The sequence below is a fragment of the Microcaecilia unicolor genome, chromosome 5 (assembly GCF_901765095.1).
Source record: "Microcaecilia unicolor chromosome 5, aMicUni1.1, whole genome shotgun sequence".
In the NCBI taxonomy this organism is placed as follows: Eukaryota; Metazoa; Chordata; class Amphibia; order Gymnophiona; family Siphonopidae; genus Microcaecilia; species Microcaecilia unicolor.
In genome coordinates this window covers 263,401,128-263,473,216 of record NC_044035.1, presented here as the reverse complement: position 1 = coordinate 263,473,216, position 72,089 = coordinate 263,401,128, and the positions used below count along the sequence as shown (strand labels likewise).

The window sequence follows — 72,089 nt, the reverse complement described above, 5'->3', positions numbered from 1 at the left end:
ATGTCGTAATGTGTTACCAATGGTTTTCGTGGTGACAGTGGTCCCAGCTGCCTTGAGATCATTGACAAGTTCCCCCCTTGTAGTTGTAGGCTGATTTCTAACCTTCCTCATGATCAAGGATACCCCACGAGGTGAGATTTTGCGTGGAGCCCCAGATCTTTGTCGATTGACAGTCATTTTGTACTTCTTCCATTTTCTTACTATGGCACCAACAGTTGTCTCCTTCTCGCCCAGCGTCTTACTGATGGTTTTGTAGCCCATTCCAGCCTTGTGCAGGTGTATGATCTTGTCCCTGACATCCTTAGACAGCTCCTTGCTCTTGGCCATTTTGTAGAGGTTAGAGTCTGACTGATTCACTGAGTCTGTGGACAGGTGTCTTTCATACAGGTGACCATTGCCGACAGCTGTCTGTCATGCAGGTAACGAGTTGATTTGGAGCATCTACCTGGTCTGTAGGGGCCAGATCTCTTACTGGTTGGTGGGGGATCAAATACTTATTTCCCTCTGCAGAATGCAAATAAATTCATATACTTTCCACAATGTGATTTTCCGGATTTAATTTGTGATGTGCTATCTCTCACTGTTACCAATAACCTACCCTTCAATTATGGGCTGCTCATGTCTTTGTCAGTGGGCAAACTTACAAAATCAGCAAGGGATCAAATACTTATTTCCCCCACTGTAAGTGAAACACAAAAGCATTCCAATGACAGTCTCACAGGAAGAGGGTGAGGTGGTTTAGGTGAGAGACGGGGAGAGAAGGATGGGTGATGAGGGTGACAAACCAGTATAATTTTATGGTTCATAGTAGGATAGAAAACCCAGATCTTTGTTAAGTCCTATCTGTTGGGTGTCAAAATATTTCATTTTGACTTCAAAGGTATTTCGTTCCTAGATTGTCCTAAAATGTCCTTTTAGTATTCATACATAGATATAATATTAAACACCACAATGCCAACCAGGATGTCACCTCTGTGGGACAGCATTTTACAAAACCAGAATACTGCATCAATGATTTTATGGTGAGAATACTAAAAGGAAATTTTAAGACAATGATATTATCCACTATATTGGTTTACTTCTGAGGTCTTTATCCTCTTCTATGGAAGTGCTATAGAGTTTTATACATTTGGTATCCATGACACTATTGGCCATTTGGATGGTTTTTATTTTTGATAGCCTTGGATTTTTCATCTGACCTATTTCTGTATTGCATTTGGTAAATTATTCAGCAATTTTGTGGCATATTAAGTAATGCTAACTTGCATTCTACTAAAGTTGCTTTATGACATTTCTTGTGTGTCTGGTTAATTTATTTGGTTGGAGAGGGGATTTTAGTGATTGGTACTTGGAAGTGGGAGATAGAGAATAAGATTAGAGGAGGAGATCTGGGCCCCTGTTTAAAAACGCTAACGTGCCTTTTTTAACGCACCAATTAATGTGTGTTAATTGTGTAGGCACCTATAGGGATATTATAGACGCATACATGGTTAACAGGAAGCAGGTGAAAGCTTGGCTGTTCAACCAGGTCTTTAATAAGAAGTAACTAACTTGTTAGTCTCACTCACACACACAAGGATTGACTTAGGCTGCACATACTGCAGCAAGACAAGTTTATCCACTCCTACCTTAGCTGAGATAATATTTAACATTCTCTCTGACCTCATGTGCAACTTTCTTTAAATCAATCACCTTACTTTCTAACTCTTCCTACTTTCTTACCTACTTATATGTTAATTCTTTGCTGTACCCTTCACTATCAATTATAATGCACTATTACGTATTGTGTTGACATTGTAAGTACGATACCATGCCATACTTTGTATTGTTTTTTAATATTTTTACTGTAGTTGCCTATTTGCTCTTGTTCGATCTATTCTTACTTTACACCGCCTTGAGTGAATTCCTTCAAAACGGCAGTAAATAAATCCTAATATGCATTAAAAATGCTAACTCGCCTATAATGCAGCTTAGTAAACAGGGAGATGATGAAGTGATCTCAGGGAGGGAAAATAATGCTGGGGTAGGAGACAGAGGAGCTCTTTGGATGGAGGGGATTAGGGAGGATAGGGTGAAATCAATGAGCAGAGAGAGGAAGGCTCATGAAAGGGAAATTGATAAGAAACAGAGGGATCCTGGCTCAGGAGAAGAGGGATGAAGAACAGAAGAGAGGATCCATATTACACACCTCTTCCTGATGCTAACCCCCTTCTTTCATTCCCTCCCTGTGCCTCCTAAATTCCCTTTAATTCCCTTACTCACATCCCCTCAATTTCCTCTATCACTAATGTTCCGCATTCATCTAATCCTGTCACTCACTCCAATACCCCTTTCAATCCCCTCACTCCCATCCCAATTCCCTTAATTTCTTCTCATTTCCCCTGCCATCCACTCATTTGCTTTCTGTCACGTCTGTGGTCGTGACCACCCTCAGACTTACCCTATTTCTGGGAATCAGTGTCTGTGCTGGTTTCTGTCTTCTTCTGAGTTGGCTCTGTTTCTGTCTCTGGGTGTTGGCCACTTCCAGCATGGCGCTGATTGCCTCAGTATACTGCACCTGTGTGGGTTTAACCTCTCTGTGCTTCAGTATACTGTTCCTGAGTTAGCTCTATCTCTGTGGGCTGGGTGCTCTAATTGCTTCACTACTCTACACTTGTGTGTATTGGGCCTCTCTGAAAATAATACAATTGAGAATGAAGTGGATACAGCACCGTTCACGGAAGAAAGTGTGTATCAACAACTTGAAAAGCTAAAGGTGGACAAAGCCATGGGACCGGACGGGATCCACCCCAGGATATTGAGGGAGCTCAGAGAGGTTTTGGCGGGTCCTCTTAAAGATTTGTTTAATATATCCTTGCAGACCGGAAAGGTTCCGAGGGATTGGAGAACGGCGGAGGTGGTCCCTCTTCACAAAAGTGGTGATAGGGAAGAAGCTGGAAACTACAGGCTGGTAAGCCTCACTTCAGTTATTGGAAAAGTAATGGAAGCGATGCTGAAGGAAAGGATAGTGAATTTTCTGGAAGCCAATAAGTTGCAAGATCCAAGACAACATGGTTTTACCAAAGGGAAATCGTACCAAACGAATCTCATTGAGTTCTTTGATTGGGTGACAGGGGAATTGAATCAGGGACGAGCTATGGACGTAATCTACTTAGATTTCAGCAAAGCTTTTGACACGGTTCCCCACAGGAGGCTCTTAAATAAACTGGAGGGGCTGAAGATAGGACCTGAAGTGGTGAACTGGATTAGGAACTGGTTGACGGACAGACGCCAGAGGGTGGTGGTGAATGGAATTCGCTCGGAGGAAGGAAAGGTGAGTAGTGGAGTGCCTCAGGGATCGGTGCTGGGGCCGATTCTGTTCAATATATTTGTGAGTGACATTGCCGAAGGGTTAGAAGGTAAAGTTTGCCTATTTGCGAATGATACTAAGATCTGTAACAGAGTGGACACCACGGAGGGAGTGGAAAACATGAAAAAGGATCTGAGGAAGCTAGAAGAATGGTCTAAGGTTTGGCAATTAAAATTCAATGCGAAGAAATGCAAAGTGATGCACTTAGGGAATAGAAATCCACGGGAGACGTATGTGTTAGGCGGGGAGAGTCTGATAGGTACGGGCGGAGAAAGGGATCTTGGGGTGATAGTATCTGAGGATTTGAAGGCGACGAAACAGTGTGACAAGGCGGTGGCCGTAGCTAGAAGGTTGTTAGGCTGTATAGAGAGAGGTGTGACCAGCAGAAGAAAGGGGGTGTTGATGCCCCTGTATAAGTCGTTGGTGAGGCCCCACCTGGGGTATTGTGTTCAGTTTTGGAGGCCGTATCTTGTTAAGGATGTAAAAAGAATTGAAGTGGTGCAAAGAAAAGCTACGAGAATGGTATGGGATTTGCGTTACAAGACGTATGAGGAGAGACTTGCTGAACTAAACATGTATACTCTGGAGGAAAGGAGAAACAGGGGTGATATGATACAGACGTTCAAATATTTGAAAGGTATTAATCCGCAAATGAACCTTTTCCGGAGATGGGAAGGTGGTAGAACGAGAGGACATGAAATGAGATTGAAGGGGGGCAGACTCAAGAAAAATGTCAGGAAGTATTTTATTTTATTTTATTTTTTTATTTATTTATAATTTTTAAATTTACAATTCAAGTGAAAACACTTGTCAAGAAATACAGATAAGCATATATTTTAACAAATAAATTTTTCAAGGCATATTTTAACAATCTTCTTTAGACCACAATTATTGTCAGGGGGAGTTTCATACTATTCCAGGAGAAAGAAAATTTTAAAGTAAAAATTAAATCAGCATATAGCTTTACACACCAATCCAGAAATCAAATTCAGTTAACCCCACTTGGATACTAGGTTGCCAACAATTTCTTGGAATTCACAAATGTTTTTAAATGCTCAGGATTGAAGAAGATATATTTAAGCCCCAAATACTTTATCACACATTTGCAAGGGTAGTTCAGGTAAAAGGAGGCACCTATTTCTAAGACCTCCTTTCTTATGGCTAAAAATGCCCTTCTTCGCTCCTGGGTCTGTCTGGCAACATCAGAGTACAACCATATTTTCGCCCCACAGAACAGGGACTGTGCATTTCTAAAGAATAATCGTCTAACTCCTTCCAAATCCTGTTCAAAAATAAAAGAAACGATTAAGGTAGTTCTTTCAGAGTCCTCATTTAAAGAGGACTCTAAGATTTCAGTTAAATTCAAATTTTGTCCTTTCTTTTCTTTTTGTGACTCCATATCCATTCCTGGTTCAATTTTCTTTTTTTGTGGAAGATAATAAATTTTATTTATCGGAGGAATAAGTTCTGGGGTATATTTCAAAACCTCTGTTAAGTATCTTTTAAATGCATCTAAAGGTGAAATTCCAACAGTTTGTGGAAAATTTAAAAAACGCAAATTCAATCTGCGATTATAATTTTCCAGTTGTTCAAGTTTCCTATGAATTGCTGTATTATCTTTTATAATCGCATTAGAAGTTCCTTGGAATCTTTCCACTTCTTTTTTAAATTGATCCATTTGATTTTTAGAGTCAGTTTTTATGGTATCTATAGATTTAGAAAGATTGTCCACAGTACTCACGAGTGTTGCCATACCATCAGTTGCGTTAGAAATCTTCGTATCTAGTTGTTGGAGAGCTTCCCATATGCGCTCAAGAGTAACAGTCTCAGGTTTTACCAAAGAAACTCTATGGGTTTGAAGACCCAACGGTTTCAAACCTCCGTCGATTCGACTCCCGTCCTGACCTCTAACTTGGGATACTACCTCGAGCACTTCTGGTTCGGGCGTCCCAACAGGAGAGAGAAGACCTTCGGGTGGAGACGGTACGTGGGGTTGCCAGGGCGAGAGAGTAACATCAAGTCCCAATTCTCGTAGTTCTCCCGACAATGAGACAGCAGGACAGCTCCCGGCTAATATTTCTGGCATTCGCACGGTGAACCTCTCGATTGATGGCTGCGAAGGAGAAGAGGTCCTGACCGATGAGGTCCCGGTCTTTACCGCTCCTTTACGCTTTGTATGCGGCATAATGTTAAGGTATATCTGTTTATTCGCTGCTGTCGTCGTCGTCGAGAGGTTTCATCCGTGAACATGGCGTGCCGCCATTTTGAAACTCCCCTCAGGAAGTATTTTTTCATGGAGAGAGTAGTGGATGCTTGGAATGCCCTCCCGCGGGAGGTGGTGGAAATGAAAACGGTAACGGAATTCAAACATGCGTGGGATAAGCATAAAGGAATCCTGTGCCGAAGGAATGGATCCTCAGGAGCTTAGTCAGGATCGGGAGGCGGGGCTGGTGGTTGGGAGGCAGGGATAGTGCTGGACAGACTTGTACGGTCTGTGCCAGAGCCGGTGGTGGGCAGCGGGACTGGTGGTTGGGAGGCGGGGATAGTGCTGGACAGACTTGTACGGTCTGTACCAGAGCCGGTGGTTGCGAGGCAGGGCTAATGGTTGGGAGGTGAGGATAGTGCTGGGCAGACTTATACAGTCTGTGCCAGAGCCGGTGGTTGGGAGGAGGGGCAGGTGGTTGGGAGGCGGGGATAGTGCTGGGCAGACTTATACGGTCTGTGCCCTGAAGAGCACAGGTACAAATCAAAGTAGGGTATACACAAAAAGCAGCAAATATGAGTTATCTTGTTGGGCAGACTGGATGGACCGTGCAGGTCTTTTTCTGCTGTCATCTACTATGTTACTATGTTACTCTGTACTTCAGTGGGCTGTTCCTGAGGTAGCTCTGTCTCAGGCTGGGTGGGCTGGCTGCTTCCAGCCTGACACTAATTACCTCACTAGACTACACCTGTGTGGGTTAGGTCTCTCTGGGCTTCTGTATGCTCCCTGCCTGTGGCCTGAAGGGGTGACCTCATCTGGCAGGGCCTTCTTAAGGAACTGGTGTTCTAGTCTTCAGGGCCTTTGAATTGCCAATGCCTCCGCAGTGCCTTAGGGCCCAAGGTTAGTGTGCTGTTTGCACAGTTAGCTTTCCTTGTCTTTTCTTGTGGGCTTTCTGCCCTTCTGCTTTGCTACTTACCATCACCTGTGGGCCTTGCTTTCTGGCTCAGGGTATTATTGCTCGTAGGCTTTCTGCCTAGTCTACTATTTACCTGTGGGCTTCCTGTGTCTATTGCTCTGTGGGCTTCCAGCCCTTCTGTGTCCTTTGCTCTGAGGGCCTGCAGTCTATCTGTGTATATCACTCATATCTGTGAGTTTCTAGGCCTTCTGGGTGTATTACTGCGCTTCTGTGGGCTTCCAGCCTTTCTGGGTGTATCTCTCTGACCTGTAGGCTTTCAGCCTTTCTGTATTATTCTCGGTGGGCTTCTAGTCTTTCTGTTATCCCTGTTCAGTGGCTCTGCTCCTGTCTGAGGTTGGTTAGCAGCTGTTGCTGCAGCCATTTCTCTCCTTTCTGTTAGCTACTGTAGCTCCAGTCTAACCCTTCCTCTGGCAAGCGTATCTGTCATTCCCATGCCCTTGAGCTTACCTTGTATGTAGCTCCTGTGTCCTCTTCCCTGCCCAGCTAAGCTTCCATGAACACCCTGCCTGCCTAGTGTTTGGGTGAACCCGGATCGTCAAGCTGTGCCAGTTTCCCGAATCCTGTGGGAGAAGCCTGTATTGAGTATCCTGTATCCTGCTTCTCAAGCCTAATCCCTGCTGTAGGACGTTGTTCCTGGATTCCTTGTTGCTTTGCTCTTCAGCTCCAGCCCAGCCACTCCAGTCCTGTCTACTTCAGCCAGTCTTAGGGTTGCCTGTCTCCTGTTGGGTGGTTTTGCCTGCCGCTGCCACCTCCGTGGCAGCGGCCCAAGGGCTCACATTTCCACGACAGACCTGACACTCTCCAGTCCTAGCTTGGAGCTAGGTCAGTGGAAATGTGGTGCCTTGGCTTGTATCTTCTTTTGCTGCCTGGGGCCAGTCTCACACATTAAAGTGTGTAGCACTGATGTCAAGCACAGTTGGAAAGAAAACTCAAACGCCAAAAGGTATTAGGGTAATCTGATAAGCTTTCTTCCCTTTAGAAAGTAGGCTAAAATGTTAAGAATATTTTTAAAAAAGAACCATCAAGACAATTTAAAAAAGAATGTTTTATTGTTATAGGTGTTACTTCAAGAATATTATTAAAGCACTATCACAAAGCAAATAAATTATGTTTGTTATAAATATATAATACTTTGGCATTGAACTAAAAATGTACACCAAAAAGAGATGCAGCAATTAATGGCACTGGGAACAGTCAAAATAGGAAAAAGACAAATTGCAATCAACAGAACCTTCATTCACAATTCTACTCCCATTAATTTTTTTTATTTGTTGTTGTTGTTTCATTTTGTTTTAATGTTGAAGCTTTCGGTTAGCTTGAGAATGTTACAGATTCAATTAAAAGTATTACAGCCCACAGGCTAGTACAATAGGAATTACAGTAATAAAAATGTGTTCAAGTTCATGGATTAATACAGTTTGGCAGCAGAAGTTTTCACAGTCCTCTGGAAAATATTTTGTGCATGGTCTTTGCTCCTAGTTTGACATCAAACTATTTCTAGTTGGAAAATCCATTCATCCAGCTATTGGTGGTTGGACTGAAGGATCCAACATCCGTATGGCTATCACAAAGACAAAACATTCAGAATAGGTCAACTCCCATCTACTCTAGGCAAAACCAGCAAGGTGGTAGTGAAGAATTTCAGGACCCGCAAAGGTTACTGCACTTGCAATGTTTGCTTTAGACTGGCTGGAGCTGGTCTAAAGCAAACGTTATTTAGTATTTAATGAACAAAGGGGTTCTGTGTGGCTTTAACCATTTGCTATAGTTGCTAGCGATAATCCAATGCAAATGTATTAGAATGAGCATTCCGAGCGATTACATTTAACATGCAAAAGTTTCCAGCAGGTCTGGCGCTGTCATTGTGTGACGGTGACTCTTGGGGGGAGCACCTTGCTTGCATTTTTCAAAAGCAAAACTTGGCCAAGAGAAGAGAACAGCTTAGAGGTACAGAGAAACAAGCAGACAACCAACTGGCTGTGGAAAGCCCCTATCATGTCAGCTATGTTTTTCAGTAGCAAATCACTGTGAGAGAGTAGAACAGCTTAGGGGCCAAAAACAAGCAGGCAGTCGATTGGCTGGAGGGAGGGGGTGCTTTCAAGCAAGGAGGAGATTCCCAAACATCATCAGAAGCAGCCTGAGGGAAGGCAAGTAAGCTGCAGGAGGAAGGTAGAGCCAGCATCAGAGCACTGCAGGGGAAAGGAGCCAGCAGAGCAAGCAAGTACTGCAGGGGAAAGAAGAGTACAGCAGCGGGATTCCTGGGCATGCACAGAACATGGACAATTAAGAACATAAGAATATAAGTATTGCCATACTGGGACAGACCGAAGGTCCATCAAGCCCAGCATCCTGTTTTCAACAGTGGCCAATCCAGGTTACAAGTAGATGGCAAGATCTCAAAACAGTCCATTTTATGCTGCTTATACTAGAAATAAGCAGTGGATTTTCTTTTCTCCAAGTCCATTTCAATAATGGTCTATGGACTTTTCCTTTAGGAAGCCATCCAAACCTTTTTTAAACTCTGCTAAGATAACTGCTTTTATTACATTCTCTGGCAATGAATTCCAGAGTTTAATTACATGCTAAGTGAAGAAATATTTTCTCAGATGTGTTTTAAATTTACTACTTTGTAGCTTCATTGTGTGCCCCCTAGTCCTAGTGTTTTTGGAAAGAGTAAATAAGTGATTCACGTCTACCCGTTCCACTCCACTCATTATTTTACAGACCTCTACCAAATCTCCCCTCAGCCGTCTTTTCTCCAAGCTTAAGAGCCCTAGCCGCTTTAGCTTTTCCTCATAAGGAAGTCATCCCATCCCCTTTATCATTATCACCCTTCTCTGTACCTTTTCTAGTTCTATTATATCTTTTTTGATATGCAGTGACCAGAATTGCACACAATATTCAAGGTGTGGTTGCACCATGGAGCGATACAAACGCATTATAATGTCCTCATTTTTGTGTTCCATTACTTTACTACTAATACCTAACATTCTATTTGCTTTCTTACATTGAAATCCTCTGCACACTGAGTGTGGAACCTTGCTATACTTTGAGGCATATTTTCAAAGCACTTTGGGAGGCTAAGTTCCATAGGTTTCTATGGAACTTTGGGAGGCTAAGTGCTTTGAAAATGAGCCCCCTAGGGTTCCTCTTTCCCACAAGCATCACTTACATTAAATGTCATCTGCCATTTGATGCTCAGTCTCCCAGACCTCTTGTAATTTTTCACAATCCTCTTGCGATTTAACAACTTTGAATAACTTTGTGTCATCAGCAAATTTAATTACCGCACTATTTACTCCCATCTCTAGATCATTTATAAATATTTTAAAAACCAGCAGTTCCAGCACAGACCCCTCCGGAACCCCACTATCTACCCTTCTCCATTGAGAATACTGACCATTTAACCCTATTCTCTGTCTTTCATCTTTTAACCACTTTTTAATCCACAATAGAACACTACCTCCTATCCCATGACTCGCCAATTTCCTCTGGAGTCTTTCATGAGATACTCTGTCAAATGCCTTTTGAAAATCCAGATACACAATATCAACCAGCTCACCTTTATTCACGTTTGTTCACCCCTTCAAAGAAATGTAATAGATTGGTGAGTCAAGATTTCCCTTCACCAAATCTATGTTCACCAAATGAACTTTCTATAGTTGATTGTCTAACTTATTTTATAATTCACTTTATCTTTTAGGAACTTCAATGCAATACCACTGTATATTCTACTTTACCACTTATGTACCTAAATGCAATACCACTTGTATTTCTCTATCTGGAAATGGTGATCGCCATTACGGTATAATGCAAGCCACCATGAAGCCTCCATTTGAGCCACTGTGCAGTGCAGATATTAAATACATCACTTGGAAAACTTTATTTCTCATTACATTAACGTCAGCACGTAGAATTGGGGAAATTCAAGCGCTGGTACATTACCCTCCGTACACACAACTGCTGCATGATAAAGTTATTCTACGTACACACCCGAGGTTCCTACCGACAGTCGTCTCTCCATATCACTTGAATCAAATCATAGTGTTGCCAACTTTTCGTCCTCCACCACATGATACAGAGGAGCAAAGGCGGCTACACACTCTCGACTGCCTGAGGGCTCTTGACATCTATCTCAGGCGAACCAAATGTATGAATCGACCATCCCAGTTATTCTTGTCTTGGAGGTCTGCTACACATCCAAAACCGGTAACCATGGGCACATTATCGCAGTGGATTGCGAAATGCATTGCTTTGTGTTACTAGCTAGCGCAATCTCATCTTCCAGGAGTGTCCACTGCAGTTCCACATATCACTGCTCACCATCTGAGGGCCATGGCAGCCTCAATGGCTCATTTGCAAAGAACACCCTTACAGGACATCTGCAGGGCAGCAACATGGTCAACGTTGCATGTGTTTACGAAGCACTACTGCATCGATACCACCTCCTCTGCTGAATCGAGTTTTGGCCAGGCAGTGTTGTCTTCCGGTGTATGAGGCGTCAACTACCACCTCCTCCTGCCACAGGTACCAGTTAATTTGGCAATTTTTCAGTGTTTTTAATGTTTGAACTGTTACCTGTGTAGCTTGGGAGTCTTCAATTGTGGGGCTGCAAGATGCATTCTGTCCATGGAGAAATATAAGTTGCTTACCTGTAACGGTAGTTCTTCTTGGACAGATCATCTTGCAGCCACACAATACCTCCCTACCCTCCCTGCAGTTGACGCCAGCTATTTTATAGAACCGTCAAAGGGGCAGAGTCATCTGGTATTTATACGGTGTGGGGGGGCGTGGGCTACCACGAGCACATGCATTGCTAGTTTATTTTTTAAAATGCTTTATGAGAGTCCGGGACTGTGACGTCATGGGGGAGTCACTTCCCCCATTGAATCTGCAAATTGATGGGAAAATGTGGGATACAAATGCAACAAACAATAATAAATATGTTGCTTTTGAATATATTTTGTAATTTTGTTCTAATAGTCTCTACCATTTTGCCTGGCACTGACATCAGGCTTACCGATCTATAAATTCCCGGATCACCTCTGGAACCTCACCGGTCTATAATTTCCCGGATCATCTCTGGAACCTTTTTTTTTTTTTTTTTTTTAATCGGCATTACATTGGCCACCCTCCAATCTTCCGGTACCATGCTTGATTTTAAAGATAAACTACATATTACTAACAATCGGTCTGCAAGTTAACTTATGTTCTTATGATTCCTGGGCATGCACAGAACATGGACACTTACCAAGATACTGTTCAGCGCATGCACTAGGCGCTTTCCCTACCGAGCTGCTTGCTGAATTTATATGAATCTCATTTGCATATGATTTTCTTTGAGCATCGCTTCCTATTTCGAATTCCGTAATTTCTACTGCACATGGTTTTTAACAGGGACTTTTGAGCATCAGCCCCTCAGTGTATGAACACAGGAAACAAACTGACCTTTTATGTTTAATTTCTTTATTAATTTTTCATAATTACAAAGACATAAATCTTTGACGGATATACCAATATTACATAAAGCCTACTATGTTTTTAAAACACAAAGAAATCATATTTATACAAGAAAAAAAATATTGGGTCTTTATAGTCCACAAAAATGAGGGATCCAAGGTTTCAACACTGGAAGTTGAATTTTTAACAACAAAATTATAACAAGGAAATATGAGTAGGTGGTTATCCTATATCTTATAGTCCAACTAATTCTATCGGTCAGTCTTCTTGGTGTCTTGCATATCCAGAAAGGCACACAACTGTTCTGGCTCATAGAATATATATCTATTTTCTTTAAAAGTAATCAAACACTTGCAGGGAAATCTCAGCTGAAAGGAAGCACTAATCAATAGAGTTCTTTGTCTCATTTCCAAAAATTTCTTCCTTCTATATTGTGTCCAACGGGAAATATCAGGAAAGATTAATACTTTATTTCCCAGAAATTCAGGTTTAATATTTTTGAAGTATAAACGGAGCATCGCTTCTTTATCTTGCAAAAATACAAATGTAACAATTACAGTTGCTCGTGTTTTAATTTCTTCTGTAGTTTGCGCTAAAAAACCTGACAAATCCAAGGTCTCAGAAGAAACCTCCCGTTGGTCCAATACTCCTTGTGGAGAGGTCAACTGTGACTTCTTTTTAACTCCTAGGTAATATATTTTTTGTAATGGAGGAAGAGATTGTTCTGGATATTTAAATATATCTTTCAGGAATTTATTAAACATTTCTCTAGCGGACATATAATTTGTCTGAGGAAAGTTTATCATCCGGATATTTAAATTCCTCACTGAGTTCTCCAAGTTTTCAATTTTTCTATTATATAACATTCGATCTCCTACCATCTGTGATTGTTGCTCCTTTATTTTGGCCAAATCTCCTTCCAAAGTTACATGTTTAGAGGAAATAATTTCAAATTTATCTTTTATTTCTTTTACTTGCGTTGTATAGTTCAGAGAGGCAGAAATAAACACAGTACAAACCTGATGCATTGCCTCAAGCGCTGACCATATAGATTCCAGAGTTACCTCTTGGGGTTTCACCAAAGGTTGTATTTTCATGGCTTGCAATGAAGTTTCCTCACCGGAGTCAGCAATCTGGCTCCCCTCCATTGATGTTTCTCTTCCCGCCACGCTTGGTGATCTTTCCCCCCACCTCTTCGATAGCAGCTGACGCCACTTCCCTCGACGGGGTCTGCCGCCCCTTCGAGTTATCGCTTTCCGCACTCGGAACTCTGACACCGTCGGGTTGTGGCGGTGGGGGAGTAGTTGGGCCTAATGGGCTGAGCGAAGTCTCGCCCTCCAAGCCAGGACTCTTCCCGGTCGCGGCTAAGGATTCGCCCGTCGGTGTGGACACCATATACGCTGCGATGGAAAGTTGACCAGCAGAGACAGGTTGTTGCCTTGGGAGGGGAAGTCCCTTTGGTTTACCTTTTCTCTTAGGCATTTGCAGGTAATAAGTAATTTAGTTAGTATAAGAAGAGAGCGTTCCATCCATGCGTCCTACCCGATCGCCATCTTGGATCCAAACTGACCTTTTAAACGTGCAAATGTGGACTATTAAGAATAAGAATCTCTGTTGTGTGAAGCACTGTGAACATTTTGAGCCATTTTCAGGAAGCAGACTAACGCACTTACTCCCCATGGCTTTCATTTGGAACCAGCTTTCCAGCTACATAAAAATTTCAGAAGCCCTCGTGATATGATTTCAAAATCTAATCAGAACACAGCAGCTTAAAAAACCACTGACTGCAGTGATGTGCATTTCCCATGTTGTTTCACATTGAAACAAGAAAAATCTTGAAATTTCACTTTTTTCCCCCATCATCAAGAGGGCGCTAAGGATGACTCTGCCCCCAACTGAAAAAATATATATTTGAAAACTCACATAAAATGAAAAATCCCCCATAACATGGGAAACTAAACAAAATGAAAACAAATATTGGCCTGCACACCTCTACTGATTAGAGACAAATGCTTTCTAACCCAGTATTTATTTCCTGGTTGAAGGTGCCACAAGATGCTTTGGCTTGGGAGCTCAGTATTGAGAATCCCACAACTAATGCAATACAGCACCCAGAAGATAAAAAGACAGAAGCTAAGTAGAATTCAAAAAGGAAAACAAGGCTATCAGCTCTTCCCATTTCTGGGAACAGATTCTGTAAACATTTTTAAAAACTGTCTGGGGATAGCCATGTTAGCCTAGAATAGCTAAAACAACAGAGGCTGGTGGAACCTTATTAAAGACTGGCCTATATACTGAGGCATGAGCTCTGGGGGACAAATGTCTACTTTGTCATATGTGAGGGAGGGAATCAGAAGAGGTGCTGAGTGTGAGTGGATCAGAAGAGTCTAGGAAGGTGCAGAATGCGAGTTAAAAGAACGAATGAATAATGGATATATCTGTCAAAGTAGACTCTTGTCTTCCAAAGTTCATGCCTTAATAAATTAGTTTGTAAACATTATTAAAATACATGAATCCACAACTCTGCATAATATGGATCTGAACAGTGCAAAGAACAATACAGTACTATCCATTCCCTTTTGAGGCATTTTTGTTTATAGATCATTGAAACTATGCAGTTTTCTCCAGCATTATACTACAGATTGTACCGAGTGGTTACATTAAAAAAAAAAAAAGTTTAACACTGGTCTGTAACATTTATTTAATACTGCACAATACCTGAACAGTAAATCCAGATGTCATCTTCACGTAACTTCATTTCAAAGAAATATTGTATTCAATTTAGTGCTCATGGGGACCAACCCGCATCCACTCTACTTATGATGAAAACTGGAATGAATGCTCGTTCATCTACAGCTCAGTCAAACTGCAAATGTAGGTGGATTTTGCACTTCTACCCACTGAGCAGCTATTTTCACCTTGTGACTGGAGAAGAGGTGAAAGGACCACATGTTAAGCCAAAATGTCTACTCCTCATCCCAAGCACTAACTCTAGAAAGTAATGCTGCTAACGACAACCATTTTGTTTTAAGACAATTTGGTATCCTGCTATGTGAAGAATTTACGGCTCTCCCTAGATGAAGCCAACTGAGCCCAGGTGGTCCTTATTGGACAGCATATGTACATAAAGCGAATGCTACATACCTGTAGAAGGTATTCTCCGAGGACAGCAGGCTGATTGTTCTCACTGATGGGTGACGTCCACGGCAGCCCCTCCAATCGGAATCTTCACTAGCAAAGTCCTTTGCTAGCCCTCGCGCGCACAGCGCATGCGCGGCCGTCTTCCCGCCCGAAACCGGCTCGAGCCGGCCAGTCTCATATGTAGCAAGACAAAGACAAGGGAAGACACAACTCCAAAGGGGAGGCGGGCGGGTTTGTGAGAACAATCAGCCTGCTGTCCTCGGAGAATACCTTCTACAAGTATGTAGCATTCGCTTTCTCCGAGGACAAGCAGGCTGCTTGTTCTCACTGATGGGGTATCCCTAGCCCCCAGGCTCACTCAAAACAACAACCATGGTCAATTGGGCCTCGCAACTGCGAGGACATAACTGAGATTGACCTAAAAAAATTTACCAACTAACTGAGAGTGCAGCCTGGAACAGAACAAACAGGGCCCTCGGGGGGTGGAGTTGGATCCTAAAGCCCAAACAGGTTCTGAAGAACTGACTGCCCGAACCGACTGTCGCGTCGGGTATCCTGCTGCAGGCAGTAATGAGATGTGAATGTGTGGACAGATGACCACGTCGCAGCTTTGCAAATTTCTTCAATGGAGGCTGACTTCAAGTGGGCTACCGACGCAGCCATGGCTCTAACATTATGAGCCGTGACATGACCCTCAAGAGCCAGCCCCGCCTGGGCGTAAGTGAAGGAAATGCAATCTGCTAGCCAATTGGATATGGTGCGTTTCCCCACAGCCACTCCCCTCCTATTGGGATCAAAAGAAACAAACAATTGGGCGGACTGTCTGTTGGGCTGTGTCCGCTCCAGATAGAAGGCCAATGCTCTCTTGCAGTCCAATGTGTGCAGCTGACGTTCAGCAGGGCAGGAATGAGGACGGGGAAAGAATGTTGGCAAGACAATTGACTGGTTCAGCTGGAACTCCGACACGACCTTTGGCAAGAACTTAGGGTGAGTGCGGAGGACTACTCTGTTATGATGAAATTTGGTGTAAGGGGCCTGGGCTACCAGGGCCTGAAGCTTACTGACTCTACGAGCTGAAGTAACTGCCACCAAGAAAATGACCTTCCAGGTCAAGTACTTCAGATGGCAGGAGTTCAGTGGCTCAAAAGGAGGTTTCATCAGCTGGGTGAGAACGACATTGAGATCCCATGACACTGTAGGAGGCTTGACAGGGGGCTTTGACAAAAGCAAACCTCTCATGAAGCGAACAACTAAAGGCTGTCCCGAGATCGGCTTACCTTCCACATGGTAATGGTATGCACTGATTGCACTAAGGTGAACCCTTACAGAGTTGGTCTTGAGGCCAGACTCAGACAAGTGCAGAAGGTATTCAAGCAGGGTCTGTGTAGGACAAGAGCGAGGATCTAGGGCCTTGCTGTCACACCAGACGGCAAACCTCCTCCATAGAAAGAAGTAACTCCTCTTGGTGGAATCTTTCCTGGAAGCAAGCAAGATGCGGGAGACACCCTCTGACAGACCCAAAGAGGCAAAGTCTACGCTCTCAACATCCAGGCCGTGAGAGCCAGGGACCGGAGGCTGGGATGCAGAAGAGCCCCTTCGTCCTGCGTGATGAGGGTCGGAAAACACTCCGATCTCCACGGTTCTTCGGAGGATAACTCCAGAAGAAGAGGGAACCAGATCTGACGCGGCCAAAAGGGAGCAATCGGAATCATGGTACCTCGGTCTTGCTTGAGTTTCAACAAAGTCTTCCCCACCAGAGGAATGGGAGGATAAGCATACAGCAGGCCCTCCCCGCAATGCAGGAGGAAGGCATCCGATGCCAGTCTGCCGTGGGCCTGAAGCCTGGAACAGACTGAGGGACTTTGTGGTTTGCTCGAGATGCGAAGAGATCCACCAAGGGGGTGCCCCACGCTTGGAAGATCTGGCGCACCACTCGGGAATTGAGCGACCACTCGTGAGGTTGCATAATCCTGCTCAACCTGTCGGCCAGACTGTTGTTTACGCCTGCCAGATATGTGGCTTGGAGCACCATGCCGTGACGGCGAGCCCAGAGCCACATGCTGACGGCTTCCTGACACAGGGGGCGAGATCCGGTGCCCCCCTGCTTGTTGACGTAGTACATGGCAACCTGGTTGTCTGTCTGAATTTGGATAATTTGGTGGGACAGCCGATCTCTGAAAGCCTTCAGAGCGTTCCAGATCGCTCGCAACTCCAGGAGATTGATCTGTAGATCGCGTTTCTGGAGGGACCAGCTTCCTTGGGTGTGAAGCCCATCGACATGAGCTCCCCATCCCAGGAGAGACGCATCCGTGGTCAGCACTTTTTGTGGCTGAGGAATTTGGAAAGGACGTCCGAGTCAAATTGGAGCAAATCGTCCACCAATACAGGGATTCGAGAAAACTCGTGGACAGGTGGATCACGTCTTCTAGATCCCCAGCAGCCTGAAACCACTGGGAAGCTAGGGTCCATTGAGCAGATCTCATGTGAAGGCGGGCCATGGGAGTCACATGAACTGTGGAGGCCATGTGGCCCAGCAATCTCAACATCTGCCGAGCTGTGATCTGCTGGGACGCTCGCACCCGCGAGACGAGGGACAACAAGTTGTTGGCCCTCGCCTCTGGGAGATAGGCGCGAGCCGTCCGAGAATCCAGCAGAGCTCCTATGAATTCGAGTCTCTGCGCCGGGAGAAGATGGGACTTTGGGTAATTTATCACAAACCCCAGTAGCTCCAGGAGGCGAATAGTCATCTGCATGGACTGCAGGGCTCCTGCCTCGGACGTGTTCTTCACCAGCCAATCGTCGAGATATGGGAACACGTGCACCCCCAGCCTGCGAAGTGCTGCTGCTACTACAGCCAAGCACTTTGTGAACACCCTGGGCGCAGAGGCGAGCCCAAAGGGTAGCACACAGTACTGGAAGTGACGTGTGCCCAGCTGAAATCGCAGATACTGTCTGTGAGCTGGCAGTATCGGGATGTGTGTGTAGGCATCCTTCAAGTCCAGAGAGCATAGCCAATCGTTTTCCTGAATCATGGGAAGTAGGGTGCCCAGGGAAAGCATCCTGAACTTTTCTTTGACCAGATATTTGTTCAGGGCCCTTAGGTCTAGGATGGGACGCATCCCCCCTGTTTTCTTTTCCACAAGGAAGTACCTGGAATAGAATCCCAGCCCTTCTTGCCCGGATGGCACGGGCTCGACCGCATTGGCGCTGAGAAGGGTGGAGAGTTCCTCTGCAAGTACCTGCTTGTGCTGGAAGCTGTAAGACTGAGCTCCCGGTGGACAATTTGGAGGTTTTGAGGCCAAATTGAGGGTGTATCCTTGCCAGACTATTTGGAGAACCCACTGATCGGAGGTTATGAGAGGCCACCTTTGGTGAAAAGCTTTCAACCTCCCTCCGACTGGCAGGTCGCCCGGCACTGACACTTGGATGGCGGCTATGCTCTGCTGGAGCCAGTCAAAAGCTCGCCCCTTGCTTTTGCTGGGGAGCCGAGGGGCCTTGCTGAGTCGCACGCTGCTGACGAGAGCGAGCGCGCTGGGGCTTAGCCTGGGCCGCAGGCTGTCGAGAAGGAGGATTGTACCTACGCTTGCCAGAAGAGTAGGGAACAGTCTTCCTTCCCCCGAAAAATCGTCTACCTGTAGAGGTAGAAGCTGAAGGCTGCCGGCGGGAGAACTTGTCGAATGCGGTGTCCCGCTGGTGGAGCTGCACTACCACCTGTTCGACTTTCTCTCCAAAAATATTATCCGCACGGCAAGGCGAGTCCACAATCCGCTGCTGGATTCTATTCTCCAGGTCGGAGGCACGCAGCCATGAGAGCCTGCGCATCACCACACCTTGAGCAGCGGCCCTGGACGCAACATCAAAGGTGTCATACACCCCTCTGGCCAGGAATTTTCTGCACGCCTTCAGCTGCCTGACCACCTCCTGAAAAGGCTTGGCTTGCTCAGGGGGGAGAGCATCAACCAAGCCTGCCAACTGCCGCATATTGTTCCGCATGTGTATGCTCGTGTAGAGCTGGTAAGACTGAATTTTGGCCACGAGCATAGAAGAATGGTAGGCCTTCCTCCCAAAGGAGTCTAAGGTTCTAGAGTCCTTGCCCGGGGGCGCCGAAGCATGCTCCCTAGAACTCTTAGCCTTCTTTAGGGCCAGATCCACAACTCCAGAATCATGAGGCAACTGGGTGCGCATCAGATCTGGGTCCCCATGGATCCGGTACTGGGACTCGATCTTCTTGGGGATGTGGGGATTAGTTAAAGGCTTGGTCCAGTTCGCCAGCAATGTCTTTTTGAGGACATGGTGCAGGGGAACAGTGGACGCTTCCTTAGGTGGAGAAGGATAGTCCAGGAGCTCAAACATTTCAGCCCTGGGCTCGTCCTCCACAACCACCGGGAAGGGGATGGCCGTAGACATCTCCCGGACAAAGGAAGCGAAAGACAGACTCTCAGGAGGGGAAAGCTGTCTTTCAGGAGAGGGAGTGGGATCGGAAGGAAGACCCTCAGACTCCTCGTCAGAGAAATATCTGGGGTCTTCTTCCTCTTCCCACGAGGCCTCACCCTCGGTGTCAGACAAGTTCACGGACCTGTGTCTGCAACCGCGCCCGACTCGACTCTGTGGAGCCACGTCCACGATGGGGGCGTCGAGAGGTAGACTCCCTCACCCGCATCGGCGAAGCTCCCTCCGCCGACATAGTCGGGGAGCCTTCCTGGGAGGCGACGGCAGCCGGCACCGCACGCGGCACCGACGCCGGAGACCTCACCTCGGGCGATGGACCTGCCGGCGCCACGCTCGACGGTACCGGTGGCGCAAGCACCACCGGTACCGGAGGGGTAGGGCGCAACAGCTCTCCCAGAATCTCTGGGAGAACGGCCCGGAGGCTCTCGTTCAGAGCGGCTGCAGAGAAAGGCATGGAAGTCGATGCAGGCGTCGACGTCAGAACCTGTTCCGGGCGTGGAGGCTGTTCCGGGCTGTCCAGAGTGGAGCGCATCAACACCTCCTGAACAGAGGGTGAGCGGTCCTCTCGGTGCCGATGCCTGCTGGGTGCCGACTCCCTCGGCGACCCAGAGCTCTCGATACCGACACGGGAAGGGGACCGGTGACGATGCTTCTTCGACTTCTTGGAACGAAGCATGTCACCGGAGCTTCCCGGTACCGACGAGGAGGACGTAGAATCCAGCCGTCGCTTCCTCGGGGCCGAGGCCGAAGGAGGTCGGTCTCGGGGGGGCTGTACCGCAGGAGCCCTCAGGGTAGGGGGAGACCCACCCGAAGGCTCACCGCCACCAGCAGGGGAATGGACAGCCCTCACCTGCACTCCAGACGATGCACCACCGTCCGACGACATCAGCAGACGAGATCCCGGTACCACCGACGTCGATGCAGCTATCCGATGTCTCGGCGCCGATGCAGAGGTCCGATGCCTCGATGCACTGGCGGCCGAGGATGAAGCTCTGCACGCTGAAGACGCCAATGCACACGATACCCCCGGTGCCGATGCCGACGAAGAGCCCGAGAACAAAACGTTCCACTGGGCCAATTTCGCTACCTGAGTCCGCCTTTGCAAAAGGGAACACAGACTACAGGCCTGAGAGCGGTGCTCGCCCCACAGACACTGAAGACACGACGCGTGCCTGTCAGTGAGCGAGATTACCCGGGCGCACTGGGTGCACTTCTTGAAGCCGCTGGAAGGCTTCGATGTCATGGGCGGAAAAATCACGCCGGCGAAATCAAAATCCGAAATGACGAAAGTGAGCACCAAAACTTTGAGGGAGAAAAATCTCGACCGAGGCCGAAAAGAGGCCTACCCCGACGACGAAAGAAAACTTACCAGGGCAAAGTCTGGAAATACGGGAAGGGGCAAAACGAAACCCGAGGGGGCTTCCGGAGCACTTCCCGAACAAATTTTTAAAGATTTTCCGAAGAAAAAAAACACGTCGAAGAGAAAAAGGACGCGCGAGGTCGACTTTCCGGGGCTCGACACGGCAAAAACACAACCGTACCGAGTGCGGACGAAAGAAGACTGGCCGGCTCGAGCCGGTTTCGGGCGGGAAGACGGGCGCGCGAGGGCTAGCAAGGTAAAATTATGTATAATCATACCTGATAATTTTCTTTCCATTAATCATAGCTGATCAATCCATAGACTGGTGGGTTGTGTCCATCTACCAGCAGGTGGAGATAGAGAGCAAACTTTTGCCTCCCTATATGTGGTCATGTGCTGCCGGAAACTCCTCAGTATGTCGATATCAAAGCTCCATCCGCAGGACTCAGCACTTAGAGAATTACACCCACGAAGGGACACTCTGCCCAGCTCACCACCGCCGAAACGGGGGAGGGGAATTAACCCAGCTCATCCCCACACAAGTGGGGGAGGGGAATCCGTCCAGCTCATCCCCGCGGAGCGGGGGAGGGACACCACCCCGCCGATGCGGGGGGATCTGGCTTATCCTGCAACCGCAACCGCGGGAGGAGCTGACTGACCCGAACACCGCCGAAGCGGGAGGGGTACAAAACTGCCCTACAGCCGCACGAAGCGGGAGGGAGTGCCGGCAGAATTATAAGTCTCAATCCAGCCCCGTAAAACGGAGGGGAGAGGAATGCAGCAGCTCACTGTAACACAAACTCGTCTTAACTCTTGAAGAATCCAAGTGAAAAAACTTGAACACGAAGTCTTTCTGAAGTAACTGAAGAGTAAACTTGAACCTGAAATGCAACCAGAATAAAACAATACAGATATCTGGGAGGGGCTATGGATTGATCAGCTATGATTAATGGAAAGAAAATTATCAGGTATGATTATACATAATTTTACCTTCCATATCATCAAGCTGATCAATCCATAGACTGGTGGGATGTACCGAAGCAGTACTCACCCAGGGCGGGACATAGAAATCCCTGACCGCAACACTGAAGCTCCAAACCGGGCCTCCGCCCGAGCAGCCACAGTCAAGCGGTAATGCTTGGAGAATGTATGGGCCGAAGCCCAAGTTGCCGCCTTGCATATCTCTTCCAAGGAGACGGAACCGGCCTCTGCCATCGAGGCCGCCTGAGCTCTTGTGGAGTGAGCCTTCAGCTGGATAGGCGGCACCTTCCCTGCGGCCACATAAGCCGCTGCAATGGCTTCCTTGACCCATCTTGCCACTGTAGGCTTAGCAGCCTGCAGACCCCTACGAGGACCTGCAAACAGGACAAACAGATGATCCGATTTCCGGAAATCATTGGTCACTTCCAAGTATCTGATGATGACTCGTCTCACATCCAGATATTTAAGAGCAGAGTACTCCTCTGGGTAGTCCTCCCTACGAAAGGAAGGGAGACAGAGCTGCTGATTCACATGGAAGCGAGAAACAATCTTGGGCAGAAAGGAAGGCACTGTGCGAATAGTCACTCCTGCCTCAGTGAACTGCAGAAAAGGCTCTCGACATGAGAGCGCCTGGAGCTCGGAAACTCTTCTGGCTGAAGTGATAGCCACCAAAAAGACTGCTTTCAACGTCAGGTCTTTCAGAGATGCCCTCGACAAGGGTTCAAACGGCGGCTTCTGCAATGCTCTTAGCACCAGGTTGAGATTCCACGCAGGCACCACTGAGTGCAGAGGAGGGCGCAGGTGATTAACTCCCTTGAGAAAGCGCACCACATCTGGCTGGGAAGCCAGGGAAGCACCCTTCAGGCGGCCCCTGAAGCAAGCCAGAGCCGCTACCTGGACCTTAAGGGAACTGAGCGATAGGCCTTTGTCCAGACCTTCTTGCAGGAACGCCAACACTGAAGAAATTGGAGCAGTGAAGGGAGAAAGTGAGCCTGCTTCACACCACGCTGCAAAGATACGCCAAACCCTGGCGTAAGCAGTAGAAGTAGAGCGTTTCCTCGCTCTCAGCATAGTGGCGATGACCTTGTCTGAGAAGCCCTTCTTCCTCAGACGCTGCCGCTCAATAGCCAGGCCGTAAGACCAAAGGGGGAGGGATCCTCCATCACCACGGGACCCTGATGTAACAGGCCCTGCTCCACTGGCAGCCGCAGAGGATCGTCGATTGAGAGCCTGATCAAGTCCGCATACCAGGGACGTCTGGGCCAATCCGGACCCACCAGGATTATCCTGCCGGGATGTCTTGCCACCCGGTCTAGGACCCTGCCCAACATGGGCCAGGGTGGGAACACATAGAGAAGCTCTTGTGTCGGCCATTGTTGGAGAAGAGCATCTACTCCCAGGGATCGAGGGTCCCGTCCTCTGCTGAAGAAGCGCGGCACTTGGCAATTGGCCGATGACGCCATCAGATCTAGGCTCGGCTGGCCCCAGCGCTTCGTGATGTCCAAGAACGCCTGAGCAGATAGCTGCCACTCTCCGGGCTCCAAGGTATGGCGACTGAGAAAGTCCGCCTTGACATTCATGACTCCGGCAATGTGGGCCGCTGACAGCTGTTCCAGGTTCGCTTCCGCCCACTGGCATAGACTCATAGCCTCCTTGGCTAGAGGGGCGCTCTTGGTACCTCCCTGGCGGTTGACATAGGCCACAGCCGTGGCATTGTCCGACAGTACCCGTACAGGCTTCAGCACCAGTACCGGGATGAACTCCAAAAGCGCCAACCGAATGGCTCTGAGTTCCAGGAGGTTGATAGACCACTTCGCCTCTGCAGGAGACCAGAGCCCCTGCGCTGTCCTTCCCAAGCAGTGGGCTCCCCAGCCCGACAATGAGGCGTCCGTCGTGACGACAATCCACTCTGGGGTCACCAGAGGCATTCCTGCAGACAACTTGTCTGCCTGCATCCACCAGCTCAGCGCCTTGCGCACTGCTGGATCCAAGGGAAGACGCACCGCATAATCCTCCGACATCGGAGTCCAGCGCTGCAGCAGAGAGTGTTGTAGTGGTCTCATATGAGCCCTGGCCCAGGGCACTACTTCCATCGTGGCCGTCATAGAGCCCAACAGCTGCACATAGTCCCAAGCCCGAAGAGGAGAGGCTACCAGGAACTGGTCCACCTGAGCCTGAAGTTTGACAATCCGATTGTCTGGCAGGAACACTCTGCCCACTTGGGTGTCGAATCGAACTCCCAGATACTCCAGGGACTGAGTCGGGCGCAGCTGGCTCTTCTCCCAGTTGATGATCCATCCCAGGGAGCTCAAAAGAGCAACTACCCGGTCCACAGCTTTGCCGCACTCTGCATAAGAGGGGGCTCGGATCAACCAGTCGTCCAGATAAGGATGGACTTGTACTCCTTCCTTTCGCAGGAAGGCCGCTATGACCACCATTACTTTGGAAAAGGTCCGCGGAGCAGTAGCCAACCCGAACGGGAGGGCTCTGAACTGGAAGTGTCGGCCCAGGACTGCAAAACGCAGAAAGCGTTGATGAGGAGGCCAGATGGGAATATGCAGGTACGCTTCCTTGATGTCCAAGGAAGCCAGGTACTCCCCTGCCTTCACTGCCGCTATAACAGAGCGGAGAGTCTCCATGCGAAAGTGCCGCACTTTCAAGGCCCGATTGACCCCTTTGAGGTCGAGGATAGGCCGGACAGAACCTCCTTTCTTTGGTACCACAAAGTAAATGGAGTAACGCCCCTTGCCAAGCTGACTTTCTGGCACCGGAACGACCGCACCCAGGCGGATCAGATTGTCCAAAGTCTGCTGCACTGCCACAGCTTTGACCGGAGACTTGCAGGGAGAGAGTACAAACCCGTCTCTTAAGGGTCGGCAGAACTCTAGCTTGTAGCCGTCTCTGATGACTTCCAGCACCCAAGCGTCTGAAGTTATTGTGGTCCACTCGCCCAGAAACGAGGACAGCCGTCCTCCAATCTGCACTGGGGCGTGGACCAAGACCCCGTCATTGGGTACGAGACCCTGGGGGAGGACCGGAGGGAGCACCTCCGGGACGGCGGTCTCTGCGAAAGGAACGCTGCTTGGGGGAGAAATGCCTCTTAAAGGAAGAGGGGGCAGAAGAACCCGACCTGCCCGGGCGGTACCGACGGGCTTCCTGAAACCGTCCTCTGGAGGTACCGGGACGAGCACTAGCCCGAGCCCTGACCTCTGGTAACTTCTTGCCCTTAGATGTGCCGAGATCGGTCACGATTTTGTCCAGCTCGACCCCAAAGAGCAGCTTGCCTTTAAAAGGCAACCTAGCCAGGCGGGATTTAGAGGCGTGGTCAGCAGACCAATGTTTCAGCCAAAGCCACCGCCGCGCAGAGACTGTCTGAGCCATGCCTTTAGCTGAGGCTCTCAAGACATCATACAGCAAGTCTGCCACATAGGCAAAGCCCGATTCCAGGGCTGGCCAATCATCCCTCAAGGAATGATCCGAGGGGGAAGCCCGCTGCACCATAGTCAGGCACGCCCTGGCCACATAGGATCCGCAAACTGAGGCCTGCAAACTTAAAGCAGCCGCCTCAAAGGACGACCTTAAGGCCGCCTCCAATCTCCTGTCTTGGGCGTCCTTTAGGGCCGTGCCACCTTCCACCGGCAATGCCGTTTTCTTAGTCACCGCAGTGATTAAAGAATCCACGGTAGGCCACAGATAGGCCTCACGTTCACTCACAGCCAAAGGATAGAGGCGGGACATAGCCCTAGCCACTTTAAGGCTCGCTTCTGGGACATCCCATTGAGCCGAAATTAAGGTGTGCATGGCATCATGCACGTGGAAGGTTCTAGGCGGGCGCTTCGTCCCCAGCATAATGGCAGAGCCAACAGGGGCTGAGGGAGAGACGTCCTCCGGAGAGGAAATCTTCAAAGTGTCCATGGCCTGTAACAACAGGTTGGGCAAATCCTCTGGGCGAAAAAGCCGCGCTGCAGAGGGGTCATCCGCTCCATCCGAGCGGGGATCCGTCTCCTCCAAGGAATCCGCAAAGGACCGTTGGGAGACCTCAGACACGCTGCCCTCATCTACATCGGAGGAGACAAATTCCTCCAAGGCCTGGGAATCAACCCGAGGGCGTTTACCTCTGGGAACCTCAACCTCTTTACCAGACGAGGGAGCGGGGGCAGCGTTGTGCATGAGGAAGGCCTGATGCAGCAGCAAAACAAACTCGGGGGAGAAACCCCCCAGACTGTGCACTTCCGCAGCCTGGGCAACAGCCCTAGGCGCACTCTCAACCGGCGCTCGCAACAGCGGGGGAGAGGCCTGCTGCGCATCCAAAATGGCGTCCGGCGCGAAACTCCGCGAAGGAGCCGCGCGGGAAGAACGGCTCTTAACTTTAGCCGCTTCTGTGCCGTCGCCCAAATTAAGGGCGTTCATGGCATTAATGTCTCCAACCTCAAGGGCGGCCCAAGAAGAAGCCGTCCGAGCCGCGTGGCCGGCCAAAATGGCGGAGGCGAGGAGCGGGGGATGGGCGTTTATGGCGGGAAAAACCGCCACGCCGGAGGAAGGACCGGGACATTCATCGGTCACGAAACTGCCACCCAACAAGGGCGAATCAGGCTTTAAGACCCCCGCATCCCCTCTAGAAGCGCTCAAGCGACCCGGGGAGCGACCCTTTGCGCCCTCGCCCTCCGACGCCATGTGCCACGAGGAGAAGAATCGGGGAACCCCCGCCCGCTATAAAAAGGTAAAATTACCTGCTGTCCGCTCCGAGTTGTAACGACCTGGTGTCCCAGTGAGTAGCTGCAATAGACGCTTAAATAAACGTCGAAATAAACGCCTTTAAAGACGTTTAAAATTTTTTTTTTTTTTTTTAACGGAGCCAGCGGGAGGGGGGAGAAAAGGAGGGACCTGGCACCACCAGGTTTGCACTTGCCCAAAAGAGCCCTCAACCCCAGGCACTCAACAAAACCTAAAAATTAGGCTTGGAGGCCTAGCCAGAGCTGCTGCTGCTGTGTGTGACCACCACCTGCTGAGATAGAGAACATACTGAGGAGTTTCCGGCAGCACATGACCACATATAGGGAGGCAAAAGTTTGCTCTCTATCTCCACCTGCTGGTAGATGGACACAACCCACCAGTCTATGGATTGATCAGCTTGATGATATGGAAAGGACTTTGCTAGTGAAGATTCCGATTGGAGGGGCTGCCGTGGACGTCACCCATCAGTGAGAACAAGCAGCCTGCTTGTCCTCGGAGAATACAACTATGCTGTGAACTTTCTATAGCAAGGCACTATTCACCAAACTCAGAAGTCTACTAATAACTGATCATCAGATTTTCACCCTTCCAGCCCAACCCCAACTTATCAATCCATTTCCTTGCAATCATCTCAAACATCCATCCCCCCTCCAAGGGTTCCAGCACTCTATGTAGGCCCAAAAGGGACAATTTTTCCTGTCTGTCCTCCATCAATATCTTCAGCAGGGAAAGGGGATGGGATTAGATATACACCACCTGTCTGTGGTTACAATCACAACAGTTCACATATTATATACACATACTTATTTTGTACCTGGGACAATGGAGGGTTAAGCTACTTACCTAGCATCACAGGGAGCTGCAGTGGAAATCAAACCCAGTTCCCCTGGTTCTCAGGCCACTGCACTAACCACTAGGCCACTCCTCCACTTCTTAATCCACTGGTCTGAGAATGGCTCCCATCCCACATTCCTGAGACTTCACTTCCCTAGCTGTAAAAGCCTAAAATACAAACTAGTACTTGCGTCCTGCTTTTCCTACATTGGAGCACAGCTGTGGAATGCATTGCCACGTAATCTGAAATCTATTCATGACCTCATCAACTTTCGAAAATCACTAAAAACTTTTCTTTTTAACAAGACTTACCATAATGATCAACAATAGGAACTCTAACATCACCAATTACTTGATAATCTTACTGTTTTCTGATTTTTTGAATTGATTATATCCATTATGTTACACCTGTTCTTTATGTAACCCATTGTTTATCTACTCTTGATTGATGCTTGCTATGATGTATTATTGTAAGCCACATTGAGTCTGCAAATAGGTGGGAAAATGTGGGATACAAATGCAACAAATAAATAAATAAATCTCAAAGACAGCACACAGTACAGTCTCAATTAACTGACCTTCGATTATCCATTTTGGATTATATGATGGTCAGTAATCCAGGTGTAAAGAAAGAGGCAGTGAAACCAAAAGGATATTTTTTAGAAAATGGAAAGCAAACCAAATGAGGAAAATATAGATTTTCATCTAACTTGCCAGAGTTTAGTTTACAAGCCAAGAAAGACTTTGGCTGACTGGCTATTTACCCGTCATTTGGTACGTAACCATGATAAGATGACAGCCTGTTGGCTAACAGGCCATCTTAGCCGTCCTTCCACAATACAGTTGATTCCTTTAAATATCTAGGAGTTATTTTTTTTATTTTGAATTAGCCTTTAAGGTTCAAATGTCAGCTGTTGTCAAATCAGGCTATCTGGTTCTCTGTCACTTCTGATATTTCAATGTTATATAAACGTCTTACATTGCTAGTTTCTCATTTAGATTACTGTAAGGTAGTCTATGTAGATATGGCTCAAAATCAATTTAAACGGCTTAAAATGCTTCAGAATACTATGACGTTTTTGGTTCACACGGTTTATTAAAATTGAGACGGTTTTATTGTGTAAGTTTAGTGAGGTCATAAACCTGTACAGCAGTATCTTGAATGGAAGACCCCCCCCCCCCCCCCCCAGGTCCTCACATAGCTATTTTTTGGTGTCAAAGGGTGGGAAAATATTTGGACACCTGGCACAGCCTGTGTGACTGCATTTGACCAGCACAAACATTGCACGATGATGTTTCTGTACAAGATAACATATATCCTTTCCTTATGTGATCTATAAAACACATACTCTTCCCTTCATAAAAGATAGCGCAACCTGCAAGAAATCCAGTCTCCAGTAAGATCAATAAGCTTGTTTAGACCTCTGTACATGTTTTTTTTTATACCCCGCGCTTTCCCACTCATGGCAGGCTCAATGCGGCTTAGGTACTTATATGTACCTGGGGCAATGGAGGGTTAAGTGACTTGCCCAGAGTCACAAGGAGCTGCCTGTGCCTGTACATAAAATGGATACCAAATGTATCCACTAAATGCTTCATATTCAGCGAGCCTCTTGCGTCTCCTTTGGGCATATAAATGAGAGAAACATGTCTATCTGATTCTTGATAATAATTGGCCCTGGGTGTAACAAGTGTGGCAAGTAATGAGCCAGGGACATCTCCCAGGCATCTACAAACTGAACATCAACACCTGAAAACATCTTCCTCATGATTATATCCAGTTGCAGTGAAAACCAGTCACTGTTATAGAGGCTGATCTCTGGCCCCAATTCCTGCACATTGGCTGTCCTTATGACAACAAGGGTACTGGGGCTCCGCTCCAGCAGGCGAAGAACAGCCTTGCGAATATTTCGCAGTCTCCGCCTATATACCTCTAAGGGAAATGTGCTGAAGTGTGACCAAATGCTGAGGGCCACTACAGTGTTCCCTCCTCCTGTGATGCCATCTAGCTCATTGGCAATGTAGCGCAGTTGGCTGCTGGACACTGTGGAGAAGCGGATTGGGGGGCCATGGCAGCGAAACTTTACCATGATGTTGTGCTCAGTGTCCACTGATAAGAAAGGGCCCACATTCTTAGGGCTGCCAAGGTTAAACTCTTTGAGACCTGAAAACACAAAAAAATAGCATAGGTTTTCTGTTCTTTCTTCTTTTGGAACTTTTGTAACATACTCAAGAACAAGATGTAGCAGACATATGAAACATGACTTTCCTCTTTGTTCCTCCAGACTAGGCCAGACACGTGAGTCTATTCGCACCTACCAGCAGATGGAAATAGAGAACTACTGCTTTAATGACACCACCCTGTATAAGGTCCTGCGCAGCCCCCTAGCCAGCCAATATTTCTCAGACCCCAGTAGACTGGAGGTAAGATGCCTGTACCCTAGGGTTCTGGCCTGAGGTAGCTTATTTTTGGGGAGTCAGGGTGGTGGTTGATCTTCAGGGCTGGAATTAAAAAAGAAACAAGTCAACTAGAATTGGCTAAAGCTAGTTTACAGAGCCAAGGCTCCCCAAACCTTGTGGAAGTGTAATGAAACAGTCCCTGCTGCCCTCCTTCCCTACTCTTGAGAGTGGGCCAGAGCTATCTTCTCTGGAGTGCCAGGTGAACAAAAAAAAAAGCAGAAGATGCGATTTTGTTTAAGCAGCCTGAGCAACACTAACTGCTGAGAGTATTGGTCCCAACGTGCTTGAGCTTTGCTGACTAAACTATCAATTATAGAAATTAGGAGCCTGTACAAAAAATAAAGTTAGTTTAATTTACTATTCTATATTCTTTTTCCATCGACAGAGCATTTCAGACTTTATAGCGGCGGCAGTTTTTCATCTTCCTGCCAAAACTCATTATCAGCATAATTCTTTTCTGGATACTACCCATTTTCATTCCCTATTATTATAGTTTGTCTCGCATATGCATCTTCTGACCACAAGGTGTATCTCCTTTCGTTTTGATTTATTTTTTTGTACAATCTCCTAATTTCCATAATTGATAGTTCAGTCAGCACAGCTCAAGCACAGTAGTATTAATAATCCGTTTCAGGCAGCTTTCTACCATTCTTCACTACTTTTCATCACTTGCCAGTCATTTAAAATATTAATTATCACTATTATCACTTTACATTTCCACTACCCACGTTTCCCCAGCACTATACCTTCTCGCATTATCACTGAATGTTCTCTTTGTACTTTTTGCTGTTTAAATCATGAACTCGTCACTATTTTTCAGTACTGTGTTTTGGCTGGTCAGTATACACATTTTTAATCCATTTTTTATACCGACTTACACCACTTTTTAGTTTGTCAGTATATCTTACATTTTATTATTTGATTATTTTTTATTTCGTTATTTTTCACCTGTTTCTTTTTGTCTCACAACTTGTGTAAATTTGATTCCATATACCCATTTTTGCATTCTCAGTCTAGGATTTCAACTTAATTATCCCGAGTTGAGATATAAGCAATAATTGCAGCAATTAAAGGTACATTTTACAATTTGCTCATATATGTTCACATTTGCATATTGTTAAACAATTTTTTATATATATTGTCACATGTCTTTTATATATATTTTAATATGACTGTTTTGATATACTTGCATCAGTATGTGTTTGTTATAATTTTTATCATTGTACAATTTTTGACTACTGTCTGATGTTCATTTGTTCCAATTCTTTTTGCTAGAATGTCTGACTATTCTCTAAGTTACAGCTTTCATGTATATCACTACAGTATTATCCTTTTCATTGTTTCTTAATTTTATTCAGTGTCATTATTATCTTTTAATATTTTAATATCTTAATTATTTTTAATTGTGTTATAGTTTTAACAATCTACTAGTTATATATTTATCATTTTTGTTTATTTTCTATTCTTGTGATATTTTTCAATTTTATGCTTTGTATTTAGAATCCCGAGGCAGGTCTTCTGGCCAAAACACGGCCGTGTCCAGTCTATAGATTGATCAATAAACTCTATATTCAAAAGCATTGTTCAATCCTCCACTTTTGAGTCACTTTCGCTGTTTCCTGTGTGTGGATAAAAGAGGTCATCACTTCCGTGTACATCTTGCAAGTGTGCCAAGAATCCAAAAGATTGCAGGCACACTCAAATGCTGCTTCTTGGCAGAATTTAGTTTAGTTCCCCTGCAGGACATTTGCTGACAGGCTACTTAATTGTAATGTCAAACAAAGCAATGCACTGACAAACTGGATATAAAAGGCCTTTGCAGCAAGCAAACTGGGAGCAGCCTTGGCTAGGGCCCTCCCACATTAAGTACTGTTTTGGTACTTTCCATACTTCTGGACTGGTCTGGAGGGATGAAGAAGGTAGAATTAGATCTTACCTGATAATTTCCTTTACTTAAGACCCCCCAGATAGGTCCAGAGCTCACTCTTAGTATCGCAAAACTGAGGCGGCAATGAGACTAGCACATTGATCTCAGGTGTTGTGTTTCTACATTAGTTTAAGATTTTTCAAGGAGCCAGACCCTCAGACTTCTTTTTCAGTTGATTCTCTGCCACTTTATTTTGGTGAGGAGGACTGGTATTTTACTGCTTTATTACAGAATTACTGGCTGGCAAAGGGTTGCATGGGACCCTATATAGGGTGATATAATGAAACCAGTGGTTCTCAAGTCTCCATCTGCTGGTAGAAGAAGATAAACCCATGTGTCTGGACTGGTCTGGAAAGACTCAAGGACAGGAAATTTATCAGGTAAGATAAAATTCATCCTTACCTAGTATACATGGGGCTTTTCACCTTGCTACATTTTGTTACAAGGAATGAGTAGCATCTACTTACTGAAGCATCAGTGAAACAAGATCCAATTAGAAAGTTAACTAGCTTGCAATATTTCAATCCTTAAAACAGAACAGCATCATCTAGTGGCTCTATAATAAGTTTCACTTGAATATAACAAGCTTTCATTTATAGCTATTGTGACACTTCCAAGCCTTGTAACTCTTGAGATACACAACAAGGACAGTGCATCAATATGAGAACATGGAGACTTTAATTTGATTCCCATCTCCAGTGCTTATTCTGTGACCTTGAGAAAGTCACATTATCTCCATATGTACCACATAAAGATGTGGATAGCTTGATTCAGGGATGTCAGATCCATGAACACTGATGACATCATATAAATAACATGTACAATTATTTCATTCAATTATCACATTAAGGGGCCCTTTTACTAAGCAGCGGTAAACCCAACGAAGGCTTGACGCTTGCCATTCCAGAACTACCTCTGGCCCAACGTGGGCACTGGTGGTAGTTCCACCTCCAGCGTGCTGCATTTCCGGCGCTAGCGGAAATATTTCAAAAATATTTCCGCAGGGGGTTACCACCTGGAGCCCCTATCATCACCTCAATGGGTGGCAGTAAGTGCTCCCCCCCCAAGGATGGCCACACAGTAAGAGCAATTTTACCACATGGCCTGTCTTTTTTTGGCCTTTTTTACCCACTGCAGTAAAATGGGCCTCAGCGCGTGGCAAAAACGGGGCCCACTGCTAGCACAGGGCCCTTTTTACAGCAGCTTAGTTGCTGTTAAGAAAAGTATCTGATCCCCTTTACATATTCAGTTTGCATTATTGTATTACTGTGAATAGTAAAAATGTTTAAGTTTCTAAAGTTATCTTTTGAATATGAGGCAACATAGTTGCTAAGATCTCACATTTTACACATTTTGGTTTGAAATTCAAAAACAAAATAGAGGTGTGGAAAACAGAGGACTTCTAGAATTTTCTTCAATTAAATTTAGGAAATGGTAGGCACAATACTGTAGGGGAAAATTCTGCTGAGGGAAAACAAGGCAGCAGAGAAGAAACTAAAATCTTTAATGTTGCTCTTCCTCTTCCCCCTCCTGCAGCAAATTCTTCCAAAGGAATTCCCTAGATTGAGCCACTCAGCAATCTGAAATATGCTATGTGGCCTTTCATGCACAAGGTTTGAGACCCCAGCTAGAAGATACTTCAGGACCACTTGACAGCCATTGCTCTAACCAAAGTGCAAACAATAAATAAGAACCTGGAACAAATGTGGTCAGATACTCAAACCACTGTCGTATGGTGGAATCCCCAAAGAGATGAAGTACTTTGCCCTGCAAACATTTTGTAACATCCAAGGAGCTGTTGAACCGATAGATACTGTATCCCCGTGGCTGCCACTGATCTTCATAATAATAACCTGAGGGAACAGATTCTGAACTCCACAGTTTTGTCTGATTAGCCACATCTGAAAGAGATAAAAACATACATATCTTTTCAAAAGAAACATTCTGCTGCATTGTCACAGTTCTAACTGATATTTACAGTGCTTGGCATTTTCCAAAGATGGGATGTGTGTGGTCTCAATAGTTTCTGTGCCACATCATCTCTTCCACTGATCCAAAGAAGCGTTTGATAATGCTGCCTTCCACCTTGTACAATTTCAGATTATGAAAACATGAAAATACTGTTCAGTGGAACTGACCTCGGTTAAAAAATGAAAATGTTTACGTTAACTACTAGAAAGCCAATAAAGAACAACAACAAAAAAAGCTTAAATCACATAATAAAGCATTTAAAAATAAAGAGTTGTATCAACAGTGGCCTGTGTGTCCAAAATGGCCACAGAAAACTGCTAGCATACTACTATTAGTTTAAAAATCAATAAAATCTTTTTCCAAATAATTCTGGCACTTTCTCCTGTTCAGAGTTCTAACAGCTATAGAAACCCAGGAAGGAAAGGGATTCTCTTCAAGTTATGATACCTTTAAATGGGCCACAAATGAAAAATCAGGGGGCAGACCAAATGTATATCCAAATAGTGGGTTATTAAAACAGTACAAATAGAAAAGACTCAACACAGTGCTGCATTTCAGCGCCTATAGCACCTGCCGCAGGAGTCAAGTTTCTCTCAGCCAGTGGTGATAATAAAGAAGAGTGGCATCAAAGGTAACAGCATCTATCTCTGTGCAGCAGATCTTTCACCATGCCCAACAAGCTAGCTTCAACTGCACCAAGCCAAAGAAGCATGCACCTAGTGGCCAGATTTAGTCAAGGATGGGACTGGGGCTTGCATAAATATGCCCAGAGAACTCCGCAGTGGAAAAAGAGAACTCAAGGTGGGAAGTCTGCTGTAATAGGGCCCAGACCCACCGGCTGGAAGCAATGGGGGACTGCTACTCCTGGAACAGTCAGAGGCGTTCTGCTAGTCTGAAAGCCCAGAAGAGAACCAAGACCCCATCCTAGGGAGGCACAGAGGGCCTTGGTAAACCAGGAGGTTGAGTCAACCCTTCCCAACAGCAGAAACAGTGGGTCTCCTCCATTGAAGTGGGAACCCCAAATGCCAGAGCTGACTGGTCTGGAACACTTGGACTCCTGGCAGCGAAGATGAGACCGGGAGAAATAACAGGAGATCAATATGAGATCCTTTGAGGCTCCAAACTCCTAGATCTGCAACCAACCCCTCCAGATCTTCACTTAACAACAGTGGCCAAATGGAAGACCGAAAGGAATAATGCAAGTGGTATCTAAGCCAGAACTTGCTGGCTGCAGAATGTCACGAAAAGTCCAATGAGGCTGTGCCCTAGAACTGGCTGGCCTTGCTGTGCACTGAAACTAACTAGTGGGGCCCAGAGTCACAGTTAGTTTGAGCAACAGAATCTGGCTGGTTGTACCCTAGAGCACTATGTTCAGCAAGCTGCAGAGGAATTGAAACCAGCAACCTCTAAATCTCGGCAACCGCATGCAGCTGATTGCTTGAACCAGGAAGGCATTCCTGAGTTATGAGGAGCCCTGTAAGAAATTCTAACAAAGAAAGGGAAACCAAGTGCCAGAAAGTCACCGGCAAATCAGTGGCCGGGTACTGTAGCAGAGAGCCAAGCAGAATTGGAAAAAGAACAAAAGAAGTTGAGCCCAGAAGAGGAGCGACAGCTGCCCAGGGCAATCAAAGCACTGCCTCCATGAACCGCCCTGAAAGCAGCGGCGTGGCAGGGTGCCAGCAACAGGGTGACCACCATGCACTTAGAACCTGCCAAGGCCTCAAGGAAATGTCCGCTATCCAAGAAGTCATGTGAGGAAAGGTAGTCCAGAACCATGCAAATTTATTTTTTTTTCAATTGCACCCCTTTCAGTGCCATTAACTGAGTTCAGGTATATGTTAGGAATAGGTGCTCTCCCAGAACATTATGTACGAGAAAGAGCTGGCACTCAAGGAAAAGAATTCTGCATGCCTATGCCCACAATAAAGGCGTGAGCCAAAGCCAGATCCACCAAACAAGACATAAAACATATGTCGGCTGTACCAACTAGACACCACAAGTGCTCCAGTTAGAAAAGTAGCCTCACAAAGAAGGAGAAGCATGTCGCCCCTGCTGAATGTAAGCAAGGATCTAGCCTTGAGAGTGTAAGAGCCAGAGAGTAATATGGTGTGACAGAGACCCTGACATTTGGGGCAAGCCTAATGCTCCTGAGAATGCCAAAACGAAGCTGAAGAGCAGAACACAGAGTGGCAAGCTCTGCAGGAGATGCCTCTATATCACAAGAGATGGCAGCACCTGCAGGCGAGTTCAAAGGTGCAGTTGGAGATGGCAGCTCAGACCACACTGCCAGGGGAGTACCAACAACGTACTAGAAAGACGCAAAGAACAGAGCAAAATGAACAAACCAACTGAGCGAACTCTGTGGGTGCAGAGTACCCCCAATATGGAGCAAGCTGCTTCACTATGTACAGGGAATGGCAATCCATTTGTGACTTGGAACCCCTAAGAATTTTGTAATGGCAGCACCTCTGGAACAAACCAGAGTGGCTTCCATGTCCGCAGCGCGAGGCTGGTTTAGAGATGCAGGCACCAGACAATAGTGTCTGACAGGGAGGGCTAGATCAAGCCCGGAGATACGCACAGGGCAAGTATGCAACAGAACCATCGCCGCCTCTGACTCAACCCCAGTATTAAAAGAAAACACACAGCTGCCTAGGGCTCGCCAACGCAGGCTGTGCTGAGGCAAGCTCTGCAGGGCGTTGACACTCTGGCAACGGAACCACATGAACCCCTGAACAGCGGGTTAACACCAGGGTCATCTGAGATGAGGATCCCGTCCTCCAAGCTCATCTGCCAAAGGGCAGACCCAGACCGCCCCCAACTGGACCTCATCCACAGACACGGCAAAAGTGGTGCAAAACAACACCGATTAGGGCCTGATGACCCCCGACTCCATCATGTGGCAGGAAGACAAGGAGCTACTGGAAGGCAGAAACAATCCCAAAGGCTTTTTTTTTTTCGTAAACAAGAGTATGCAACAGTCTATACTCCTTGGAGAATGGTCTAGGCCAGCTGCCTCAATGAAGAAAAGCCCAACAACTAGGCACCCTGGCAAGATGGCTGCCAAAGCCCTATCAGCAATATGAGAGGCACCAGCCCACGCTTCGCTCATGTGGGAAAAAGGTAAGGCCTACATGAACACAGTCCCTGCAAGCCGATGAGAGCCCACACAGTTGAGGAAAGCGTTTCCACTGCAAACAGCACACTAACAGAAAGGCTGGACAGCAAATAAACACCCTAGTAAACTGCTGCGGAGCCCGCCATAGGCACGCAGCTACCTGCTCCTCTCCCAGCCCTCATACTACTGAGGGCACCAGTACTGCTCCAGAAGCCAGATGTGGACTTAACACTTTTTTTTTTTAATGCGAGATGAAATCCAGCCGCTCACTGCAGTGAGGAAGGAGAGGCCAACAGGTTGGGGGAGGGACCTGGGGTGACCAGGTGTACCCCCTAAAGGCGGCATCGCTCAGCCACACACCCCTAGCTCCACTGAACTGAGAGGCCCAGAACAGGAGCTGACACAGAAAAACCAGGAGATCATCAGAAACCATCCATCCGCCTGCTGGAGATAGAGAATACTGAATTACCAAGGAGCAAACTATCCTATAAGACAGTGCAATTCAGTGCTCTCAATCTCCACCTGCTGGTAGATGGACACAACCCGCAAGTCTCTAGATTCATCTGCTGCTGACGCTAAGGAAATACATTTGGTCTACCCCCTGCTTTTTCTTTTGTGGTTTGTTGTCGGGGGGACACTTCTGCTTTTTTTTGTTTGTTGTTCACCTTAAAATGGACCAACAGGTTAGTGTAGAGGAGCTTCTAAAATCACACACAGTATAATGTCAAAAGTCTTCAAACCTTTGTACCTTTCACATCCTTCTATCTAAAAAGTCTGATTCATCATGCATTAGAATAGGAATTTAATTGGCCTAAATGTAATACTCTACACTTTCAATTTGAAAGAATAATTATAGAAATATTAAAAAAATAATTAAGAAAGCAAAAGGTTTTTATTACATAAGCTTCAGAACCTCTGTCACAGAAAACCCAAATTAACTTCACTTCCAAAAACTGCCTTAATGAGATTCATGGGGGCCCTTTTACTAAAGCTTAGTATGCATTAAATGCTAAGAAGCCCATTTTATAGCTATGGGCTTCTCAGTATTTAGCACACCCTAATTCTGTTAGAATGTGCTAAGTTTTAGTAAAAGGGACCCATAATTAGTTAAATAGAGCCCAGTCACAATAGCTGAGCTGATCTGAATATTCCTGGATAAAGAATCAAGCTATTTCTGTTGTAACAAAGCAAATCTGAATCAAGTTATAAACATGCCAAACAATATAGGTATGTCTTTAGCACTTACCTAGAGCATAATCTTAATTTGGGGCCCTCCATGGGAATATGGGAGGCATTAAAGGCAGTTTCCACAGGCTTTTTTTTAATAATCAAGCTAGCCAGACAAAGTGTGGGAAGGAAGCCCTTATTTCACAGCATACACTGCAAATCCAATAATTGGTAGTTCAGCATAAGAGAACCAAGGCAAACTCAGTGCTCCGATAGCTGCAAGTTTGCAAAATGAAGAATCAAAATTAGTGAACTCGAAGTTGAGGCAGGCTGTCTACGTGCAGAATAAAGGTAAAATGTTGGTGCATAAGTGCACAATTGCAAATTAATAGAGAGATTAATCAGCTTAAAGATGGCACTGGAGCTTGCTTGACCAGCTACTCCTTAATCAGAGAGAGATATAGGAGTTATTGTCAAATATTATAATCAACAGGATTCTCGTATTTCAGAGACTGAAATAGGGGGATTATCTAGCCAGTCTTTCTTCTCTGACACCTGCTCAGCAAACTAGTCTGGTGGGGAGGGGGGGGTACTATTCAGGAAATTTTCCAAGCCACCAAGACCCTTTTGGCAGGTAAGGCCCCTGGGCTTGATGGTTTTACTAAAGTGTTGTCCAAGACCTTTGCTAAGGGAATTGCTCCACTTTTACAGTGAGTCTTCAACTCTGTATAGGAGGGAGACACGTTGCCCCCCAACCATGATGGAAGCTTGGATATCAATTTTACCTAAACCACAGAAAGACCCATAGGAATGCCAATCCTATCGACCTATATTGGTCTTAAATACTGATAGTAAGATCTTGGCAAAATCCTTAGTAAATAGACTCTCAATGGCTCATCCAGACTATCTGCCCTGCCCAGGTGGGTTATAAATCAAAAAGACAGGCCTCTGACAATATCCAAAGGATGGTGCTGGATGTGGGACCTTTCTGGACGTTTAGTATTAATGCTGAAAAAGCATTTGACCAGGTTCATTGGTCATTCATTAACCAGGTCCTGGAGATAGTGGCTGGTGGGAATGAATATTTTAGGAAATGGGTTCAAGCACTGTATTTATCACTAAAGGTCCTAGTGTTTTCAAAAACTGGCATCAAAAGGGGTTGTCTTGTTGGAATCAATTTGACAATGGCAATGTTATACCTTTTGATTCTGTCTTGCACATACCAACTACTGTCTACTGACAGAAATGCTTATAAACAATTGATTCATTTTTTTGACTACTAAGGACATTAAACCAAAAGTCTTGCAGGATATGACTTCTTTTTGGTGGAGCTCTGTGAGGATTTTGTTAGGATAAGAAAATTTATTTCTATTTTATACAGGTACATCTGAGATGAAACCGCACCATATACCCTAGTGCAGTGGCAGAATGAACTGGACATTAGGATGAATATGACTGGGGTAAAATTGACTACTCAGACCAAGATCTCCTTGCCACTAATATACAAAACTGTAATAAAGTTATGTATAGATAGTACCTAACTCCTACACATCTGCATCACATGTACCCTGTGACTTCACCACTTTGCTTGCATCATTGTGGTGAACAAGGGAACATGGGTCACATTTGGTGGACCTGTCGTAAGGTTCAGGTCTTCTGGAGAGCAGTATTTAATCAAATGCAATGATTCTGTGGGATGCAGTACCATCTCCCTCGGATCAAACAGACACTAGTGCACCATAGTGTTAATGTGGCTAAGCTAATCATTGCTCAATGCAAGAAGTCTGAAAAGACCACACCTAAAGTCAAATGGCTGAATAAAATACACTACATTTGTGAAACAGAACGTCTTACAGCTGAGAATAGGACGACTCTCTGTAAATGGGCGAGAATATGGAAAGTGTTTTTAGAAAACTGTCTTTGAGGATGTAACCTCATTGATAGTTCATGGGAAATGTATCCTTTTAATCTGATAGTGGAGTTTAGAATTGTACCTGGGAGATCCACTATGTAAGTTTAGTCTAGGGGGGAGAGGGAATTAGGGGATATGGGAAACACGCAATTTATAAATAAAACTTTTATAGTTTTTCATGTTCTGTTTGGTTTGTAGTTGGATAATACTCTTCCTTTTGTATGCCTCTGTGGGCTTTTCATTTGTTTGTTTATATTGTTGATATAATAATCAGTAATACAATTGTATTTTTTGGTATACTGTTTAATAAAGGACTCTACAAACAAACAAAACACTAGACAGGTACCTAGCTAAGACTGGGGAAAAGCTGACTGCTCCAAGGTTACTCCATAAGCATGGAATCTATGGGAGGCTGGCAAGAAAAAAAAGCCACCAATGAAGAAAAGCCACACAGTGTATGTGAAGTAACAGGGGATTCTACATGCATATGGAAGGAAGTATTGAGGTCTATTTTGGTCTCAATATTAAGCGGTACATGTGGTGTAAACCAAAACGCAGCACGTCAACCTGCTAATACCATCTCTACAGTAAAGTATTATATTGTGGGATGCTCTGCAGCAGCAGGGTCAGGAAGGCTTGTGATGATCAAGGGAAAGATGGAATGAGGCAAAGTACTGGCAGATCCTAGAGGAAAACAAGCTGCAGTCCACCACAGCCCTGGAACTGAGGAAATGATTCACCTTCTAACAGAACAATGATGGTAAGCACCAAGCAAAAGCAACAATGGGGTGGTTCCACAAGAAGAACATGAATGTCCTCGCATTGCCTAGCTCAAAGCCTAACCTAAATCCAATAGATAATCTATGGTAAGACAAGGAAGACTTCAGTTTATGGACAATCTTCAACCAACCTGAAAGAGCATGAGCTATTTTACCAAGAAGAGTAAATCCTGTACCATGTTGCTGTACAAAGGTACAAAGCTGGTAGACACTTACCATGAACTACTCATAGCTGCTATTGCTGCAAAAGGGGTATCAAAGATTGATAAAGAGATCCGAAGACTTAAGCAATCAAAACTCTGCTTTATTCTTACATTTACTTTTTGAATATTTCTGAAATTGCTCTTTCATATCAAACATGTAGAGTATGCTGTGTAGATCAATGAAATAAACTACTTTAATGACTGCATAGCTGAATTTTTTTTAGAGCGCAGAATGTGAAAATATACAACAGTGTGAACACTTTTATAAGGCATTGTAGGTCCCCCTCTACAGATGTAGACTTTCTTTAGACATCACAATATCAGCATTTATATTTCTCTTTTAGCCTCACATGGGATTCTCTATCCCCCTTCTCTGCATTCATTTAAACAGCAAGCAAGAAATAAACCTTATTTTCTAACAGAAAAGGAAATACTGGAAAGGACTGAAATTACAACGTATTTGGAAAACTATCCAGCAGAACATCTATGCAAGTCTCCTTCCTCATCAGAGCCCAACTGCAAAGAAGTTGTATCTGATGTATCTTTTTTTTTTTCTTTTTCTAAATATTAATTAAGCAGAGACACAACTTCTTACCTGTCATGTTGAGGCTCTTTACTGTCACAAATTCAGGGCCACTGGACAATACTGGAATCTTGATGTTTACGTCACTTGAAGATTAAACAAAAAAAACATGGCCCTTTATATGGTTGTATAGTTCATATAGATCATTTGCTACGGGACACTTTGAACTCTTCTGCCTCTGCATTAGACACTGGACTCCTCTTAGTTTGAGTCTAGCATGCAAAAAGTGCAGCAATCATGCAATAAACTCTTATGCCCAGGGACAGTACTTATGGACCCAAGCTGCTAAGTAATGACAATCCACAAACCAATGATGCAATTTTAACATTAAATGAATATATTTCCTCTGAGTTTAACTGATGCTTGCTTTGCCATGTATTTTACATGACATGCAAGTTTCCACCTGGGATCTGCCACTAGTTGGACAGTGACATAATGTACCCTACTTTTGGTTATTGAACCAAGTAATAAAAATATAAAATATTGAAAAACTGAAATGAAATATAATTATATTATGCATATCTTACACTATACAAATGAACCTAAAGAACACACTTAACACCCAAGTCAACAGCTACATTAAAAGTATCTCTTGTCAAATTCAGAAGTTCATTTTAGCCAAAGATTCAACTGGTGTCTATAGCACAGGGATGGACAACCTCAATCCTCAAGGGCTGCAAACCCAATAGGGTTTTTGAAATTTCTACCAATAAATATACATACGATCTATTTGCATACAATGGAGGCAGGGCATGCAAATAGATCCCATGCGTATTCATTGGGGAAATCCCAAAAACCCGACCAAGTCGTGGACCTCGAGGACCGAGACTGACTGCCCCTGCTATAGCAGAAATGAAAGCAGACAGACAAGATGAGCCTTAAGCTGTATCTACCTTCAGATTTATTTATTTTTTTTTTAGCAGCTAGTAGAATCACTACTGGAGGTTTTGCTAATTTTACTAATATTTCACCAGTGTTTTCTTCTCTGTGGCATTGTGGGGTGGTTCCAGCTAATAGGTGCTTGACCTGCACCATGCAGGCTGTGCGCAGTCCAGCTTGGGATCTGGCAGGCCTAACATGCCAGAGACCTTTCCAGCTGACAATCACAATGTCTAAGTCTGTACAAACATAGTAACACAGTAGATGACGGCAGAAAAAGTCCTGCATGGTCCATCCAGCCTGCCCAACAAGATAAATTCATATGTGTATACCTTACCTTGATTTGTACCTGTCTTTTCAGGGCACAGACCGTATAAGTCTGCCCAGCAGGATTCCCCGCCTCCCAACCACCAGTCCCGCCTCCCATCACCGGCTCAGGCACAGACCGTATAAGTCTGCCCTCCACTATCCTCGCCTCCCAACCACCAACCCCTCTTCCCCCCACCTACTCCGCCACCCAATTTCGGCTAAGCTTCTGAGGATCCATTCCTTCTGCACAGGATTCCTTTATGTATATCCCACGCATGTTTGAATTCCGTTACCGTTTTCATCTCCACCACCTCCCGCGGGAGGGCATTCTAAGCATCCACCACCCTCTCTGTGAAAAAATACTTCCGGACATCTTTCCTGAGTCTGCCCCCCCTTCAATCTGATGTCCCTGTCTGTAATTACAAAGAGCACGTTCAGGAATCTCAAAGAAAAACTAGAAAAAATTCATTAAAACTCTAATAATGATTCTGTCATATAACAATCAAGTTATGCCCCAAAATATTGTTTTTTTTTCTCTTTTAAACAGATAATACACGTTCACAAAATGCAAGCCTGTGAATACATTACTAATAAGGAGTGTATGTGTGTGAGTGGGAGGAGGGAGTATGATATTCAAAGACCTCAAAAGTATGAGCAGTGAACAAGATATTAGAAGCCTGCAGAAGGAATCAAGGGAGCAGGGAGGATGAATGAAACAAAGCTGAAGGAGAACACATTCAAGAATAACAGAAAAGGAACAATCCTTTTCAGCATTTCCTTTTCTGTTAGAAAATAAGGGTGGTGGATGCATGGAACAATCTCTCCACAGAAGTGGTGAGGGCACAAGCCATATTACAAATTCAAGAAAACATGGGACAAGCAAATGATCTTTAATGGTGTACCTTTGAAAAAAAAGGCTCTCCCCTCTCCTGAGAAGTCCTTTCTGGTATCCCTCTTTGGCATGGTTGACACGATTGATGCAAGAGAGCTTTTTGGGCCTGTAGCAGAACCATGGTTCTCCTGTGTGTAGGTCAGTATAGTTGCATACAGGACTCTTCCCATGCAGGCATAGATTGCACACCGTAGTTTCTGAGGTGCTGCCAGATCGAAACAAACTTTTGAAGTAGACTCTGTCAGGCTTGTGCTCACGTAACCTCTGAAGAACAGCCACACCTTCGCTGGGATGAACCAAGGTCACAGACACAATGATTTCCCCTGGCCACAATAAGGTGAAGTAAGCTGTGTAAAAGCCATTTTGGTGGTCTACCATTCTTCCAACTGCTCCAGCTTTCTGGGGAAGAGAGTGGATCTTCGCCTGCACATAATCCCCGCCATATTGTTTTGGTCTACCTTGAAAATCGTACATGCGGATCAAGATCTCCAATGGGTCCCCCACTTGGAAATGGAAGTTAGAGTTCAGAATTACAAAATGACTGTGGGCAGGATCAGTGCTTTGTAAAAATGGAACTTTTCCAGGTGGAGGCAATGGCCATTCAGTAGCAGCAAGCAAATATTTTTCTTCAGCTTGTTCTGCCGGTGAAAGATGCTGGTGTTGGTAGCCACAATATGAATTTTTGCTGGCTTTTGTCACCTGGCTTAGGAATTGTTGTCCTTCTATCCTACTGGTTCTGGAAGATATGTTATCATTTAACTGGTAAGAGGAAAGAAGAATTTTAAACTCAAACAAACCCATACGACAGAACATTAATGAATACGGTCTTTCATAGCAACCTTTAAACAAACTTTTTGTTTTGTTTTGGGTTTTGTTTTTTAATTTCTCATGGTATGTTTTATTTGGCAAATCAACAAAATAAGCAGTTGCCCATCAAAGCAAACAAATACATTAAGAGGCTCATTTTCAAATTACATAGGCTTACAAAGTTACATACGATAGTTTGTAAGTCTATGTGCTTTGAAAATGAGCACCTAAATAAGATCACCCCACATTTTCAATTCCAAGTAGGATTGCCAGCAATTTCCTCAAAACAGGTATATCACCCCATTAATCAATTTTAACTATTACTACTACTACTACTACTATTTAGCATTTCTATAGCTATTATCACAGCAATGGTTTAATACTTCATCTCCAAGATAACAAACATTTAACCATCAACAAAACTAAATAGAGCACCAGACACCTTTGCAAAAACCTCATGTGGTGTAGTTGTTTTTTGTTTTAATTATGTGATTTGTAACCCGCCTTGAGTAATGGCGGGTTATACATAAACTTTAAATGGAAACATCTTCACAGTACCCAACACACCCTCTAACCAATCATTCAAAGCTGAACATCTGAATAAAAGGTTCTCATAACATCTCAAACTTCCTATCAGATTTCCAATGCTTGGCATACAATTTTTCCATATTTTTTCCATATATCTTCCAAAGGGATATCAAATTATGCTTAGTAGCATTTAAACTCTAAGGGGATTTGTTAACTCAATGAATATTCCCTGTCATCCTGCTCCCATTTACTCTAGCTCGATGAAGCCCTGTTTCTGCATTAGTTAGTATATCATTATTTTATCTAGGTTGATCTTGGAGAAAACTGGCTTTTCTTCAGGTTGCGATATCTTTTACCTGACCAAAACAAGAATTATCCAAAAATGACATTGAGTGTAAGCTTATGAAATCAGAGATCTGTTCTTCAGAAAGTCTCAAAAACTTGGTGGCAAAGCATTATCTGTCAAGGTCTTAGAGACCTAAGCAGGCAGATGTTTGTGCAATAGCCTCACTAGTTTTGGTAGTTGTTTAAATCAGATTTTTACAAAGCCTGATCAAGAGAGATGTGAGATGACCGAGTGTTGAATTAAGTGTTGCATGCTCATCCACCCAGGATGGTAGAAAACCAAAAGGAGGGGGGGGGGGGGGGGGAGAAATGTTGACTGATAAGGAAAAATTTGTTTTACCTGCTAATTATCTTTCCTCGAGTCCTACCAGAGACCAGTCCAGAACAAATGGGTTTATACCCCTCAACCAGCAAACAGAGACAAAAAACAAAGTGTGTCATGAGCCCTATATAGGCCACTTTGCAGCCACTTGCTCTTCAGTATCCCCCCATCCCCAAGGTTTTCAACAAAAACATTCCCCAAACCTAGGGAGTGCCTTCTTAGGAAATCTGTCTGTGCATTCTGGGAGCCTGTAGTGTGCACTGCTGACAATACCAGAAGATGGACTTTGGTCACTGATCAGTAGCCCAGCTTCCCAGGCTACAAACATGCTTTATCTGATAAGGTATTTTCAGTGCCCTTCTGCTCAGTCAAGAATGCCCTTTCTTTCCCCCCAATTATCAACAAGGGCTCCAAGATAGTTGATGTACTGAGGAGACTAACTTTCTTTTCTCAAAGCTGACTACCCAGCTGTTAACAACTGAACCACCCTTGAGGTGGCTTGCCGACTTTCTGCCTCTAATTTCGCTCTGATGAGCCAATTGTCCAGGTATGGATGAACCAGAACAGGGCTTAGTTTCTAAACAAAAAGAAAGTTGGACGATGCTACCAGGCTAAGGATGGGTGGAAAGGGGCAGGAACAACAGAAGAAAAGTAGATGGATTAGACAGCACATTAGCTGTTTTTTATTCTGCTCAAGATTCGACTTGTCCCCTCCTCTTTCCTCCAGGCTATCTAGATGGGAAGAGTGGAGCAGAAGCCCCCCACTTTTCCTTTTCTTCAGAGACCAGGGAATATAACTTGCCCATGGCTCTGCCAACTTCGAGACTGGCCTCCGATGCATCCCACTCTTCCATGATCAAGGCTTGGATCACCTGATACATTGGAAAGGTCTTTCTGGGTTTTTGTAGTCACTCTAGGAGCCTCGATACTCAGCACCTCCTGTAAAATGATGGATGATAGCTCCTCTATGAAAAAGACAAGACTACCATGGGGGTCACTGCCATTCCCCAAAAAGGAAGATTCCCCTCTTTCAAGGGCTATGCAACCGAAGATCCTTTGACTGCCAGGCTGGAAGCACATTGCTCAGACCCTGTGACAGACACCAAAGACTGTGTCTCCCAGACCTCCACAACATTCACATTCAGCAGGGGCCTCTTGGCATATATAGGCTCCTCTGAAGATGTAGGGTGCTTGAAGCAGAGGAGATTGTCTCAACCTGTCTTAGCATAAACACTCTATTCAAAATTCAGGCGAAAACCCATCCTCCTGTTCCTGGGGCCCTGGTTTTCCTCTATACTAGCAGAATTCTGTAGGGACAATTTTAACTATCCCCATCTATCACCTCCTCCAGTGCCACTTAAAGGTGCACTTTTTCCCCACCACAATAAACTTTCTAAGAAGAGTCTTCCTGTCTTTACCCACCCCTTCCATTCCTCCCATCTGATTAAAATAATAATAATAAACAGATCCACAGTAAAACTGGATTCTTCAGTGGAACAAGATGCTAAACTAGGAGGCTATCCCGGACCAGAACTGTTGAATAAATGTACAGGCCCAAATGGCATGGTAAAAGGTATTGTCCTCCCTAAAGCAACAGACACACATCAGAAAGGGCAATCCCCCTGCCCTGCACAACTGTACCTGACTGAAATAGGCTCTATGGAGTACCTGCATGGGCGTCCCGCCTACTGTATTGCAACTTCCTGTTTTCGCTCCAGAAGCTGGGAGGGGGCGGAGCTTGGACCAGTGGGCGGAGCAATGGATAACTTAAAGGCGGGACTAGAGAAGTTAGAGGGGTGATTGGGGGGCGGTGTTGATGGGGTAGGTTCGTGGAAGAGTTCAGAATCAAGGCTGAAGAAGGTACTCTGAGGTAGGGGAACTGTTATAGGAAGTGGGTTTCTGGAGCCCGGAGGTAATTTTAAATAAGGACCAGCACTTTTTAGTTTGATTTAGGAGTTACCAAGCTGGGGAAATGGTGGAAGACAGCCAAAGGGGAGGACTGGGAGATCCCATGTCTCACTCATTAGGAATGTGTCCAGGGCTCAATTTGTAGACAAGGGGAATTGTAGAAGTGGAGAAGGGGCAGGTGGACGGGCCAGGGGTAGGAGCAACAGGAAAAGAGGGTTGAATTAGGAATCAGGGTGTCTGTTCTGTGCCCTAGGATAATCCTTTCTCCCCTACAAGCTGGTTGGAAGGGGGGTGGGGGTGCTGGAACACAATGTCCCTGCTCCTCTGGAGTCTGAAAAGAAGTGAAGGAAGGAACTGTGTACCAGGCTCCCCCAAGCCACCATCATAAGAGGCAAGTCTCAAAGCAGAAAAAGCCAACCTGTGGGGGAGCAGCCTAGTAGTTAGACCACCAGGTTGACAACCAAAAAAGCCTGGTTCAAATCTCTCTGCTGCGCCTTGTGGTCTTGGGTAACTTAACCTTCCTTTGTCTCAGGTGAAAATAAGTGCTGAGATAATTGGTGTGTGTGTGTACTACATGCTATTCTATAAAACTGACCTGGCATAAGCAAGTGCACAGGTGCCTTTATCAAACTGGTGCTCAGTGTGCCCAATTGTGTGCCCAGTTACAGACTTGCCCTCTTAGATTATAAACCCTGCAGTGACAGGGAAACAGCTAGTGTACCTGACTATAGCTCACCTTGAATTATTACTGAAAAAATGCATGAGGTAATATCCAAATAATATCTCCCCAAAATAGCCAGCTCTTGCTCCCTTCCTTCCCTCCTCCATATTAGCATAATTTGCATATACATATATGCAAATGAATATGCTAATATGCCCCGCCCCTTCCTTTGCCCCCCCCCCCCAATGAAACAGTCAAACTACGCCTATGAGTACCTGATTCCCTGAGATCAGCTCCCTAAGACAATTAAGGTATTTTACTAATGGTACCCACCACATTCCACTCCAAGAGTGATCTCCCCAGATCCACTTACCATTGTGTACTTTAACCAACTAAAAAAAACTTTTCCCCCCTCCAAGGGTTGAGCTACTTTAAAAAAAGAACTCAAAATAGTCAACCTGTCAGCCACTACTGTCTCAAAAAAATCCTCTCAATTTATCCTCTAACTTAGATCTTAAACCATCAGGGTCTAAAGAGTTAACATAGAGGGGCATTTTCGAACCGGGGATGCCCATCTCAGGGGCCGGCTCCGCAAATGAGCAGAGCCAACCGTATTTTCAAAAAAGATGGCCGGCCATCTTTTTTTCGATAATACGGTTGGGGCCAGCCAAATCTCAACATAAATGTTGAGATCGCCGGGTTTGAGATGGCCGGCTTCGGTTTTCGCCCATAATGGAAACCAAAGGCGGCCATCTCAGACCCGGCCAAATCCCAAGCCACTTGGTCGTGGGAGGGGCCAACATTTGTAGTGCACTGGTCCCGCTCACATGCCAGGACACCAACCGGGCACCCTAGGGGGCACTGCAGTGGACTTCACAAATTGATCCCAGGTGCTGAGCCCCCCAACCCCCCCCCCCCCCCAAAACCCACTCCCCACAACTGTACACCATTACCATAGCCTAGGGATGGAGGGTGGGTACAGTGGGTTCTGGGGGGTTTTAGAGAGCTCAACATTTACCACCACAAGTGTAACAGGTAGGGGAGGGGGGATGGGCCCGGGTCCACCTGCCTGAGGTGCACTGCACCCACTAAATACTGCTCCAGGGACCTGCATACTGCTGTCATGGAGCTGGGTATGACATTTGAGGCTGGCAAAAAAATATATTTTTTTTTTTTTTGGATGGGAGGGGGCTGGTGACCATTGGGGGAGTAAGAGGAGGTCACCCCCAATTCCCTCCGGTGGTCATCTGGTCAGTTCAGGAAGCCTTTTGAGGCTTGGTCATGAAAAAAAAAAGGGACCAAGTAAAGTCGGCCAAATGCTCGTCAGGGACGCCCTTCTTTTTTCCCATTATCGGGCAAAGCCGGCCATATCAAACAATGCCCTCGTCCCACCCCGTCCTGCCTTCGCTACCATGCCGACACACCCCCTTGAACTTTCGCCGGCCCCGTGATAGAACGCAGTTGAAGCCGGCCAAAATCGGTTTTCCATTATACCGATTTGTCCGGGTTCAGGAGATGGCCGGCGATCTCCTTCGAAAATAAGCTGGATAGTGTTTTAGTTGGCAAAAGGCAAATTGGTCCCCCCACTGCACCTCTACCCTTTGACAAAAGGTCTCAAAATATATCATTTTCCCTTCCTCGGTGAGCACACTCTCCACCAAGCTGTATCCTCGGTTCTCCCAATGAACAAAGGTGACATTTTCCATCCCTGGAGAGAACAACAAATTATCCCTTAGTGGCAACTGGTCCGTAACTGTGGGGGCACTTCCAAGCCAATGTGTCAGTTTAAGCCAAGTATCTTTAAGGGTCTGAACAGTACACTGCTCCCCAGCGAATAGGGAAGGAGTAAGTGAGGAACTTGCAAAAGAGACATAACATTATATTGGGTATAGAGGAACTGCTCATAAGCAGTTGGAGTATAGTCTATTCCATCCAACAGCCAGTCGCCTAAATGGTGCAAAAGATAAGCATAGTTGTAGAATTGTAAACTGGGTAAGCCCAACCATCCACTTCTCCAGTTACCATAAAGATAGGGAATGCGAAGTTTCACCTTCTTCCCGCTCCAACAGTATTTAGTCAGTAACTTCGCTACCTGAGAAAGATCTTTCCTAAGGAGGAAGACAGGTATAAAGCCACTTGGAGAACACCACCATTCTATATTACTACTACTACTACTTCTTAACATTTCTAGAGCGTTACTAGGGTTACGCAGCGCTGTACAGTTTAACAAAGAAGGCCAGTCCCTGCTCAAAGGAGCTTACAATCTAAAGGACGAAATGTCAAGTTGGGCAGTCTAGATTTCCTGAATAGAGGTATAGTGGTTAGGTGCCGAAGGCGACCTTGAAGAGGTGGGCTTTGAGCAAGGATTTGAAGATGGGCAGGGAGGGGGCCTGGCGTATGGGCTCAGGGAGTTTATTCCAGGCATGGGGTGAGTCGAGGCAGAAAGGGCGGAGCCTGGAGTTGGCGGTGGTGGAGAAGGGTACTGAAAGGAGGGATTTGTCTTGAGAGCGGAGGTTACGGGTAGGAACGTAAGGGGAGATGAGGGTAGAGAGGTAAGGAGGGGCTGCAGATTGGGTGCATTTGTAGGTTAGCAGGAGAAGCTTGAACTGTATGCGGTACCTGATCGGAAGCCAGTGAAGTGACTTGAGGAGAGGGGTGATATGAGTATATCGGTCCAGGCGGAAGATAAGACGTGCAGCAGAGTTCTGAACGGATTGAAGGGGGGATAGATGGCTAAGTGGGAGGCCAGTGAGGAGTAGATTGCAGTAGTCAAGGCGAGAGGTAATGAGAGAGTGGATGAGAGTTCGGGTGGTGTGCTCAGAGAGGAAAGGGCGAATTTTGCTGATGTTATAGAGGAAGAAGCGACAGGTCTTGGCTATCTGCTGGATATGCGCAGAGAAGGAGAGGGAGGAGTCGAATATGACTCTGAAGTTGCGGGCAGATGAGATGGGGACGATGAGGGTGTTATCAACTGAGATAGAGAGTGGCGGGAGAGGAGAAGTGGGTTTGGGTGGGAAGACAAGAAGCTCGGTCTTGGCCATTGTTCAGTTTCAGGTGGCGGTTGGACATCCAGGCAGCAATACTGGATAGGCAGGCCAATACTTTGTCCTGGGTTTCCGCAGTGATGTCTGGTGTGGAGAGATAAACCTGGGTGTCATCAGCATAAAGATGATATTGGAAACCATGGGATGAGATCAGGGAGCCCAGGGAAGAGGTGTAGATTGAAAAAAGAAGGGGTCCAAGGACAGATCCCTGAGGAACTCCAACAGAGAGTGGGATGGGGGTGGAGGAAGAACCATGAGAATGTACTCTGAAGGTACGGTGGGAGAGATAAGAGGAGAACCAGGAGAGGACAGAGCCCTGGAACCCAAATGAGGACAGTGTGGCAAGAAGTAAATTGTGATTGACAGTGTCAAAAGCGGCGGAGAGGTCGAGGAGGATGAGAATGGAATAGTGGCCATTGGATTTGGCAAGGAAGAGATCATTGCAGACTTTAGATAGTGCCGTTTCTGTAGAGTGTAAGGGGCGAAAGCCAGATTGAAGCGGATCGAGGATGGCATGAGAGGAGAGAAAATCAAGGCAACGGCTGTGAACGGCACGTTCAAGTAACTTGGAGAGGAAGGGTAGGAGGGAAATAGGGCGGTAGTTGGAGGGACAGGTAGGGTCAAGTGATGGTTTTTTGAGGAGTGGTGTGACTACAGCATGTTTGAAGGAGTCAGGGACAGTTGCAGTGGAGAGAGAGAGGTTAAGGATATGACAGATGGGGGGGGGTGACAGTAGGAGAGATGGTGTTAAGTAAGTTGGTGGGGATGGGGTCAGAGGAACAGGTGGTGCATTTCGAGGAGGAAAGAAGATGGGCGGTTTCCTCTTCGGTGATATCAGGAAACGAGGAGAAGGAGGCCTGGGTTGGTTGGTTGAGGGAGTGGGTTATAGGGTGAAGAGGAGGAGATGGTTTGGTGGTGAATTCGAGGTTGATTTTCTGCACCTTGTCACGGAAGTAGTCAGCCAGTGATTGAGGAGAGAGTGAAGGGGGGGTGGGAGCGGAGGGCACTTTGAGGAGGGAGTTAAGGGTGGCGAAGAGACGACGAGGGTTAGAGCTTAGGGAATTAGTCAATTGGGTGTAATAGTCCTGTTTGGCGAGGAATAGGGAGGACTGGAAGGAGGATAGCATGAATTTGTAATGAATGAAATCAGTATGGGTGCGAGATTTTCTCCAGAGGCGTTCAGCCGATTGGGTGCAGGAGCGAAGGTAACGGGTGCAAGGGGTCAGCCAGGGCTGGGGATTAGTGCACCTCGTGGGACGGGAGATGGATGGTGCAAGGGTGTCCAGAGCAGAGGAGAGAGTGGCATTGTAAGTGGAGACAGCCTTGTCGACAGACTTGGAGGACATGATGAAAGGGAGGAGATTAGAGATACTAGATGATAAGGTGGGAGGGTCGACAGCCTGGAGATTCCTGGAAGTAGAGCTCAGTTGGAGGTTGAAGGAGGAGGTTAAAGTGAGGAACTGGGAAGCGTATGAGTCGGATGGGTTATCAGTGTGTATGTTGAAGTCTCCAAGAATGAGGGATGGGGATGAGGGCTCGAGAAAACGGAGAGCCAGGCATCGAAGTCAGTGAGGAAGGCAGAGAGGGACTTATCAGGGGGGCAGTAAATGACTGCAACTCTGAGTGGCAGCGGGTAGAATAGACGGATGGAGTGAACTTCAAAGGATGAGAAGCAGTGAGACTGCGGTAGGGGGAGAGGTTGAAAACTGCAGGAAGGCGAAAGTAGTAACCCGACGCCGCCACCACGGCCAGCTGGGCGGGGAGAATGGGACAAAAGATAACCTCCATGACTAAGGGCCGCGACTGAGGCAGAGTCGTCAGGGGTGAGCCAGGTTTCAGTTAGGGCGAGTAGTTGAAGGGAATGGGCGATGAAGAGATCATGGGTGAATGAGAGTTTGTTGCAGACCGAGCGAGCGTTCCACAGGGCACACGAGAAGTGGAGGGAGGAGGGGGGGGAGGAGGGGGATAGAGATGACATTGGAGACATCGCGGAAACGTTTGCATGGATGCGACGAGGACAGGTGTGGGGGACCAGGGTTGGGATTGATGTCTCCCGCGGATAGCAGGAGGCGGAGCAAGAGAGTGCGGAGGAGGGTGGGGGAGGTAGGGCGACGAAGGCGGGATACGCTTAGGATAAATGGGGAAGGGTTCATGGCAGGAAGGAGGTGTTGAAGGTTGAGAGCTAGGAAGGAGGAGGAGGACAGTAGAGATGGTGAGGTGGTGTGGGGCGGAGGTGGGTGGGGTATTGCAGTAGTGAGCAGGATGGGAAAGGACATGGATGGGCAGTAAGTTCGTGCGGTATACAGCGGTGGGGGAAGGGGGAAAAGATTGGCAAGGGACAGGGCAAGGAAGAGAATGTGTATGGGGGCCATAAGTAGTGACTGAGGTAGGTAGTTGTAGGTAGTCTAGGAGGCAGGCTGGTTGTTGATGGGCAGACAAGCGGGCAAGTTGAAGGGCTGGCAAGCAGGTAGGTTGGTTGATTGGCTAGTAGGCAGGAACAGATGAGTGCGGTTGAGAGCTCAGCAGCAGGACTGGAGCAAGCTGGAATAATTTTGAGGTTAATATATAGGCTAATCCTACCAGACAAGGACAAGGGCAAAGCCAGCCAACTCTCCAACTGCCTTTTTGTCGTGGCTAAAAGATGACCCACATTAAGGGAATATAACAACCTGGTGGAGCAGGGCAACAGAATCCCTAAGTACCAGAAAGAATGTACAGCCCATTTTAATGAAAAGACTCCCCTCCAAGTCCGGCATACCTCCTCCTCAGTGGCCAATGCTCATACTTGGACAGATTTAATTTGAAACCAACATAGTTCCCACATTCCTGAAAAATATTCATCACCTCTTCAAGAGAGCACTGAGGGTCAGTAAGATCCACCAACAGGTCACCTGCACAGGCTGCTATTTTAAAAATATTATTTCCCACCCCACCCCCTTCACCACTGGTTTAGTGAGAATATCTTGCATCAAAGGGTCCAGTATCAACACAAATAATAATACAGATAGTGGACATCCCTGGCGGGTTCCCTTATTTATTGCAAAGTCATCTGAACTTCTGCCATTAATCCACACTCTCACACGAGGGGATGAGTAGAGTGTGCGTTTCGCTGCCAAAAACTGACCCTCAAAACCATAGTCCCATTTAACTCTATCAAATGCCTTTTCGGCACTGAAACCGATTAAAAGCGAAGAGGTTTAAGGGCATTCTTTGCACTCCAGAGAGGTTAAAATTTTCCTAATGATCTTGGCTATCCTGTACAAATCCCACTAAGCCTCATGCACCAGAGAAGGAAGTACACGAGCCAGCCTATACGCCATCACGTTGGCCAACAGTTCAGTTTCAATGTGTCATCTCTGCTACCTCAACTGTACTCTCTCAGCTGACTGGATTGAAACCATGAAGTCCCAACACCTCTGTGCCACTCCTAGTGCAATGCCAGGGCTCACTGGTAATGGACTTACCCATCCAAGTCATAGGCGCACCTTCCTACTTCCTCAGATGACTGGTTGCTTTGCCTTCCCCCCATGAGTCTCACCCTCAAATCTCTGGATCTGCTAGGAAAAAAAACCCTGTGGGGGGTGCATGGAACCCTCCCAGCTATCTCACTGGCAAGCAGCTGCCACTGGTGGGAGCCTGAATACGCCCTGCCTGAAGATGCTCAACCAGGAGATCAAATGGGCCCAGGACCATTTTCCACCAGAACAGAATGCTGCATTTATGATTGTCTACCATTTACTGAAGACACTCAAAAATTGGTGGCTGTACAGTGTCCTATATAGGGCAGAGCTCAAAACACTTTATTCTCTGTCTCCATCTTCTGGTTAAAGGGTATATAACCCATGTATTGTGGACAACAAACAAAGGGGGTCTTTTACTAAAGATTAGTTCCAGTTATCTGTAGCAGGGCCCATTTTATTCCTATGGGCCCTGCTGCAGATAACTCGAGCTAACCTTTAGTAAAAGACCCCCAAACAACAATATTCTAAAAGTGGTAAGCTTCTATGGCTGGTAGCTGTGATATACTCTTAGCAATGTAGAATAAATGGGCAGACTAGATGTGTCAATTGCTCTTTATGTGTTATCATCCACTATGCTACAATTCAATAAGATCCTAATAGAACTCTATTTGGTTCCATTAAATGTATCACAACCTGCAAAGGTTCAATTAAATATATCACATCCTGCAAAGGATCCATTTAATTGTTTAGTCATTCATGAAAAATTACCAGAGTAGGCTATGAAATATCAGGGGCAACAGGTCATTTATCTCATATCAATGTACTTCCCATGCAACCTGCAATTAAAATTCCAATTTTGGATGGAAGATGTAAGTCCTGATCACTACAAGCATTAATAAAGATAATAAATAAAACTTTTGGCACACTAAATACATTTACAGTGGTTCTGAAGCACCAAAACTAAAGCTGAAAAAGGAAGCCTGAATAATTTCATCCTGTAACTAACAGATACAGTGGGGGAAATAAGTATTTGATCCCTTGCTGATTTTGTAAGTTTGCCCACTGACAAAGACATGAGCAGCCCATAATTGAAGGGTAGGTTATTGGTAACAGTGAGAGATAGCACATCACAAATTAAATCCGGAAAATCACATTGTGGAAAGTATATGAATTTATTTGCATTCTGCAGAGGGAAATAAGTATTTGATCCCCCACCAACCAGTAAGAGATCTGGCCCCTACAGACCAGGTAGATGCTCCAAATCAACTCGTTACCTGCATGACAGACAGCTGTCGGCAATGGTCACCTGTATGAAAGACACCTGTCCACAGACTCAGTGAATCAGTCAGACTCTAACCTCTACAAAATGGCCAAGAGCAAGGAGCTGTCTAAGGATGTCAGGGACAAGATCATACACCTGCACAAGGCTGGACTGGGCTACAAAACCATCAGTAAGACGCTGGGCGAGAAGGAGACAACTGTTGGTGCCATAGTAAGAAAATGGAAGAAGTACAAAATGACTGTCAATCGACAAAGATCTGGGGCTCCACGCAAAATCTCACCTCGTGGGGTATCCTTGATCATGAGGAAGGTTAGAAATCAGCCTACAACTACAAGGGGGGAACTTGTCAATGATCTCAAGGCAGCTGGGACCACTGTCACCACGAAAACCATTGGTAACACATTACGACATAACGGATTGCAATCCTGCAGTGCCCGCAAGGTCCCCCTGCTCCGGAAGGCACATGTGACGGCCCGTCTGAAGTTTGCCAGTGAACACCTGGATGATGCCGAGAGTGATTGGGAGAAGGTGCTGTGGTCAGATGAGACAAAAATTGAGCTCTTTGGCATGAACTCAACTCGCCGTGTTTGGAGGAAGAGAAATGCTGCCTATGACCCAAAGAACACCGTCCCCACTGTCAAGCATGGAGGTGGAAATGTTATGTTTTGGGGGTGTTTCTCTGCTAAGGGCACAGGACTACTTCACCGCATCAATGGGAGAATGGATGGGGCCATGTACCGTACAATTCTGAGTGACAACCTCCTTCCCTCTGCCAGGGCCTTAAAAATGGGTCGTGGCTGGGTCTTCCAGCACGACAATGACCCAAAACATACAGCCAAGGCAACAAAGGAGTGGCTCAGGAAGAAGCACATTAGGGTCATGGAGTGGCCTAGCCAGTCACCAGACCTTAATCCCATTGAAAACTTATGGAGGGAGCTGAAGCTGCGAGTTGCCAAGCGACAGCCCAGAACTCTTAATGATTTAGAGATGATCTGCAAAGAGGAGTGGACCAAAATTCCTCCTGACATGTGTGCAAACCTCAACATCAACTACAGAAGACATCTGACCGCTGTGCTTGCCAACAAGGGTTTTGCCACCAAGTATTAGGTCTTGTTTGCCAGAGGGATCAAATACTTATTTCCCTCTGCAGAATGCAAATAAATTCATATACTTTCCACAATGTGATTTTCCGGATTTAATTTGTGATGTGCTATCTCTCACTGTTACCAATAACCTACCCTTCAATTATGGGCTGCTCATGTCTTTGTCAGTGGGCAAACTTACAAAATCAGCAAGGGATCAAATACTTATTTCCCCCACTGTATACAGTTGATTCAGTCAAATACAACAGGTTTGTTGCTTCCAAGCCAAGTATTTAATGCAGTATCACAAGAAGACACAGAATAGGACCCAGCATAGCTGGTAGAAATTCCTTCAGAAATCAATGCATGCTTAAAAAAAAAATAAAAAAAAATAAATATAACTGATGCAGGAGACTCACCTCTATCTGATGAATGTTATGGACTAACAAAAAAACAGCCAGGACTGCCAACATTAAAAAGCAAAACAGGTAAGTGCAGAGGTTGGGCCACATTATCCATTCATCACTTTATCATTCACATCAGCTGGCAGGCTGTTCATCACCACAAAAAATACCAATGTAATTGCTTCTCAAGCTGGAAGAATATTTCAGGGAGTTTGGCCATCATCATTTTTTTCTCTGTACACAAAAACAGTAACACAAGTTTATGTAACATTTAATCACTATTACTATATAACCAACTTAGGGTGTCTTTTACTAAAGATTAGATCGAGTTATCTACAGCAGGTCCCATTTTATTCCTATGGGCCCTGCTGCAGGTAACTTGAGCTAACCTTTAGTAAAAGACCCCCTTGTTCTCAATGTGTAGCTCTTCAAGGTCCTTGTTGTGGCTATTACACGATGACTCAATTCTGAACCTAAAACAAAAGGGTTAGTATTTTTTTTAAACAGATGGTTTACGCCTTCTGCTTTGACACCAGTTGTAATTATATCCTGAATGGGGTCAGACAGAAAAGTGTTAACCCAACTCCACGTAAACGAAAGGCCAAGAAGGGGCAAGCCATACTTCAAGGCTCAGACTCTACATTTAGATCTTCAAAAAAAAGCCAAGACGTGATCTTAAATGAGGATATAATATAAGAGGTACTTCAGCCTGCTCAGAGGAGCAGACTTCAGCAGCAGCCGCTTGGGATCACTGCCACCAATGAAAGCTAGTTTAGAAGCCCAACTGGACAGCATTATGAAGGGATTTAGGACAAGGGTCATACTTTCACTGAAGCAAGGGAAAAGGACAAAGGTACAAAGGTGACAAAGATGCTTGCATAGGTCTCTCAACCCCTCATAACCAACACATCTGCGCAGCGGATCCTCTCACTAAAGAAGGGCCCAGTTCAAGGTCTGATCCTGGCAGTGGCTACAGCAACATCAATATCACTGGGGTAAAGATGGGGCCTGAAATCAGCACGTATTCTTCTGCTCCAAGACACTAGAACTGTCCTTCAGGAAGGGGGCATCATTTCTATATGGAAGGCAGGACCTGGGAGTAGAGGAATATACAAATAACTCAGCCCTGGGTGTCAGCATCTTTAAACCCCAATGTTGCCACCACCACTGCCGTTACTGGACCTCAGACTATCCTATTATTTATTAAGCAAAAGGATGACAGAGGAGGAGGAGAGAGTCTCTGCCATTCTGTAGTCTGGCAAAAAACTGGTCAGTTTAAAGATCTTGCCAGCCTTCCTGAAAAACAACGGGGAAGTTGGCAGCCCTAAAGATAAGCATGGGAATTGAAAAAGACAATGGAACTGTCAGGGCCAAAGACTATTTTTTAAAGTTGAAACAAACAAAATAAAACTAAGATGACATCTGACCATGGTTGCATCCCCTATTTCAAAAGCTGTTCTCCAACGTTACACTTGTTTTGCCTGGTATTCAGACCTGGGATGCACTGATAATACCAGAACATTTTTTAATGATCAGCACAAAAGCAGAGCTCAACTTAATAAACCCACCCGCAACAGAGGGAATACGAAGGTGGTGGAATTGTGTATCACTAAAAATTAATCACAGTAGCTTAAATAGCTGTGTAGGATGGTTTATAACAGCAGTGGGAAAAACCTGCGGGGCCCGTCACAAAAATTTTTACAGCCCGTGAAACGATGGGAAATTATTAACCAAAGTTTTGGATTTTGAATATTATATTTCATAAATATTTTCAGAACAGCCACTAACAGTTTCCATTGTTTTTAGTTACGTTTTTACTAATTTAATCACAGAATGTCTTTTTACTAATTTATATAATCACAGAATGTCTATGAAGCTGTGTGCATTTCAGAGTCCAACATTATGTAAAGTCGTGGCACACTGGGGATCATACTGACATTCATGCGGCCCTTTGTGTACGAAGATAGGGACCAGATGACTACATCAACATCATGGTCAAGATACTTAAAGGAAAATTTAACACAACCCAGGAACATAACACTTTTGAAGTTAACATGATCAGACACTTTGGAACAGGCAAGAAAAAGCCCACATCCTTGTTCACTCTTTACTTATAAGCTATATGATTCTACTGGCTGTCTCCCTCTGATCCATGACCCCCCCAGCCCCTCCCTCAAAACCTTTCCCCTTGAGACTATTGGAATGTTTTTTGTGATTCATTTATTGGAAATGTCATATTTTACTCATTTGGTTCTAACCTAAGATGGAGTATTAACTACCAAAAGCTATTCAAGAAATGTAGTTGTTAGTGCAATAAAAACAGTATCTTAATTTCTTTTATTTATATTTGTTAATATTTATTTCTGGGGCTGGGAAAAGAGAGTAGACAATTTTTAAATATGCCTTCTAGCCTATCTTCCTACAATTAGGAGAAAACGATTGACAAAACTTGTCCTAAATAATGATTTATTTAAAAACTAGTAAAAAAAGGCCCGTTTCCGAAACAAATGAAACGTGCGCTAGCATGAAGTTTTTTTTTTTCTCCTGTAGTTTTTCCTTTGAAGAGAAAAGCACTGTATGAGGCGGCGCTGTCTTTTCCCGGGGTAATTGAGGTCGGGGAATCCTTGAGGTGGGTTAGGGGTTGCCTTATGCCGGGGATGTTTTTTGTTGGTTGGCGGGAGAGCAGCACTGTCTGGGGCCGTCGGTTTTAACGGTATTTTTGGTCCTTGTGGCAAGCAGCGGCGTCTTGTTTTGGGTGGTGTGGTTTGCGGAAGGGAGAGTACGCCACTCTTTCGGTTCGTTATAGGGCAGCAGCGTAGGAACGATGCAGGACGAATGCGCAGCGGGAAGCAGCGCGGTGTGTGCGTCCTCGAGGTGGGTGACGGGTTTTTTGAGGCGGGGGATGATTTTGCACGTCCTGGGTTGCTTGGTTCGTGAGAAGGTGAAGGGGAGGGAGGTGTTCCAGTTATGTGCACGTGCGTGATAATGTTTTTTTTTTCTTTGTTGCCTCCAGTCTTGTATATTGAAGGAGTTAGCGGTTTTGTATATTCAAGCAGTTTGCCAGCCAGTCTGTACCGAATCCTAGGCTGGGGAGGAGTAGGGAAACTACTCCTCCCCCCGCCTGGGTCAGTCTGTGATGCAGGCTAGGTCGGGTTTAATTATTGCAGGTGGCGGCACACGTCGCAGATGGCGAGGGGCACGCTTCTTTTTTTTTTTTTGTTTGTTGCCTTCGGTTTTGTATATAAAAGGAGTTAGCGGTTTTGTATATTCAAGCAGTTTGCCAGCCAGTCTCTACCGAATCCTAGGCTGGGGAGGAGTAGGGAAACTACTCCTCCCCCCGCCTGGGTCAGTCTGTGATGCAGGCTAGGTCGGGTTTAATTTTTGCAGGTGCCGGCGCACGTTGCAGGTGGCGAGGGGCACGCTGTACTCCTGTTTCCCCGGGTCCAACAACAATATTTGTGTACATACCCAGTGCTGGGATATTCTCTGTTTCCAGCGGCGTTCGTCTGCTCTCTGTGCTGCTCAGACAATGAGGCATTCTACAGCTGAATGCTCCTCCCTTCTTCTGTTTTTTTCTTCTGATAGGTGAGTTCTATGTCGCATTCCGTTGCCTGGTAACAGTTCTGCTTTGTTAGTGGGCAAGCCCCTTCTGATAGGTCCCTTCTGATAGGTCCGTGTTATGTCGGATGGCTTCACCACCATGAAACCATGAACCCTTTATCATGTGCTGTGACTTCAGAATCTTTGTCCTCAGAATGTTCACGGTGCATTTTATTATATTAGATATGTTTGGTAAGTCACGTGGTGCAATGAGCTGAGGAACAGCATTTTCTCTTAGCTCCCAGTTCAATCCACATAAATCACCCCTGGAGGCTATCTGCACACAAGCTGCCCTATGCAACACTTACTTGACCCATCTGTGCTTTATGGACAAATCTGTGAGTAAATCGATCAGCAATATGACTTCAAAAACAAGGAAACGTGATAAGAAAAAAGTGAGGCCTATGATTCCAGCACAACCTAAAATGGCAACCAGTAGAGCCTGGTGAGGTGGCTGACATCTTACTTTCTCAAATCAAAGATATTGTAGTGGAAGTTCTGGATGCACAATTGATCCCATTAATGAACAGCTCAGAAATCTTACCCAGTCAGTAGTTGATTTTAACAGAAGGGTAACGGAGTTGGAGACTTGGGTTAGTGGAGCGAAGGACAGTATGAAGGATACAAGGGATGAGCTGAATCACTTGCAAAAATTTGTGGCCAACTGCGAAAATAAGTTGACCTAGAGAATAGATAAAGAAGGAATAACTTTCAGTTTATAGGTCAGTCTGAGACATTAAAGGATGACAAGCTTATCATAGCACTGGAAAAATGGCATACAATGGAACTATTACAGAGTAACCACCTGAGCCCTCTTAGGATTGAGCATGCTCATAGAATTGGGACAGCACCAGTGGAGTGTGGTAGGCCCAAAGTTATGATTGCAAAGATTCTAAATTTTGCACAGGAGTATATATTGCAGCAATACTGACAGAAAAAGATATTAAAATATGGCAACCAGTGGGTGCTGTTGTTCCAGGACTACTCTATGGCAGTTGCAGAAAAAAGAAGGGTCTACACTTCTGTTTGTAAAATCCTAGCAGATAAACAATTAAACTTTACCTTGCAGTATCCAGCACGCCTTTGAATCCTTTGAGAAGCTAAAACGCCCAGGCTGAAGTTGAGACACATTTATGCCAGGTACACTCACTGGGTCATCTAACTGACAAAGTTTGACAACAAATGAGGCGGAATCATTTGACACTCTACTGTCTGAAATTTGGTTCAAGTCAATGGGAATAAACTGGTGATTTTCACGAGTTCCAGCAACTGTGGAAGCTTTACTGAATCTTTCCTCTTGTGCAGATCTTGAAGATTCAATTTCATCCTTGGAAACAAAAATGAACTTGATTTTATTTATTTTTTGATCACAAAATTCAAACAAGCCTTGCGCTGTGAGAATTTGGCTATTTTTAGGTCGTTGCAAACTAGCCTGAGCAGCTAGTCGCTTTGTTGTACCACCTATGGCATTACATGGTGACTTGCCATGGCTTGTGCCAAAGAAATTCCACTGTGCACTTATTCCAAATTCTGTTTGATGATAGCACAAGTTGGCAAAGTTTTTGAAGTTCTTGTATTGTGCAGCTGAGCCATCACTAAAGTATGTTACATATTTTATTTCTCCAATTTTGCTTTTCAAGAACGCGATTAATTTTTCCAAGAATGCATGAACAGCAACTGCATCATGCCGCAAGCTGTCACTTATTATGCAAACACTTATGCACTGAATTTCACTTGAAGCATCACGGACGTACACAACAAATGGATGCAGTGTAGCTTGACTGTTTTCCCAGTGGAAACCTTGAACATCATCTTGGACAATAAAGGAGTAGTTTTCAGCAAAGTCCAAGAGAACAACAATTTCACAAGGATTTAGGTTTTCTTTAACAGTTTTTAAGTAGTGTGACTGATGTTTTGAAATGTAATGGTGAATTGACAGGTTTGAAACTTTCAATGCAAGCTCAGATACAAAATCATCAACATACATCTGTTTGGTCTCCAGTGTGGTGCGATCTGTATGAACCCACTGCTTAAACTCGATTGTTTCACCTGGGTCAGCATCACTGAACACTTCTGTCAGGTAATTTTCAAGCACATCTTTACCTGGACATATTTCACACCTGTGAAGCATGCATTCTTTGCATTCCAAATTGCACACAGTTTTAGCCATCAGTGCTTTGTAATCTTTGTTCAGCAGATGGCTTCCAAGCAAGCATAAGCTTCACATTTTGATGAATGACACAAACACACACTGAATGCATACCAGATGAGCCAACAGTGACACACCATTTTGGCCTTAGCTCACAAAATTTGGAAAAACCCACTTCTGGCCCATTTTGAGTACAATATGCAACATACATTTCTTTTAGATTGCTAAGCAGCAAGCGCTTTTGCATTTGAATTTTTTCAGTGCCAGTTCTGACAGAGACAAAATCTTTTTTCCCTGGGCACAGTCTACTGAATTCATCATCTTCAAAAAAGCCAAGAATTTTTTTTTCTGTTTCTTCTGGTAAAAGTTTACCTTTCTTCTTGTCTGGTTTTGCCAGAATTCCACAAACTGATTTCAGATTTCTTGCTTTTTTAACCATTCTAGTTGAAACCATGAATTCTGAGGCAGTTCTTTCAATAGACCAGCTTTTTGGTGCTAAAGTTAGTATTTGCAGTTTTTCTGCATGATTTGCTGAAACTTGGACTTTGTTTTTCAACTCGTTTAGCAGGTCATCATAATCAGAACATTTGTCACATTTCTGACTGGTAGAAGGTTGAGTTTCAAACTCATTTAGGTCTAAGCCACCAGCAACTGCAAGATGATGACTCAAAGTATTTTGCACTCGCCTGAGTTTGCGCTTGGTGTAGCCTCATACATCACGCTTGCTGACTTTTTTGAACTTTAATGGAGAAATACGAAGAGATATCAAACTTGTGTTCAACTTGCCAGAAATGTCACTGTGTTCATCATCTGCTGTTGATGATGATGATAAAGAATCAGCAGCTCTGTTACTGACGTCTTTTCGACAAGATGGACATAGTTTCTGACCCGGCACAAATATTTTGCTTGTTAAGGACTTTAGCTGGGCTGCTAGTGTGTCATCCAGCACTCTTAAGTCCCTTTTTGCATTATGACCACCTTTGGAAAATGGGTTACAGCAGGTTCTTTGCAAAAATTCAAACTTTTTCAACAGTAAGGATTCATGATGAAGGCAAATAGTTGATCCAGCATCGAAAAGTTGACCAGAACGCTCTTGTAACAACTTCTGTTGATCAGGCAGAAGCTCTTCAATTAATTTCAAACCTTTATTTTTATTGTATGTCAGTAAATGACACTCTGATGTACTTGAACAGCCAACTGAGCAAAGTGGAAATTCATCTGATCTTTCTGGATCCAATGATGACCATTAGCATCAGTTCAACAAACGCATTTATTCTTGCAATCAGGTTTTCAATGGGTAAAATTTTACTTCAGTCTAAAGTGATTAATATCTTCATTTGTGGCAATTAATTCAATATAAATGAGCCTGTCGGTGCAGGTGCGAGTTTCTTCAACAAGAAGTATGTATACAATGGTTTCCACCCTGTTTTTTAGTTTACTTGAACACAGTTTTATAACATAATGTTTAAAGAAAACTTCTTTAGCCAATTAGACTTGGCCAATTATGATTGGTGAACCCTGTTGCAAGGCAGAATTGTTTGTTTCATTGCCCAATTGTAAGCTTCTGGTACCTCCTGGCTCCTGAGTGTCTGTTGCTAGGCTTACTTTGATGCCTACAGTTCACTAAGAGGTCAAACTGTAGCAAGGGTGAAGAAACACCAGCAACAGACACTCAGACGCCTTGCAACAGGGTCCACCAATCATAATTGGCCAAGTCGGTCATCCTAACTGACTGCAGTTTTCATTAAACCTGTTATGAAACCTGGCCTCATCCTTCCACATCCTAAAAAACATTCCTGTTTTTTAGTTTTCTTCAATACAGTTTTATAACATAATGTGTTCTTCATTTTAAAAAATTGGTGCTTTTTGAAAGAAGAATCACTTTTACTACACTTGTATCAAGGGTGTAGTGAAGAAATCACAGGCTGCTGCCCGCAAACATTTGAGGGCATTATTGCAATCCTTCTATGAAGAGACTCCAAAATGAAAACTACATATTCTGATAGAAGGAAATCTGCTCTTTCTAATGGTGCTAAAAGAAAGAATATTGAAGCTGTCCCACTGGAGATCAAGGGCATCAAAGATAGCCCAAAATGGGCAAAAATGCTTTTTATACCAACTTTGAACGCTTATAATTTTTCAACCACTTGAAGGAAAGTGCTGCAAATTGGAATGCCTCATTACAGCCGTGCATTTAGTACACCTACCAAAAATCAACCTGAAAGGCCAACTAGTTTAGAAACTACAGCAGCCTCAACATCGCTGTAAATTGATTTTTGCCATTTTTTTTGCAACGTTTGAGCCTAAACCATTCAAAAAGTAAGAGGACTAGGAACATGGGGTTTTGCCAGTTCATTAAGCCCTAAAAGTAGTGCAGGTTCTCCAAATATCCCCCTTGTACTACTAAAACTTCCAGTTTTACAGCTTCTGGAAGTTGGCCCAAAATGTCATTTTTGCTCAGGCGACATTTTGTAACCCTTTACTTGAGGTCCCCTAGAACCTCCAATGTTTAGTCTTTTGAACTCAAATTTTGCACAGCTTAGTTTTTTATCATACAGAAACTATGTACCAAATTTCATCAAAATCTGAGATGGTGAGGTGGGGACCCCTGGTCCACTTGACACGGAATGACTCCTTTCTTGGAGGTATGCTAAGGGGGATTAAGGGGGACTGGAGACCTACCAAATCGCCAGCCCCTCCTGAACTTGTGTCACGGGGGTTGAGGGACAAAAGGGGACAAAGTTATTCATGCAAACTGCACTTATCTTCGTATCAGCAGTCATGCCCCCTCTCTGGATTAAGGGGCCAAAATCTCTTGAAACATCCACCTGGATCCAGCGCTCATCCTCCACCAAAATGCTATATCCACCGGATGTAGCAATCATTTTCCACTGAAGGGCTGGATCTACCCCGATCCAGCACCCATCCTCCTCAGAAGGGCTGAATTCACCCTGACCCAGCACTCTTTCCACGCAGAAAGGCTGGATCCACCCTAATGCCGTACTCATTCTCGACAAACACAGAAGAAAGCAGACCTCCGCAATGGAAAATCCAAGAGAAGGGCACAGCGAAGGCGACAAAATAGATGATGCCAATCAAACTTCTACTGGACTCAAGAAAAGTTCACAGCAAGAGTTTATTACAGGGACTCCTGAAGCAGGCCAGAGTGGCCGAAACACGATTCGTGTCGAGTCCATTTTTTTGGATAATAAACTCTTGCTGTGAACTTTTCTGGAGTCCAGTAGAAGTTTGATTGGCATCATCTATTTTGTCGCCTTCGCTGTGCCCTTCTCTCGCAGTGCTCATTCTCCTCAGAAGGGTTGAATCCACCCTCACCTGTTTACTGATGGATTCATCTTATCTGTTGTTGTAATCTGTCTTGGGAAGCCTAGTGTTATAAAGACTGGAAGTAAAATTAAACTCTCCTTTCATTGGGGCACATGGAATCACATCTTCAACTCATCTCTTTTGAACAAATGGATTATTCTGCTTTGAACATTTTTCAGGGACAAGTGGTTTTTGTAAGTCAAAATAATTAAAATAAATCATTTTCTTTCATGCAGATATCTCATTTGTTTAACTACTTTATCTCTCGTTTGTCAAACACTATTGTAATTTCACCAAACTGTGAACTGTAAGCCACTTTTGAACCAAAATGTTTTTTTGGATAACAGTGTGATACAAGGATGCATAAATAAATAATAAATAGGCTATAAGCCCCTAATGCTGTCCCCATTGGTTTTCTTATATTTTGTCCTTGTGATGACTTATTTGTTACATTTGTATCCCACATATTTGTAGGCTCAATGTGGCTTACATAGTACCGGAGGACGTTTGCCGGCTCCGGTGAGAATACAAAGAGGCATATTTTCAAAGCACTTTGGGAGGCTAAGTTCCATAGGTTTCTATGGAACTTTGGGAGGCTAAGTGCTTTGAAAATAAGCCTCAAAGTGATGTTGTGGTAGGATAAAGTTCATGTAGCACAGTCACATTTAGGGAAACGTACAGTGGAAGAGTTATGGCCATTACGTACTTTAGTTTTGTTGTGTCACAGAGATCAGGCATTTATGTTGGATCGGTGGGGTATGCCTTTTTGAATAGGTTAGTTTTTAGTGATTTCCGGAAGTTTAGGTGGTCTTGCGTCGTTTTCAAGGCTTTTGGTAATGTGTTCCAGAGTTGTGTGCTTATGTAGGAAAAGCTGGATGCATAAGTTGATTTGTATTTGAATCCTTTGCAGCTTGGGTAGTGCAGATTTAGATATGTTTGTGTTGATTCTGATATGTTTCTAGTTGGTAAGTCGATCAAGTCTGTCATGTATCCAGGGGCTTCACCGTAGATTATTTTGTGAACCAGGAAGCAGAGTTTGAAGGCAATGCATTCTTTGATTGGGAGCCAGTGTAGTTTTTCGCAGAGGGGTTTTGCGCTTTCATATCGCATTTTCCAAATATAAATCTTAGCTGCCGTGTTCTGAGTGGTCTGAAGCTTCTTTAAGGTCTGTTCCTTGCATCCCGCGTAAATTCCATTGCAGTAGTCTAAGTGGCTTAGTACCATTGATTGTACCAGGTTGCGAAATGTATCCCACAGGAAGAATTGTTTCAAGAGTTTGAGTTTCCACATTGAGTGGAACATTTTCTTTGTTGTGGATGCCACTTGGCTCTCTAGTGTTAAGGTACGGTCTTTTGTAATGCCGAGGATTTTCAGGCTGTCTGAGATAGGAAGGGTGTAATCTGGGGTGTTGATAATTGTGGGGTTGTCCGCGCTGTGTTGGGATGAGAGGATGAGACAATGTGTTTTTTCTTTATTGAGTTTTAGCTGAAATGCATTTGCCCATGAGTCCACGATGTTTAAGCTGAGTTTGATTTCGTTGGTAATTTCAATCAGTTTGGATTTGTAAGGAATGTATATTATGACATTGTCTGCATATATGAAAGGGTTAAGGCCTAGGGTGGATAAGGACTTGGCTAGTGGGGTCATCATTAGGTTGAAGAGGATTGGTGATAGCGGTGACCCTTGTGGAACTCCTGACACGTATAGCACAGCGTTATAGAAAACAGAAGCTCGCTGTCGGGCATACCCACTAGTTCCAGTGTTACAGCAGCTAAGTGCTTATTCATTCTCATTATAAAACATAAAACTGTATAACGAAAAATTATAAAAATAAAGTTAAATAATGAGTATAAAAAGTGAGGTTTTTAACTTATGAGGATGCTTGCCAGCTGGTTTACAAAAGAAAACGTTGAATTTCAAAAGGTAAACGCTGAGAAACACAGTTCACTGTTCAACATAAACCAGTGAGCACAGAGTATCTGAAGTCTTTTCCTCAGGATCTTTATGATAATTTAGAGAGAAAACTGCTTGCGAGTTGTGGATGTATATTTATATTTATTAAGCAAGTACTAGACAGAGATTTAATTAGAAAATCTAATTCATGTGAAATGTGGAATATAACTGCCATAAGTACATAAAAAAACAGAAAGAAACTCAGAAAATTGAGTACCTGATTCTGCACGAATATAACATGCTAGGGTGTCCTCTCCATGTGACACACTGATTACGATTTATAACAAATTACTACTCTACCAATTAAAAGTTATTCCGTTATTATACTTCCTCTCTGTACATCCATACGGTGCGCATGTTGACATGTTTTTTTTTTTTGTTACATTTGTACCCCGCGCTTTTCCACTCACAGCAGGTTCAATGCGGCTTACATATTATATACAGGTACTTATTTGTACTTGGGGCAATGGAGGGTTAAGTGACTTGCCCAGAGTCACAAGGAGCTAGCTGTCTGTGCCTGCAGTGGGAATCGAACCCAGTTCCCCAGGACCAAAGTCCACCACACTAACCACTAGGCTGGATGCAGCAGTTTGTTTGCTTTGTTTTGAGTATATGCAGAACGACGGCTGTGCGAAGAAGGAGAAACATCGACAAACTTAAGTGTCTTCAATTGTTTTACATCATGCCGTCTCCTGTTCTCTATCAAACCTTCTTGGATAAAGGGGGCTCAGTCAAAAGAGAACAGCGCTCTGTTTTTAAGGTAGTACTACGAGGATCCCGGTGATCCGACTTTTACCTTTCCCACTTGCACCTACTTAACTCAGGCGCAGAAAGAAATACAAAACACCTACTTAACTCAGGCGCAGAAAGAAATAAAAAAAAGGTAATCTGTTGATAATCAAGAACACATAAATAGATAACAAGGATTATTACATCGCTACGTTTTACGGTGTGTACTCCAGCATTAGCAAGCACGCTGTGAGAAGATGCCAAAAGGAAACCAACTGCAAAAATACCAAATCACACGCATTCGGCTGCCTTCACACGCTGAGCATCCCTCCTCACAATAATTCGGGGCTCAGGAGCCTGATCTCCCCTTCCCATGATCTGTCATCTCTCCCTGTTTCTTCCACTTTCCTCGTCTGTGATCTGGCATCTCCATCTCCCCCCCCCCCCCCCCCCCCCCCCACACACATACATACATACATACATACATACATACATACATCAAACTCATACCTGAGGTCGCCCACCAAAAATCCCACAGCTTTCCTTCTCCAGTGCCCTAACACCCTATGATACAACTTCTACGAGTACCGTTAAGGCGCACGCCTTACCGGAAACAGGAATTTGCGTCAGAAGAGGAGAGCGGGGTTGAAAGTAGGTACCTAGGAAGTATAATAGACAGGAGTGGAAGTGAGCCTATCTAGTCCATTGTAAGCAAGTAAGCCAATTTGGTTAATCTCTGTTTCCACTCTCCCGCGCAGCCGTCATTTCCATACACTCAAAACAAATGAAGCAAACCTATGAGCTGCTCCATCCGCGTTGTCGTCCTTTATTGTTGGCCTGTCTGTAACTGTACTACTACTACAACATTTCTAGAGTGCTACTAGGGTTACACAGCGCTGTACAGTTTAACAAAAAAGGACAGTCCCTGCTCAAAGAACTTACAATCTAATGGGCGAAATGTCAAGTGTCAAATGGGGGCAGTCTAGATTTCCCGAATAGAGAGGTATGGTGGTTAGGTGCTGAAGGCGACATTGAAGAGGTGGGCTTTGAGCAAGGCTTTGAAGATGGGCAGGGAGGGGGCCTGGCGTATGGGCTCAAGGAGTTTATTCCAGGCATGGGGTGAGGCGAGGCAGAAAGGGCAGAACCTGGAGTTGGCAGTGGTGGAGAAGGGTACTGAGAGGAGGGATTTGTCTTGAGAGCGGAGGTTACGGGTAGGAACGTAAGGGGAGATGAGGGTAGAGAGGTAAGGAGGGGCTGCACATCGAGTGCATTTGTAGGTTAATAGGAGAAGCTTGAACTGTATGCGGTACCTGATCGGAAGCCAGTGAAGTGACTTGAGGAGAGGAGTGATATGAGTATATTGGTCCAGGCGGAAGATAAGACGTGCAGCAGAGTTCTGAACGGACTGAAGGGGGGATAGATGGCTAAGTGGGAGGCCAGTGAGGAGTAGGTTGCAGTAGTCAAGGCGAGAGGTAATGAGAGAGTGGACGATAGTTCGGATGGTGTGCTCAGAGAGAAAAGGGTGAATTTTGCTATTGTTATAGAGGAAGAAGCGACAGGTCTTGGCAATCTGCTGGATATGCGCAGAGAAGGAGAGGGAGGAGTCGAAGATGACTCCGAGGTTGCGGGCAGATGAGACTGGAACGATGAGGGTGTTATCAACTGAGACAGAGAGTGGAGGGAGAGAAGTGGGTTTGGGAGGGAAGACAATAAGCTCGGTCTTGGCCATGTTCAGTTTCAAGTGGTGGTTGGACATCCAGGTAGCAATGTCGGATAAGCAGGCCGATACTTTGGTCTGGGTTTCTGCAGTGATGTCTGGTGTGGAGAGATAAAGCTGGGTGTCATCAGCATAAAGATGACATTGGAAACCATGAGAGGCGATTAGGGAGCCCAGGGAAGAGGTGTAGATTGAAAAAAGAAGGGGTCCAAGGACAGATCCCTGAGGAACTCCAACAGAGAGTGGGATGGGGGTGGAGGAAGAACCATGAGAATGTACTCTGAAGGTATGGTGGGAGAGATAAGAGGAGAACCAGGAGAGGACAGAGCCCTGGAACCCAAATGAGGACAGTGTGGCGAGAAGTAGGTTGTGACTGACAGTGTCAAAAGCAGCGGATAGGTCGAGGAGGGTGAGGATGGAGTAGTGACCTTTGGATTTGGCAAGGAACAGGTCATTGCAGACTTTAGATAGTGCCGTTTCTGTCGAGTGTAGGGGGCTGTTTCAGTTGGATATGCAGTGCCGTAAAAGGTGGAGGAGAAAAAAAAATAACAATTGAATATCACTAAAACAGCTTCAAAAATTATTGTAGCTAGTAGAAACAGCAATTATAAACGCTGCAGTTTTATAAGTCAAAATAAATATTTTGTTTCATGCACATCTTTTTTTGTTTAAATATAAATGGGCTATAAGCCCCTAATGCAGCCCATTGGTTTTCTTATATTTTGTTCTGACTTCATGGTAAACCTGGAGGACGTAATGGGGCAGTTCTGCAAACTAAAGAGTAGCAAATCTGGACCGGATGGTATTCATACTAGAGTACTGATAGAACTGAAAAATGAGCTTGCGGAGCTACTGCTAGTGATATGCAATTTATCCTTAAAATTGAGCGTGGTACAGGAAGATTGGAGGGTGGCCAATGTAACGCCCTTTTTTAAAAAAGGTTCCAGGGGAGATCCGGGAAATTATAGACCGGTAAGTCTGACGTCGGTGCCGGGGAAAATGGTAGAGGCTATTAAAAACATTGGAAGGATAGGGAGAAAAAGAGGGAAGCTGCTGGATGGAAAGGGTAGAAAAATATGCCTC

At 45.1% G+C, this 72,089-nt stretch overlaps 1 protein-coding gene across 1 annotated transcript; it reads right to left on the bottom strand.

The window, feature by feature from the left end:
• Positions 1 to 27,983: 27,983 nt before the first annotated feature.
• On the bottom strand, positions 27,984 to 69,884 carry NXPE3 (neurexophilin and PC-esterase domain family member 3). The gene is made up of 8 exons (XM_030204160.1): positions 69,800 to 69,884; positions 61,676 to 61,813; positions 57,547 to 57,765; positions 43,698 to 44,446; positions 41,620 to 41,693; positions 33,569 to 33,775; positions 29,046 to 29,651; positions 27,984 to 28,917 (listed from the first exon to the last, which is right to left on the bottom strand). The coding sequence occupies exons 3-7, from the start codon at positions 57,637 to 57,639 to the stop codon at positions 29,089 to 29,091; spliced, it is 1,686 nt and encodes a 561-aa protein (XP_030060020.1). The 5' UTR covers positions 57,640 to 57,765; positions 61,676 to 61,813; positions 69,800 to 69,884; the 3' UTR covers positions 27,984 to 28,917; positions 29,046 to 29,088.
• Between the last annotated feature and the right edge of the window lie 2,205 nt (positions 69,885 to 72,089).

Coding starts and splice junctions, on each gene's coding strand:
- NXPE3 (XM_030204160.1), bottom strand. CDS start 57,639: ATGTGGCCCAACCTCTGCACTTACCTGTTTTGCTTTTTAATGTTGGCA. Junction 44,447..57,546: donor ATAACATTCATCAGATAGAG/GTGAGTCTCCTG, acceptor TCCTCTTACCAG/TTAAATGATAACATATCTTC. Junction 41,694..43,697: donor GAGAGCCTTTTTTTTCAAAG/GTACACCATTAA, acceptor TTAATCTTCAAG/TGACGTAAACATCAAGATTC.